This window comes from Notothenia rossii (assembly GCF_949606895.1).
Source record: "Notothenia rossii genome assembly, chromosome: 6".
Lineage (NCBI taxonomy): Eukaryota > Metazoa > Chordata > Actinopteri > Perciformes > Nototheniidae > Notothenia > Notothenia rossii.
The window spans coordinates 39,305,500-39,377,287 of record NC_136909.1 but is presented as its reverse complement, the minus strand read 5'-3'; the positions used below and the strand labels follow the sequence as shown (position 1 = coordinate 39,377,287).

Here is a 71,788-nt window from a genome sequence, read left to right as displayed (position 1 = left end):
TAGCCGCCAATGTAGCACAGATGGGACATCACCTCAACCTGGTTTCAACTCATCTTGCTCCGCCTGCTCCGGAGGATCCAGCTCCCTTAGCACAGGTTCCAGCCCAGCCTGCTCTCCCTTCACGTGAGCCAAACATTCCCACTCCAGAGCGGTACGCAGGTGCCTTAGGGACATGTAACTCTTTCTTAATGCAGTGTTCTCTTGTGTTTGAGCAGCAGCCGTCTACTTATGCTAATGACAGAGCTAAGATTTGTTATATGATAGGTTTACTTACAGGTAGCGCCCTAGCCTGGGCATCAGCTGTATGGGAGAGTCAGTCCAACCTCTGTTATTCTTATCCAGAGTTTACAGAAGAAATGAAGAAAGTTTTCCACCACCCCGTCAGCGGTAGGGACGCTACTAAACGCCTCCTCTCACTGCGACAGGGCTCCCGTAGTGTAGCCGAATACTCAGTGGAATTTAGGACCTTAGCGGCAGAGGCGGGGTGGAATGACACAGCGCTTCAAGGGGTTTTTCAAACCGGGCTAACTGATTCTGTTAAAGATGAGTTAGCAGTCAGGGACGAATCAGCTAACCTGGATGAGTTGGTCTCCCTAGCCATAAGACTGAATAACCGCCTTAGGGAGCGCCATAGGGAAAGAGCCAGTCGATCTCCTGGGTCACTCCCCTCTCGCCCTGTCTCGTCTCCTCTCGCAAGATTCAGGTCGGAGAATTTCCCAAGTCCTAGTGCTCCATCTGAAGTCTTTTCTCCTCTCCTGTCTTCAGAGGAACCAATGCAGCTAGGCAGAGCCCGACTCACTCCCCAAGAACGTCTCCGGAGAATGAGAGAGGGACTTTGTGTCTACTGTGCTCACTCCGGTCATCTCGTGGACACATGCCCCCAGCGCCCAAAAGAGGGTGCTCGCCAGTAAAGGTGGGGATATTGGTGAGCAAGGCTGTTTCTTCCTCAACCCCCCAGACCCGCAAGCCTCTTGAAGCCACACTGCTGTTAAATCAACAGTCTCTCTCTCTGCCTGCCCTAGTGGACTCTGGGGCTGATGAGAGTTTTTTGGATGCCCAACTAGTTGCCTCAGCCGGCATCTCAACTCAACCTCTGACAGCTCCTCTCAATGCTCGAGGTCTGAATGGGAAGCTCCTGGCACGCGTTACCCATGTCACTGAACCCCTACATCTCGTCCTGTCCGGTAATCACCATGAAATGATTCAGTTCCACGTCATGTCCTCCCCTCACACACCCCTAGTTCTGGGCCAGCCATGGTTAAGACTGCACAACCCCCACATGGACTGGTCGGAGAATCAAGTAAGGAGTTGGAGTTCCTTTTGTCACTCTTCATGCCTGCGGTCTGCAATTCCCCCAGCAGAGGTCGGTATTCCTCCAGTTCAGCAGGAGCCACTCAACTTGTCCGCTGTCCCTCCGGTTTATCATCGCCTGGGAGAGGTTTTCAGCAAGCAGCGAGCTCTTTTTCTGCCCCCTCATCGCCCTTACGACTGTACAATAGATCTTCTTCCTGGGGCATCTCTCCCATCCAGTCGCCTGTTTAACTTGTCCCGAACTGAGCGTGAGGCCATGGAGACATACATCAAAGACTCACTGGCTGCTGGCATCATAAGACCCTCTTCTTCTCCCGTTGGAGCAGGCTTCTTCTTTGTATCCAAAAAGGACCGCTCCCTACGCCCCTGCATTGACTACCGGGGCCTTAACAACATCACCATCAAGAACAAGTATCCACTGCCCCTCATCAATTCAGCCTTCGAACCCCTACAGAAGGCCACCATTTTCTCGAAACTCGACCTCAGGAATGCTTACCACCTGGTCTGCATACGTCAAGGAGACGAGTGGAAGACGGCGTTCAACACCCCACTAGGCCATTTCGAGTATCTAGTGATGCCCTTTGGACTCACCAATGCCCCAGCTGTCTTCCAGGCTCTTGTGAACGATGTCCTCCGTGACTTCCTGAACCGTTCAGTATTTGTGTATCTTGATGATATCTTGATATTCTCACAGACCATGGAGGAACACACCCAACATGTGCAGCAGGTTCTACAAAGGCTCCTCGAGAACAAGCTGTTTGTCAAAGTAGAGAAATGCAAATTTCACGTGGATTCAGTGGATTTCCTGGGCTACATCATTGAGCAAGGTCAGCTGAGAACAGACACAGAGAAGGTACAAGCAGTGGCACAATGGCCCAAGCCTTCCACCAGGAAGCAGCTCCAATGTTTCTTGGGCTTTGCAAATTTCTATCGCCGGTTCATCAGAGACTACAGTCGTGTTGCCGGTCCTCTCAACCAACTCACCTCCCCAGCAATCCCCTTCTCGTGGACTACTCAGGCTGAGGCTGCCTTCTCTGAGCTGAAGAGACGTTTCACCTCGGCTCCTATTCTTATGAACCCTGACTCATCTCTTCAGTTTATTGTTGAGGTTGATGCATCCAACACCGGTGTGGGGGCGGTTCTATCACAACGCTCAGTCTCCGACCAAAAGCTTCACCCTTGTGCTTTTTTTCCCCGACGACTGACAACCCCTGAGCGCAACTATGATGTTGGCAACAGGGAGTTGCTTGCTGTTAAGCTTGCGCTGGAAGAATGGAGGCACTGGCTGGAAGGCTCTGAACATCCATTCATTGTGTGGACAGACCACAGGAACCTGGTCTACATACAAACTGCCAAACGACTAAACTCCCGTCAGGCACGCTGGGCATTGTTTTTTGGGAGGTTCAACTTCACCCCTACCTACCGACCTGGTTCTAGAAACCTTAAACCTGACGCATTGTCCCGGCAGTTTGCAGTGGATCAGGATCCCATAGCTCCTGACACCATAATCCCCGCTACCAGAGTGGTGGGCGCTGTAACATGGGAGATTGAGAACTCAGTGAGGAAGGCACAGAGAGACCATCCAGATCCAGGAAAGGGTCCAGCTAACTGTTTGTTTGTACCTGACTCTGTCCGCTCACAGGTTCTCCTATGGACCCATGCTTCCCGCTTTGCCTGCCACCCGGGTGTGAGTCGGACCCTATCCCTCCTGAGACGACACTTCTGGTGGCCTTCTATGGAAGCGGACTCTCGAGCCTTTGTGCTGGCCTGCACGATTTGCGCCCGTAGCAAGTCTTCACACCAGGCTCCTATCGGTCTACTCCAGCCTCTCCCAGTCCCTAGTCGTCCCTGGAGTCACATCGGCCTAGATTTTGTTACCGGCCTCCCGGTTTCACAGGGTAACTCTACCATTCTCACTATTGTTGATCGCTTTTCCAAAGCAGTTCATTTTGTGCCTCTTCCTAAACTCCCCACAGCCTCTGGAACTGCTGACCTCCTGGTCAATCATGTTGTCCGGCTCCATGGCATTCCAACAGACATTGTTTCCGACAGAGGGCCACAGTTCATATCTCAGGTATGGAAAGCATTCTGTCGAGCACTTGGAGCATCTGTCAGTCTCTCCTCAGGCTATCATCCTCAGACTAACGGGCAGGCCGAAAGAGCCAATCAGGACCTTGGAGCTGTACTTCGCTGTGTCACCTCCCGGAATCCCACCTCCTGGAGCTTACATCTGCCCTGGATTGAATGCGCTCATAACTCACTGTCTAGTGCTGCTACCGGTATGTCCCCATTTGAATGTTCTCTTGGATATCAACCCCCTTTGTTCCCAGCCCAAGAGGATGAGATCGCAGTTCCCTCTGTCCAAGCCCATCTCCGTCGTTGTCGTAGGATTTGGAAGGATGCCCGCTCTGCCCTTCTCCGCTCCGATAAACGCAATCGGCATATTGCAAACCGCTACCGGACCGCAGCTCCCCAGTTCCAACCAGGTCAGAAAGTTTGGCTTTCTTCAAAGAATATTTCTTTACAAGCTGAGTCTAAGAAGTTGAAACCACGCTTCATTGGCCCCTATGTGATCGAGCGCATAATCAATCCATCTGCTGTCAGACTCAAGCTGCCTCCCTCCATGAGAATTCACCCAACCTTTCATGTGTCCCAGTTGAAACCAGTGTTGTCCAGCCCTTTGTGCCCTCCAGCCATCTCCCCTCCACCCACCCTTGTTATTGATGACCACCTGGCCTACACGGTCCGACGGCTGTTGGACATTCGCCGCCGGGGCCGTGGGTACCAGTATCTGGTTGATTGGGAGGGTTATGGTCCTGAGGAGAGGAGCTGGGAGTCCCGCAAGCTCATTCTATGTCCCTCTCTCATTCGGGACTTTCGCAGGGACCACCCAGATAAGCCTGGTGGTTCGCCTGGAGGCTCCCGTTGAGGGGGGGGGTACTGTCACAGTCCAAACTGTGTCCCTGTTTGTTCCCCTGTGTGTGTGTGTGGAGAGGGTGTGGTGTCCCTTGCAGGCAGCAGCCTGATTGCTCTCACCTGGCCGTCCGACTCAGCTGTCCCTCATCATCTAATCAGGACACAGCTTATCTACTCCAGTCTCCCAGCAACTCACCGCCAGATTGTTTTCTACACCAGTGGTATTACATCCTCCTGGCTGCCCATTCAGTTATCCTGTCTGCGTGTAAATCCGTACTCTTTGTAACTAGTTTCTCTTGTGTTTCCAGTGCAATCCCTCGGCCATCATCCACCAGAGCTTCCAGCCAACCTGCCTGCTTCTTCCTGCATCCTACCTGCCTGCCTGGTAATCAGTCCAGCCTCTCACTGCCTACCTCCACTCCGGACCTCCATAATCACCAAACCTGCCTGAGTCTCCGAAACAATAAACCATTTAAACATCTTCAGTCATTGCCTGCGCCTGGGTCCTGTTTAAAAACATAATCCTAACAGTTTCGTTTACAATCGTTTCCCAATGACCAGGAATAGTACTGCCAGAACGAACGATATCCAAAATGTCTTCTAGTTTACAAACTTCAGCCATTCTGTTTACACGGGGATCACTATTCACTCTGTTTTCAATCGTCCTCATCACCACACTTATTAAAAGGGTATTGACTACATTCTGATCAATATATACAGAGCGTTTTGCATAGTAGTTCCCCATTTTTATTTTACTTTAAACAAAAAGTCAATGTATCGAAAAAGAAAAAATCCCTGGCTTCAACCAACCGCAGGTTATTAGTCTTCTTCTTCTCCATCCAACTCGGCATGGATCTTTTCAAGTCTCTCCTTGAGGCGTCTACAATTTTTGAGATTGTGCAGAAAAGCCTCCGAAGCGCCTTGGATCCTCCAATCATCCGTGAAAATTTCTTTATCAATAAGAGTCTGGTCGATCTCAGTAATGAAGTCGGTGAGCCAGGGTCTTTTCATTAACGCGTTGTAATTGTTTCTGAAGAAAAAAATCGGGCATGTCATTCAGACAATCGTGTTGCCTCTGGCCGGGGTGACTGACTCGACATCCGTTGCATATTTCTTCTCTGTACCGATGTATCACCCCCTCCACAATATCAACCAACACTGATTTCACTGTGTCCATAAACAGAGACGTCTTGGCCCAAGGAGCAAAATAAGCAGCAGTAGTACTGCAAGATTCGGGTGTCCAGAATGGTGGTGATGATGGTAGTCCAGGAGTTTGTTCCTGGCTGCAACTCGCGGGGGGAGACTTGGTTTTTCTCAGATCCATAGCTAGTTTTCAAACTGTCGTCTTAGTGGGGTCCTTAGTTTTAGATGCTTTGCTGAGTGGAGGGAGGGACTTATTGCGTTGAGTGGGGGGAGTCATCTGTAGAATTGAGGTTTTTTCACCAGTATAATGTCCCTCACTGTTTGAGTCTTTTTTTTTTAAAGTTATTTTTCATCTATCATTTTCAACCAAGCAGCAAGAGGTCAAATTCAAGAATATGTAATAGTTTGTCACAATTTTACGGGGAATAGTCAGAGCGCAATGTCACATCTTAAAGACAGCTTGAACTGGATAAATGGTTAGTCTTCAAACATACCGTACGTTCTGCATGTTAGTATATCTGGCCAATTGGTTTAGACCAGGGGTCTCCAACCTTTTTCTAACCGGGAGCTACTTTTGAAAAAAGAAAGTGGCCAAGAGCTACTCATGTTATTTTATATAGATTTCAGTGCATTAACATGAATAAACTTGACTTTCTCATGAAGAGAAAAAAAGACAAATAATCACCATGCAATACTGAGTTCTGCTTTAACATCAATAACTACAGTAAACAGTTTTACAGATAAGAGTGCAAAGTTCCTAATTGTAATAACATTTCTAGCTCTATAATTTAAATTATTTCAAGCATTTCACAAATTTGTTTCACATGTAAAAGGGGAATATGGCTTGTGCTTTTCTCAACTTGCATCAAGCAAACATATGTCTTCAAACATTCAGTCTGTCACTGCATTGTTGTCTTTCTCCTGACTCAGCTAATGTGACACCTGGCACTGCATAGCATCCACCAGAGCACTGTACTGGGGTGTGTATCCTGACAAATTCACTCTGATTGAGTCATTGAGGTGTTCATCAGTAAGTCTTGTCCTGAATTTGGATTTGATAAAGTTCATATCAGAGAATGCTGATTCACAGCGATATGTTGACCCAAATAAGCAGGACAGTTTCAGTGCAGCAGTTTGAATGTTTTTGAATTTCTCTGGGTCCAATAGCTTCCAGAAATCTTTGTCCATCTGATGTGCTTTCAGCTGAATGTCATTCTGGAGATTGATTATCTCCAGCTCCAACTCTGAAGCACTGAGACTGAAAAGGCTGGCCAGTTGCTCAGACATGTCAGTAACATCCACGATGTTGAATGGGTTAGCAAGGAAACTTGCACAGGGCTCAAGCTGTTTAAAGTCAAGAAACCTGTCCTCAAATTCCTGCCCAAGCTTAGTTAAGCAGTCACAGTACTTTGATAAGTCAAGAAAGCCAGCAGCAGCTTTATTCTCCTGCAGTACTTTTTGAACAGAGGGGAAATGATGCAATTTATTTCCCTTTACTTGCTGGAGATATAGACACAGATTTGCTTTAAAGGCCTTTACAGCACTAATCATGTCACATACTGTTTTGCCATTGCCTTGTAGCTGGAGGTTAAGCTGGTTTAATTTTCCTGTCAGATCAGTCAAAAAGGCCAGGTCAAGTACCCAACCAGCATCAGATAAGATGGAGGTGTCCTCCCCCCTCTCTTCCATGAAGAGCTTTACCTCATTCAGCAAGGAGAGGAAGCGCTGTAGGATTTTCCCTCTACTCAACCACCTCACCTCAGCATGGAGAAGGAGATCTCCATATTCAGCTGACAGTTCCTCAAGAAAAACTTTGAAGCTCCTGTGTTGCTTTGCCTTCGCTCGGATAGAGTTTATTATTTGTATCACAGGTTTCATGACGTGATTGAAGTCCATAACTTTGGCACAAAGTGCTTCTTGGTGAATGATGCAATGGTAACTCAGGAAACGTGGGAAATATGGATCTGACTTACAATTTGCGATAAAACCGTTGTGGCGACCTCTCATAGCCGGGGCTCCATCAGTTGTTATGGATAAAAGCTTCTCCATTTGCACGCCTTTATTTATGAAATAATTCTTAATAGAATTATACACGTCCACACCTCTTGTTGTTGTTTTGAGTGGAAGCAGTGTCAGAAATTCCTCTTTCGCCGTAAAATCCTCAAACACCATCCGGATGAACACAGACAGCTGAGCTGTGTCGCTCGCATCCACCGACTCGTCGCACTGTATGGAGAACCACTTGCACCTGACCATGTCCCGCTCCAACTGTCCCATGGCATCCACTGACAGCGCCGACACTCTCCTCGCCACAGTGTTGTTTCCCAGTTGCACATCGTCAATGGCAGACATTATCTCCGACTTGCTCTTGTGGTCTCTGAACAAAGTCTCTGCCATAACAGACATCGCTCCCTTAAGAACACCGCCATCAGTGAAAGCTTTTTTGTTCTTTGCCAAATACTGAGCGACTCGGAACGATGCTTCTGTAGCTAGGCTAGCTTTCTTGGCAGGCTTCGTGAACAATGACTGCTGCCTTTGTAGCGTAGCTTTTAATTGTTGTACCTTCTCAACGCGAAGGCAACTGCCGGCGGGATACTCCTTTGAAAAGTTTTCGTGAAGTTTTGTGAAGTGCCGCTCGGCATTTCCCTTCTTCCCCACCGCAACACTCGAGCCACAAATTAAACACACACACTTGTCTTTGATGCTCGTAAATAAAAATTCATGTTCCCACTCGTCATGAAAGTAGTATATTTTAGATTTCTTCTTTGACGGACCTTCCTCAGTTGTCATGACTGCATCTTACATCTCTTTTTCTCTATCTTTCTTACTCTCAAAATATACTACATAAATAAATATGTCTCAACATGTCAACTGCACTTTAGCGCCCTCTGGTGAGCTACTCGGAAAACCTCCGCGAGCTACTGGTAGCTCGCGATCGACGTGTTGGCAACCCCTGGTTTAGACCCTACTGCCCTAGACGCATGCTCTCAATAGGGAAGTCACGCTTTGGGAAGAGGTGTTTCATTTCACAGATCCACCTTGATTCTTGTTGTGCTGGCTGAAGGAAGAGGGACGGGGGAGGAAAATTCAGAGGATGAAGAAGCAGAAAAATAACTTGTTTTGTAAAACGGGCAGCACGTCAGTTTCAAGGAAAAGATGACACCGTGTTTATGCATGACATGCAAAATATCTTGAAGCCCTACAACCACAAAAAAAAAGGTACAAGTATATTGTGTTAAAAATATGGCAAAAAGTCGTAATATTGTATAATGTATTGTTTCATCGAAACAGTGTTAAAATCACAAACTTGCCTTTTAGAGTCGCAGTCTTTTACAAAAATTCTGTTTTGTTAAGAGCTACCAAAACATACAAAACATCGCAATTATTCCCAAAACAAACTGGGAATGGGGACATCGATAACATATTTTAATGTTTAATTTTCTTCAGGGCCACCGTAGTGCACATTGATGAACACTTTAAAACAAAAATAATGCCTATAAGTGTAAATGAGCCGGATTTTAGCTTTGAGCTAACTTCCATCTATAGTCCCGTCACATACAGCATATAAGAACATGACATTTATATATATATATATATACAGCAAAAATAAAATACATGATATGCAGAAAGAGCATGAGCAGCATACAAGCATTTACCACATGGCAGTACAATGTAGCAGCTATGATATATAAAGTGCAAGATAAGATAAAAGCGCTACATAAAGTGCAAGAGGAGATACCCCTGTGTTAAAGTGCATTTATTTAGCGGTGATTACACGTCTGTTTGTTGCTCAACCATTCTTTAAGTTGACCTTTAAAACTATTGAGAGTGGGACAATCCCGTATCTCAGTTGGGGGGCTATTCCACAATGAGCTGCCTTTAATGGAGAGGACATTTTGTCCAAAGGTGGTCCGTCTGTGGTGGACTTCACAGTCTCCTCTGGTTTCTGACCTAGTGCTGCGTCCAGTGTGTTTTCTGTGGATGAATTCCCCCAAGGGGAGGGGGGGGGGGGCCAGCCCATGTAAATATATATTTTTTAAAAACACATACTTTTAAAAGACATAAAAATGTCAAAAACTCAAGAAATTGTGATTTTCAAGGATGGTACAGTGGTGGTATGACTGTGGCTTTCTGTCAAACACCTGGATAGCTCTCTTGAACAGCTGTTCTATGGGTTTCAGGTGTGTGGCAGAAGCAAACGACCAGTTTGTAAAACAGTATTCAATGTGGGATAGAATCATACAGTGGAGGTATGACTTTGCAGCATTGACAGTTAAGAAAAAGGTCTAATTTGTTTAAAATGTTGCAAGTTGAATTTAATGGTATTGGATACTTTCTGGATATGTTTCTTAAAAAGTCAAGTGCGAGTCCAATATGACACTCTCTGTTCAAGATACTTTCACTGGGAGACTAGTTCTATTTCTGCTCCATTTAAAAAATACATTGGATCCTTCGATCCTTAAAACTAGAACACTGATGGCTGGCTTACGCTACAAACTTCATCATCTTTTAACAAGAGAGTAAGTATATAAAACGTTATTTTGTATATTTTACACATCAGCGGTAACAGAGAGAGATGTCAGGACACTGTGTTTTAGAGAGAACCCCTCCCCCCTGCGTCAGCAAACGGCTTGCGAGGTAATACCATCGCCCAGATGGTCCGCTTTTAGTTTCCCAGACGGTGCTTGTCAGGACTCTTTTCACTTCTGGCGGCGGGGAGATATTTCCTTCTTCTTCCTCCACATTGAGGGGTAACGATGAAAACTCTTCTTTGATCTCGCTTTTTGTTTGTGTTTCTTTGCTTTTTGTTGCACATATCTTGTACACCGCTGGTTCCACAGTGTTTTCTTGATGCACTACTTCTTCCGATACAATGGTTGCGTGGAGATCTCGGGAAGACACCAGAGTTAACACAGCCCAATCTGTTGAGGTCAACGTTGCTTTAACACTGTGGGGTCCATACGTTTCTCCATTCTTCAGATTGTAGAAATGCAGTTCATTCGCCATATAGTTGAATACGTATCCCCAAACATGTTCATTTTCCAGAAGCCATTTCTCTTCAAGATCTTCGACCGGAGGTTTTTGAACCCGGCACAGATACTGCATCCGTTTCTTGATTGGTGCTCCGGACGGATGGCGGTAAGTTGTCACAGGCGTCTCGCTGATTAAACCCATATCGAGGCGTCTCTTGGCCATTTTTTCTTTTTGGAAAGATGACTTGATGATTGGAAATGACTAGGCTTTTTATCTGCACGGGGTTCTTTTTTTTTTATCTCACTCCACCCCTTCGGTCTTCTGACATCACATAATTGGGGCGGGCCCTTCTGTCACTTTTATGCATACTAATGTGATGGAAGCGGCATTTTGTTTTAATAGACTTGGGGGCGGGCCCACCTGTCACTTTTTATGCATACTAATGTGATTGAAACATTTTTTATTATACACCATAAGGCGCAACAGTGGGGGCTTTTCACACCTGTGAATACACATCACCCCCCTCCTATCGACGGATCTCACACCTACTTGGGATATCACACCTACTTGAGATCTCACACCTCGAACAAAGGGGAGGCGGGACTTAGCTCATTAGCATAAGTAGGGAGAGGTGTGACCTGTCACAGCACCTGTCACTTTCCATGCATACTAATGTGATGGAAGCGGGATGAATAATACTACTCACCTCGTTAGCTCAATTATAAACACCTGTGTCATGGAACACGATGATGTCATCACTCCAACTGACATGCTCAGAGCAGCAGACTTCAGATAGCAGTGTGCAAACAGTCCAGCCGTGAAGACATCTACAGGACAGTTTTGAGATTTCTTCAAATGCCGTTGCCATGGCAACACAATGCCCGCCTTGAAACACGTTTTTCTCATAACTTCAGTGAAAATACTCCAAACAGCCCAGAACTTCACAGGTTTGGTAATGATGCAGCCATCAACGCATCTAAGCATCGTATGGGGTGTCATCAAATGCCGTTGCCATGGCGACGGACCACTCGCCATGAAACACGATGTGGCTGTAAGTCCCATCGAACCGGTCCAATCATCCCCCAATCTTCACTTGTATATCACCGGTCCATGCCTCAACAGCTCTACGCCAAATCTGAGATCTCACCATATGCCGTTTCCATGGAAACACATCCCTCGCCATAAAACATGATGTCGCTATAACTCCTATGCAAATGTTCAAAAAGTGCTCAAACTTCAAAAGTGTGCTAACAGTCCAGCCGTGAAGACATCTACGGGAAACACGGTTTCCTCATAACTTCAGTGAAAATACTCCAAAGAGCCCAAAACTTCACAGGTTTGGTAACAATGCAGCCATCAACGCATCTAAGCGTATTATGAGGTGTCATCAAATGCCGTTGCCATGGCGACATATCATTCACCATCAAGTTAGTTCAGAAGTTTGCGGTTCAAATATTCTGCTGCTATTCCAAGCCTTTTCACTTTATTTTCTTCTCTCATCACACATTCAAGCCCCCAGTGTTGTATGTATCATTTCAATCTAAATTATTCACTTTTTTTCTTACACATTACATTTCAACAGTTTAGCGTCAGATTTTCAGCATAAAGCATTCCCACTAGCAATTTCTTCAGGAATTGCATTCTCTAGTTGATCAGACGCTCTTTTTGAGATCGATATTTTAAAGTCTGGGATGTATATACCAACTCCAACACACTCTTCCTTGTTCTTAGAACCATCTGTGTACATTTGTAGGTAATTGTAGTTTGTTGAGTTCAGGTACGTATACTCGTTTTAATTCCCACTTAATTTATTTGCCACTCTTTTTTCCTTTCTATGATACTCACATCTATGGGGGAACACTGCTAAATGGGCTCGCTTTGGCAAACGTTATGGTCTTTACTCCATATGTCCTCATTCTCTCCTTGCTCGTCCAGCCCAACCCTCGACCCTGGAACTTTGCATATTCCCAGCAATCCTGTAGTATTCTGTTTGTAATATTTTCTTCTCCACTTCCTTGTAGTCTGACCCAGTATGACAGAGCAAGTTTCTGTCTCCTGATCACCAGAGGTGTCTCTCCTGCTTCTATCAGAACTGCATTAATAGGGGATGACTTTATCGCTCCAATACACAGCCGCAATGCTGTATATTGTATTCTATCCATTTTTAAAAGCAATGTTTTTGCTGCTGCTCCATACACTATACAGTACAACCATAGTCTATTGTGGACCTCATAATTGATCTGTAAATATCTATTAATGCTTGTTTGTCTGTGCCCCAGTTACAGCTCGTAATAGATTTAATACTTTTTTGCATTTTGTTTCCACTTGATTAATATGCATTTCCCATGTATATTTGTTATCAAACCACAGTCCTAGGTATTTGAACTCATTCACCTTTGTCATTGGACGATCATATAGTGTTAGCTGTTGGCCATCAATCTTGTGTTTATTTGTAAATACCATGTAGCATGACTTGCTTTCTGACATTTTGAATCCCCAGTTATATGATCACCTCTTCACTTTTTTAATCGCTCTACCTATATTCTCCATTAATTAATTCTACCAGAAACGTATCTTGCACATATAAAACTGAAGAAAAATTATTTCTTTCTTTCAATTTCAAAAACAGGTCATATGGAGAACATGTTAAACTGTTAGGAACACATATTGTCCCATCTCAGCATGTTTTTATTATTAAATAAAATCCATTATTAAATGAGTTTCACCCTTAAGATGTCAGGCCCTGTCACAGACAAATGTGAGTACGGTAAAATGATTTCCTAATATATTTTTTTAATACAAATAGCATTTTCCCATTGATCACATGTCCCTGATTGTATCTAAAATGTTTTTCAAATCATTTTAAAGATTTCTTAGCAACCTTTCAGTTGACTGTAGTAGACGGTAAGGAAAGAATAATCACCAGGTAGTCATATTGTTGGAAAAGAAATACTTTTACACCAATTATTTTTCAAAACAGCTGATGTGGATATGACCCCCCACCTCCATGCTCACAATTGCAGAAGTTATTGCACTTACCATTATCATGATTCAATATTAGATTGATGTGGTAATAATCATTTAAGGACACACGATAAGATTTAATAGAAATGTATTGATAATTGCTCGAAGCATTGTTTTAATAAACACATTTATTACAAAATAACAATGGTAATTCAACAATTCATTTAATCTAATCCTTGATTAATTGTCAGCTTACATTTTTTTATATATAGATAAAAACCTCCATTACAATGTTAGCAGGTATTTAAAGGTCCCCTATTATACTGTTTTTCATCAATATATCACAGGTCTCAGCTATATACAGAGCCTGTCTCTGATTGGCTGAAACACCAAACAGATCATTGCAGCATCCCATAATCCCTTCTGTTTCAGCCCTGTTTCAAAAGTGCTGATTCTCTGGCTGTTACTTTAGATGAAAAATAAGGAGCCCCTCCCCACGCCCCTCTGAGAGAGATTTGGTTACAAAGAACTCAATGGTGCTTTAGTTGGAGATTCAGGTTATAAGGGGGGGGGGGCGTTACCTTGGTTGGTGATTGGCTAATGGTTACACAAGCCAAAACATCGTTATGACATCATAAAGTGGCCAAAATCTGATCAGCTCATTTTCAGACAGGTTTTTATATAAATTAATCAGGACAAAAAGAGAGAGAATCTTTTTTCCTGAAACTTTCAGAGTCTCTTTCCACAGAGGGGACACATGTTGATTTAGAAGAGACATGAAGAAGAGGGGGCACATGTTGATGTAGAAGAGACATGAAGAAGAGGGGACAAATGTTGATGTAGAAGAGACATGAAGAAGAGGGGACACATGTTGATGTAGAAGAGACATGAAGAAGAGGGGACACATGTTGATGTAGAAGAGACATGAAGAAGAGGGGACACATGTTGATGTCGAAGAGACATGAAGAAGAGGGGACACATGTTGATGTAGAAGAGACATGAGGAAGAGGGGACACATGTTGATGTAGAGGAGACATGGAGAAGAGGGGACACATGTGATGTAGAAGAGACATGAAGAAGAGGGGACACATGTGATGTAGAAGAGACATGAAGAAGAGGGGACACATGTTGATGTAGAAGAGACATGAAGAAGAGGGGACAGATGTTGATGTAGAAGAGACATGAAGAAGAGGGGACACATGGTGATGTAGAAGAGACATGAAGAAGAGGGGACACATGTTGATGTAGAAGAGACATGAAGAAGAGGGGACACATGGTGATGTAGAAGAGACATGAAGAAGAGGGGACACATGTTGATGTAGAAGAGACATGAAGAAGAGGGGACACATGTTGATGTAGAAGAGACATCAAGAAGAGGGGACACACGTTGATGTAGAAGAGACATGAAGAAGAGGGGACACATGTTGATGTAGAGGAGACATGGAGAAGTGGATTTTGCATAATAGGTGACCTTTAAGTAGCAATATCATATTCAGAGCTTAGGGGTGACTACAATAGAGTGCCACGGTGACGCGTCCTAAAACCCGGAAGTAAACTCCTTTCGGTTCCTTCGACAAAAAAGCAATGCAATTTCTCCATAGGATTTTGGAAAATAGCTGGAAATAAGGTCTGTGGTCGACACACATTTAAGAGACGGATCACGTTTTGTTCAGCCGGATAATATCTACATGTCTACTTTTACAATTGTGAAGTACTTGTACTTGAGTACAGAGGTCTAAGAAGTATTCAGATATTGTACTTAATAAAAGTAGGAATACTCTGTTACAAGTCCTGTATTCAAAATCTTACTCAAGTAAAACTAAAGTAGAAAAGTATTGGAATCAAAATACACTTCAAGTACCAAAAGTAAAAGTAGTCATCGTGCAGATTGGTCCATTTCAGAATAATATATATGATATGTTTTATAATGATTGATCATTAAAGTGTTATCAAAGCTGGTAAAGGTGCAGCTAGTTTGAATGACTTTGTATAAGGGTAGCTTGTGAAGTCTGATTTAAGACTTGATTATATTTCACACCATTAATCCACATCTGTAAAGTAACTAAAGTTATTACATACATGCGGTGGTGTAAGTACACCATTACCTCTGAATTGTAGCATCAAACGGAAATACTCAAGTGAAGTACAAGTACCTAAAAATTGTATTTAAGTATACAGTACTTAGGTAAATCACCTCTGCTTGAGTATTTTCTTGTGTGCTACTTAATTAATCAATTCCTACATTTTGCATGTCAATATTGTACTTTTTATTTCATTACATTTATCTGACAACTTTGGTTACTATACAAATTCTGTGTATTAGGTAAAACTAAATATAAATCAACTAATACATGAAGATTGACTTAAAACAATATGTTGAAATATCCAGCAACAGTAAATTAATTATTTGAATGAGGTCCACACTTACCAGCTGTGATGAACACATTTATTAATTAATAATCATTATCATATCATCCCATATACATGATTCTAAAATGGTCCCTGACACTTAAAACCCTGTAAAGCACACATAGAAAAACATTAATACAAATGTACAAAAAATGTTGTTGGCATTTCAGATGTTGTTGTAGGGAGCTTCTGGTGCAGAAATGAAAGAGTTTTTAGGGAAATGTTGTAATATTGAATTTTTTTGTATTTCTACTCTATATTCTGAATAAATGTATTGAACAACTCTGGGTTAATTTACAGGATTGATTGCTTACTTAGCCCCATATCAGTATATAGTATGGATAATAATCACACATCAGTCATATTTGTTATGAATAGTCATTTATTCAATAATAATGCAATGGTAGTCCCAAAAACAGTTCCTGTCGTCAGAAAAACACAGACGGACGTCACACTTGGTGCATCGTGTGTTTGTGTACCCTTTACTGCAGTGTCTGCAGCGTCCTCTCTTTGTCTTCACTTGAAAATGTGCCACTAGGTCCTTGCGTACATCCAGTGGAGGCTGTGATCTCTTGGATGGGGCCCCATTTGGTGGACTCCCATCACCTGAGGATGGTCTCTTCTGAACATTCAACAGGCTCCTTGATGTCACTGTCGCTGCTGGGCTCCCGTTGCCTGAAGATGGCCGTCCTCTCTTGGGTGTTTTCAGAGGAGTTGTGTTCACCTGATTAGAACAGAATCAATTTAGATACATGTCAAAAATACATTAGGATTAAAGTCAAAAATATTACAGTGAAATATTTATTTTTTTACAAACGGCAAATAGCAGAAATGCATTCTTACCAGGATGAGAGAGGATGCTAGATCTGCCTGAAACTGTCTCCTGGTCAGGATCTCCTGCTTTGCCATCTTTAGAGCTTTGCAGTCCCGCTTGTAGAGGAGCCAGGCGTTGATCACAGCAAGGATGATGGTGTGCAGAAGATGTACACGTACCAGCGTCGGGATTTCATGGGGAACTTGTATTTGGCAGTAAACGAGTCCAACACATCCACACCTCCCATGTACTTGTTGTAAGTACCCACAATGGAAGGCCTCTCAACTTCTACGTAGGTTTTGTTGGCTTTGTTCCAGTGTGGAATTTTCTGCACAGGGTCTGGTCCAGCAAAGGATGACACAAGTGTGACCGCTCTGCTGTCATACCATTTGACAGCACAGATGTTGTGGTTGGTCTCCACTCGGATGTCAAAGCTTCCTCTCCCTTTTTTCTTCAAGCTCTTCTCGTCTTCAAGGTTACAGTTGGGTAGGTGCACCTGCCTGGCTGTTCCCACATAATGAATCCCACGATGAAGGAGCTTCACTACCAATGGGACACAGGTGAAGTAGTTGTCTGCGTAGACCTTGTAGTTCTGACCTTCTGGAAGCGTGGATGCAAGCTTCATCACAACATCACCTGACAATCCAAGTTCAGACTTGGCTCGTATCCCATTGACACTGCCTTGGTACACATCAAAGTCACAGATCATGCCAGAGACTCCAGTTCTCACCCACACTTTGAACCCCCATGGGTTTGGCTTGCCTCGCATGTATTGCTTGATGCCACTAAATTTCCCCTTGAAAGGAATCATAATCTCATCCACAGAGTTGTGTTCTTCTGGTACCACCTGCAGGCATTTCTCTCTGAATGTATCAAGCCAGGGTCTGACTTTCCAGAGTTCGTCTTTCTTTCCCATCTCTGACACTGTCAAGTTGTTTACAAAATGTAACGATGTCAACAGATATTGGAATCTGTTGCGTGTCATCACATCAGAAACAAGGGAATACCGTGTGTCTGTCTCCCAATACATACAAACTCCAGACATTTGTACTAGGCACATCTTCAGGTACATGCCAATCAGTTTCTCAATTTCCTTTGTATTTGTGTTGATGGATGTTCCATTCTTTTGAAAGCTGTACTCATTTGTGTTGGTTACCAAAGCCTGAATCATGTCTTCTGACACAAACTTCTGGAAGTACTCCAGTGGTGTGTGGAGGGCAATGACATTCTCTGTGATACCTGGACCAGCAAAATCAGTCTTGGGACTGATAAAATATTTTTTCAGCCAGCGATACCTGTCATGGGGCTTGGTGTGTTTATGAGGTTGGGGCTCGATGTCCACATAATCACTGACTGGGCGGTCATTGGGTTGTTGGTTGACTTTGTCCACTTGTCCACAGACATCTTCATCTGCCTCTTCTTCACTCATAGCAGTGTCACTGTCCTCTGATTCCATCTCAAAATCACTTTCTCCGTCTTGGATGGCAGCAATCACATCCTGCACACTGAATCGAGGACCTCTCTTTGCTGGTGGCATTCTGAAATAGAAAAAGTAATTAATAAATATGTATCAATAATATATGCTTATTATATTGTAACAGATTACCTGAAGGAATAGATAGGGTGGTGGGACAAGTGTTCATTCTGTCTGGCTAAGCCTATTATCATACTAAAAGTAATGCATGCACCACCCCCTTCCAGGTGTCCAAATGCAACAAGCATATGAATCCTATTTACATTTAACACTTGAGTCACACAATACTACCTGGCTTAGCCTATTATCATAATAAAAGGAATACCTACACCCATACATGCAGGTAGGGGTGGGCGATATGACGATATATATCGTCTCCACGATATTAGGTCCCCACGATATGCCTTTTCAGAGATATCATATCTATTGTGATACAGAGAGTCACTCAGTCATAGAATGTGAGTGCTGCGAGTGCAGGGTAGGATTTTCACGGCGGCCATGACGGCCATGCCGTCACTGTCCCTCGGTCTGGCCGTGAAGCCCCGAAAATAATTGTACGTCCTACCAGTGTTCGAATTACCCATTTGCTTCCGGGGGAGCCCTATTTTTCAGTGCACATCCTGCTACTAAATATATCACACGCACGCTCTGTTGACTGGCGCAGCAGCGCGGATTCGATCAATTGCTATAAAATCACTCTGCTACTACTACAGACGGTGTCAGTACGCCGGCGACTCTGGCCGTTGTTGAAGCCTCTTCAGGCTCCGCATCGGCAGGCCTCTCCCTCGGTGTGGAGTTGAGTAAAGTTAGAACGATATTGGCAGATTCAGATTTCACGGATCAATAACTCATGAACAAAACGTTATTCAGACACAAATTACGCCTCCTAAGTACCGTGGTATGGTTGACAACGAACTACAATCCCATGCTGATCAAAAAAAGCCAATACGTGCTGTCAAACTGGCATGCCCAGCGCCGTGGGAGGGCCAGGGAGGGCCAGGCCCTCCCATTTGACATTCCTGCCCTCTCCTAATAAACACGTTTTTTATTATTTATAATAATTATTTTTTTGTATTTTAATTTTTTTTAAATGATAAATAAACGGTGAACTTTTATGCTACGATGTATGTGATGTCAGATAGTAGCTTTAAAAAAAAATTGCAGGCTACGTCAAATAAATGCATGTGTCTGTTGTGATTCGTCCAAATTTAGACCAATCACAACGTCACACTCTGCCGCCTATTCTGGATTTGTTTATTGTGCCTTCTGTAGACATTTCTGTTTGAATTACAAAATGGATATCAGAAATTGGTTTAAAAGTTCTAAGGATTTATTAAAACGAAATAGCGATGAAAGAACTGCAGCCGATGCAGCTGCTGGCGACCCTGCACCTGCCGTTGCAGCAGCACGCCTTAATGTCACAAGCTTGACCTCGGCAAACCCCGGGACTGAGTTAGCGAGCCCAAGCCTTGACTCATCAAGGTGGCCGCCACCAACGCTGTCCTCCGAGGCACAGCTCCTTGTGCCCCTACCATCACCACCTGCGTTGCCACACCCTGCACCACACCCGCCATCCTCCTCCTCCTCCTCCGTGCCGGTGCCTCCTTACAGATGCCACCTTGCAGCACATCAACAGGTACTATTGGGCCAGCAACCACTCAAAGAATAACAGCCCAGATGATCTTGGGGTTAATAAACCCAACCAGGTGAAACTGATTGTGTTCAGGAAAGAAGCGCACTTTTGCCACTGTATGGTACAACAACAGACCATGGCTTGAATATTCGTTAAAAGCAGACGCAGCCTTTTGTTTCCCCTGTAGACAGTTTAAAGTAAATACGTCTTCATCTGATGCGGCTTTTACTGTCAAAGGTTTTTGCGACTGGAGACACGCATTACAGACTGATAAAGGACTGATAAGGCATGCTGCATGTTAAGTGTAAGTATTAATATGTCTGCATGTAACTGCACTATAACTGTTCCACAGTAAGAGGGCGCTATAGGCGTAAGGAGGCGCAGCTATTGTAGCTGACGTCAGTTATCAGATATAAGGGATTGTTCCCTCCCCTTCTATCTCTCTCTCTCTAGCTCTCATGGAGAGCAGGTCAAGTGGTGCAATGCACATATGAAAATAAACCACGCCAGTTAAGGCTAAAGAAGACCTCGTCGTCATGACCAGTTTATTGCAATACATGTGACTCTGTCAACAGGTTATGGGCCCAGAACACGGAAGAGCGAAATAACGATAGCTAGTTAGCTGAAAAGTTTAGGCTAGTTTAGCGGCGGGAAAACCGTGGGATGCTAAAGCTAAGCTAACGGGCAGCTAAGCTAAGCTACAATCAAAAGATGGCGACCAGAGGCAGAAGCAAGTGGCCCACGTTTGACGGAAGGGCAGAAGAATACGAGCTCTGGGAAGAGCGGATGTTGTGCTGTATGCATGGAGTGGGGCTGAAAGAGACAATTTTGACGGGCCTCACGGGAGAAATAACGGAGGCCGCGCGAGCTCTGGATACTAAGCTGAACACCGACGCATACTGCGAGCTAGCACCACTCCTAGACAACACGAGCTTGGGGTTGATATTCCGGGACACAAAGGACAAAGGCCGAGAGAGTCTAAAAGTGTTAAGAGAACACTACATCGGCAGAGGTAGGCCCCGGATTGTATCCCTGTATATAACATTGACCGCGCTGAAGAAAGCTAACACAGAGACGGTGACTGAATACGCCATCAGGGCGGAGCAGATCATCACGGCGCTCAAAAGTGCAGGAGAAGCACCGAGCGATGGATTAATGATGGCGATGGTTATGAGGGGACTACCGGAGATGTATAAACCGTTCACACTGTTGGTGACGCACGGTTCAGCGGACATGTCGCTGGGGGAGTTCAAGGCCAAGTTGCGGAACTACGAAGCCTCAGAAGACTCAGACCCGGTCGCCGAGGAGGCGGGAGAAAGGGTAATGAAGGCCCGGGCAGCGCCAAAGAAAAAGACCGGACCCCCGACGGAGATGGCGTGTTGGCGATGTGGAGAAAAGGGTCACCCAAAAGATAATTGCACAAAAACTGTTTGGTGTAGTTTCTGTAAAACTTCGGGACACGCAGACAGAGTGTGTAGAAAGAAGCGCGAACAGAGCGCTCGGTACGCGGGTGTGCAAGATGGCGGCTGTGGACAAGATGGCGGCAGCGGTGGACGTGAGGCGAGTCGAGATGACGCCCGGAGAGCAGCGGGAAGAGAGGACTTCACCTTCGGGGCGCAGACAGCATACGCCATCTGGTCAGCGCAGCAGCAGCAGGCCAAAAGGAAGGGACTGATCGTGGACACAGGTGCGTCGTCCCACATTATCAACGACAGGAACCGATTCAAGAACTTTGACAGCACCTTCGAGCCGGAGAGACACAGCGTGGAGCTGGCAGACGGGAAGCACACTTTTGGGTTGGCGCACGGGAGAGGAGACGCACAGGTATGCCTCATAGACAGTGAGGGGCGCCGGTGTACAGTGAAGTTGAAGAACGCCCTCTACATACCCTCGTTCCCCCAATAACTATTTTCTGTAAAATCTGCTACTGCAAATGGTGCCAAGGTGTTCTTCAATGAAGAACGATGTTCTTGTGGAGCCTGACGGTACGAGATTTAACATTGAGGTGTACAAGAGAATGTATTATACAGAATGTAATGAAAATGATGTGTGTAATGTCAGTCATGATATTCAGACATGGCATGAGATCATGGGTCATTGTAATTACGAGGATATACTGAAGCTGCAGGCGGTAACAGTAGGCATGCACATTAACGGTGAAAAGCATAGACCTAACAAAGAATGTCATCTGTGTATAAAGGGAAAGTTCACTCAAACAAGGAACAGAGGTCCCACAGAAAAAGTAAAGACACCACTTGAGCTAGTTAACACAGATCTAGCCGGTCCAGTAACTAATGAGTCCATAGGTGGCTTTAAATATATGCAGTCTTTCACAGATGTGTGTACAGGGGCAGTGTTTGTTTACTTTCTCAAAGCAAAGAGTGACGCACTTCAGGCCACAGAGAAATTCCTTGCAGATGTAGCTCCGTATGGCAGCGTAAAATGCCTGAGGTCCGACAACGGAACAGAGTTTACAAATAGAGAGTTTCAGTCACTGCTGAGAAGGAACAAGATCAGACACGAAACGTCCTGTCCTTACTCCCCGCACCAGAACGGGATAGCTGAGAGGGAAGGGGGCACTCTTTTCGAAATGGCTAGGTGTAAGCTAATAGACGGTAACTTACCTAAGAGTCTATGGCATTATGCGGTCCAAGAAGCAGCTTACACCAGAAATTGGTGTTTTAACAAGCACACGGGCACCACCCCATATACAGCACTGACAGAAAAAAGGTGTGATTTAGCCAGGATGCACAAGTTTGGGTCAGTGTGTTATGCTTACCAACAGGACAGAGGAGAAACTCGAATCCAGGTGTGAGAAAGGACTTTTTGTAGGGCATGACAAGGGCAGCCCCGCTTTTCTAGTCTATTATCCCGGTAAGGGGAAAGTGCAAAAGCACAGGTTAGTAAAGTTCGTCACAAAGACAACATGTGAGAACGAGACACTGACACAGGAGCCAGAGCTGGACTCCAGAGTAGGGTGTGAGAAAAGAGAGACAACACAGCCTAGTGTACTGAGCACAGACATGCAGACAGACGGTCAACAGACACCGCAGGATGATGGCGAGAAGCACCCAAGGGTGACGTCACGTGCCTCATGCAGTGGGAGATATCCCCCCCGGGAACATAAGCCCCCAAAGTATCCGAAAGACTATGCCCAGAGAGAAAGTGACAAGGATGACAGTACACTTACCAGCTTAGATTACTGCTACAGAGTAGTAAGTGGTGTACCTCAGACCTTTAAAGAGGCCATGATATCCCCTGAATCAGGAAAATGGGAGAGAGCGATGGATGAGGAGATGAGGTCCCTGGAGGACAATCATACTTTTAATCTAACAAAATTACCCGAGGGTAGACAGACAGTGGGAGGCAAGTGGGTGTACTCAATCAAGGAGGGTATTGAAGGGCACGATAGGTACAAGGCCAGGTTTGTAGCTAAAGGCTACAGTCAGAGGGAAGGAATAGATTACGGTGAGATATTCTCCCCTACAGCTAATCTGACCAGTGTACGGGTAGTTATGCAGAAGGCAGCTGAAGACAACCAGGGAACCATTGCACTTGCCAGAAACCCTGTGTGCCGACAGAGGTGTAAACATGTGGATATAAAATATCACTTAATTAGATCTGTCATCAGAGAAGGAAAGATGACACTGGTTTACTGTCCTACAGATGACATGGTTGCAGACGCTATGACCAAGCCTGTCTCCAAACTGAAATTGAAAAAATGTGCAGGGGTCATGTTCGGTGTGTAAAATATTGCCTACTATGTAATATTGACTGCCATGTTCTTCTGATGTTTTGAACTGTTATTTTTCTTGGAAAAGTTGTACAGTATACACGTCATTCATAAGTGGGAGTGTTAAGTGTAAGTATTAATATGTCTGCATGTAACTGCACTATAACTGTTCCACAGTGAGAGGGCGCTATAGGCGTAAGGAGGCGCAGCTATTGTAGCTGACGTCAGTTATCAGATATAATGGATTGTTCCCTCCCCTTCTATCTCTATAGCTCTCATGGAGAGCAGGTCAAGTGGTGCAATGCACACTTATACCACCCCAAATAAACCACCCCAGTTAAGGCTAAAGAAGACCTCGTCGTCATGACCAGTTTATTGCTATACATGTGACTCTGTCAACACCGCATCAAAAGAACACATTTCATGTGAGAGTTGTGGAGAGAGAGAGACAGATACGCGAGGAAACAAATAAGGAAATTAGTACTTTGGTGCAAATCAGCTGGCACGGAACCGCTATTAGTTGTCGTTGATATTATAGCTTTTTTTAGCTGTCAACCAACTCCCTCTCAGAGATGACCACGATTCACTCCACAGCATGTCCGAGTGCAGTGCATAGTAAAATAAACCATGCCCAAGGCGGGCTAAACAGTTCATCGTCTCCGTCTCTATATTTATTTCCTGAGGAAGCTACCACCCTTTACCAGTGTGCCTTGCTCGTGATTTACCAGTGTTTGTGCTGCCACGCACACAATTTTTCAAAAGTGGTTTCTATGTTGCCCTTTATTTGTGTATGTATTTGTGATAAGTGTGCGTCTTTCTTTACGCAATGCTTTTGGCCTTGCTGTTTGATATATATTGTGCCGCTGGCCCGAAGCACATGACGGTTTTGTGTGCCCTCCCGTGAAAATCATATGCCCTCCCTTTAGATTTGTTCTGGCGCCGGGTCTGCAAACTGGATCCATTCAATTGGTCTCTTTCCGCAGCCGGAGAAGAAACGAGTGCTCAGGGACCGTCTGCAAAGTGCAACACCGAAAAAAGAGAATGCAATAATATTCAATCACTTCACTATTATACAGTATATTACTACCAAACTCCCTACACACATCAATAGTCTCCTGATGCTCATACTACAGCAGAGAGTTTGGAAGAATGTGCTTTTGAATAACTTTGGGGAATATTTCTAATGTAAAATCTTCAATAAACATGGTATAATAGTCAATAACGTTACTATTATATTTCTACCAAACTCACCACACACATCAATAGTCTCCTGTTGGTCATACTACAGCAGAGAGTTTGGAAGAATATGGTTTGGAATAATTTTGGTGAATATTTATACTGTATAATAGTAACGTTATTGAAGATGATGTCATGTTTATTGAAGATTTTACATTAGAAATATTCACCAAGATTATTCAAAAGCACATTCTTCCAAACTCTCTGCTGTAGTATGAGCAACAGGAGACTATTGATGTGTGTAGTGAGTTTGGTAGCACTCCACTGCATAATAGTGAGATATTGAAGATTATACCATATTTATTGAAGATTTTACACTATAAATATTCCCCAAAATTATTCAAAAGCACATTCTTCCAAACTCTCTGCTGTAGTATGACCAACAGGAGACTACTGATGTATGTAGTGAGTTTGGTAGAAATATACTGTATACATGTGAAGTGATTGAATATTATTGTATTCTCTTTTTTCTGAGTTGCACTTTGCAGACGGTCCCTGAGCACTCGTTTCTTCTCCGGTTGCAGATAGAGACCAATGTAATGTGTCCAGTTTGGAGGACAGCACGTATTGGCTTTTTTTAAATCAAAATGTGATTGTAGTTCGTTGTCAACCTTACCACGGTACTTAGGAGACGTACTTTGTGTCTGAACAACGTTTTGTTCATGAGTTATTGATCCATGAAATCTGAATCTGCCAATATCGTTCCAACTTTACTCAACTTGGTGAGGAGCTGTCAAACTCGACCCAAACGCCGCTGACAGCCGGCCAACTAAAAGTTGTTTTCCGTTCACGTTGTCATTTTTAGACTCCTTTGCTTCTTTGCTTGTGAATCCAAAAGCTGCGAGGCATGGCTGTTTTCGTTTGGCCATATTTTTTTATCACAAAGCCAGAGTTAAAACAAAATCAATATGAACATTTCAAATACCGCGCTGGCATCGCCACCGTAACCATAGCAACGTACAGATGGCAACACCCTGAAATATTCACAAATATACAACAAATATTCAGAAACTGCAATGAACAATAACTATTATTTATTTCAAGAACTTTTATTTACAGAAACTCAACATTTCTAATATGTGTGACACAAATATGCACGATTGTTTTGGGCTCCCCCTATTTATCTCAAAGTCGGCCTTCAGGGGAGCTCCCTCCCTCTTCGGGGGAGCCAAGCTCCCCTAGCTCCCCCCATTTCGAACAGTGCGTCCTACGGCCACCATGGCCTGTGTGCCCCTGATACTGTTAAAATCTCGAAGTTGCTTTAAAAGCGTCAGAACAGTGGTTTCTGAACTGCGTTATGCTGCGTTCACAACGGACGCAATGCGAATATTCTCACCCTAACTGCTGGAGTTTCACCGCGGCTGTCAGCTGTGTTTACTCCTGTCATTCAAACAGGATGCGCAGGAGAGGGGGCGGGGCTTATATACATGTAAATACTGTGGTGGAAACCAACTACGACAAAATTAACCTATTTTACCGTGATTTAATTGTAATACACGTTTCAAAATGATGGCGAAGTAAATAAATACTGATAACGGTTAGTAAAAAACCAAGCTGTCTAGTCAGGATTCAGACAGTATAGATGAGAGTAACACATACGTCACTTCCGGGCAAAAATTACGGCCCCGCCCACTTTTGGGGGAAAACAACACTGTCATTTGAATGGTGGTCAATACAAATTCTGAAGTTTTTGCCCATCCGATCAATTTTTTTTGAAAACCGTGGATTTTTGGATCTTCAAAGAGCTCGATTACGATGGCCAGTCAGGCAAACAATTACATTCGATCATTGGTAATCGACAATCGGTCTTGATATATGGTTAAATTAAAATTAGTAGGCGAGGCTGTAATTTCTCCAGCTGTTACTCTCATGAGTGAGGCGGAACATAATAGTTTTATGATGCCAAAAAGCTGCTGTGTCGTTTATTGCACCTCAAACATTAAAACAAATCCAGAGTTACATGTTTCTGTACTTCCTCTTAGGAGAAAGAACAGTAACAGAAGATCTCTGGCTTCAGGCTTTCTTCAAATGAAAGCCGTTGTTTCCCCCAAAAGTGGGCGGGGCCGTAAAGTGACGTAGATGTTACTCTCATCTATGAAAATCGATAGCCTACTGCTATATTTAACCATATATCGAGCCCGATCGTCTATTTCTAATGGCTTAATGCAATTGTTTGCCTGTCTGGCCATTGGAATCGGGCTCTTTGAAGATCCAAAAATCTCCGGTTTTCTTACATTTCTGATCGGATTGGCAAAAACTTCAGAATTTGTATTGACCCCCGTTCAACTGACAGCATTGTTTTCCCCCAAAAGTGGGCGGAGCCGTTATTTTTGCCCGGAAATGACGCATTTGTTACTCTCATCTTGATTGGCTTATATTTTATTTTATCAATAAGGTATTTATATTTTTTTTCCCTTTTGAAACAGATGTTCAGTTATGCTAAAGTCTTTGATTGCACTTCAAGTTTCAGGGATTCATTGCAGAATTAAGACCAGCTTGAAATGGTATTTTGGTCTGTTACTCCTTTTTATTTTAGTTTTTGTTACCTTGTAGGTGGTTGTACTGTTAAGTAAGTTGAAAAATAACCATAATAACCGACATGAAAAAATATTGTGATAAATATCGTCTATCGTGATACTGCTTGAAAAATATCGTGATATATATTTTTCAATATCGCCCACCCCTACATGCAGGTAAACCAGTTCAACAAGTCACACAATGGCATTGTGTGACTTGTAATGTAAATGTAATGTAATTATGATGATAGGCAGCATTGTCACAATGCTGCCTATCATCATAATTACATTACATTACATTGAGCTGACGCTTTTATCCAAAGCGTACAATAAGTACATTCGACCAGGAAGATACAACCTTGAAGAAAACAGAATCATATAAGTACATCAGGTTTCATAGAGCCAAACATTTCAAGTGCTACTCAACTGGCTTTAGATAAGCCAGTCCTTTATTAGTATATAAGTGCTGTTAGCAGTTCTTTGTTAGTAATTCTATCGTTCGAAGTGGAGTCGAAAGAGAGGAGTTTTCAGTCTGCGCTGGAAGATGTGCAAGAAATCTGCTGTCCTGATTTCAACGGGGAGCTCATTCCACCATTTTGGAGACAGGATAGCAAACCCACGTGTTTTTGCTGATGGGAACTTGGGTCCCCCTCGCAGCGAGGGGGCAGCGAGTCGTTTGGCTGATGCAGAGCGAAGTGCACGTGCTGGGGTGTACAGTTTAACCATGTCCTGGATGTAGGAAGGGCCAGATCCATTCGCAGCATGGTATGCAAGTACCATTGTTTTGAAGTAGATTCTAGCAATTACTGGAAGCCAGTGAAGGGAGCGGAGGACCGGGGTGGTGTGGGAACATTTTGCAAGGTTGAAGACCAGACGTGCCGCTGCATTCTGGATGAGCTGCAGAGGTCGGATTGCACATGCAGGTAGACCAGCCAGGAGGGAGTTGCAGTAGTCTAGGCGTGAGATGACGAGAGCCTGGACCAGAACCTGCGTTGCTTTCTGGGACAGCTGGGGACGTATCCTCCTGATGTTGTAAAGCGTGTATCTGCAGCAGCGGGTTGTAGCAGCGATGTTTGCAGTGAAGGACAGTTTGTTATCTAGGATCACACCCAGATTCCTTGCAGTCTGAGTCGGGGAAACACCAGAGGTGCCGATGTTGATTGTTAGGTCAAGAGTGGGACAATCTTTTCCCGGAAGGAAAAGCAGTTCAGTCTTGTCAAGGTTGAGCTTGAGGTGGTGAGCAGACATCTACTGAGGGATGTCAGCTAGACAAGCAGAGATGCTTGCGACGACCTGGGTCTCTGAGCGGGGAAAGGACAGAATTAGTTGGGTATCATCAGCGTAGCAGCGGTATGAAAAACCATGCGGGGTAATGACAGATCCAAGCGAGTTTGTGTACAAGGAGAAGAGGAGGGGACCAAGAACAGAGCCCTGAGGGACCCCTGTGGTTAATTGACAAGGGTCGGACTTTGACCCTCTCCAAGTTACCCTGTAGGTACGGTTTTGAGGTATGAGGTGAGGAGGGAAAGTGCAGTGCCTGAAACTCCAAGTTTTTGGAGAGTGCGAAGGAGGATCTGATGGTTCACTGTGTCGAATGCAGCAGACAGGTCCAAAAGGATGATGACAGAAGAGAGGGAGGCTGCTTTGGCAGTGTGCAGTTCCTCAGAGACAGCAAGGAGAGCAGTTTCTGTGGAGTGACCTGCCTTGAAACCAGACTGGTGCGGATCCAGAAGGTTGTTCTGATGGAGATAACAGGAGAGTTGTTTAAAGACAGCGCGTTGAAGTGTTTTAGACAGGAACGGGAGGAGAGAGACAGGCCTGTAGTTTATAACATCAGACGGGTTGAGAGTGGGTTTCTTTAGGAGAGGGTTTACTCTTGCTTCCTTGAGACTGTTTGGAAAGTGACCAGAAGTTAGAGAAGTGTTGATGAAATGGGTGAGAAACGGTAGAATATCAGGAGCGATAGTCTGAAGGAGGTTTGAAGGGATAGGGTCCAGAGGACAGGTGGTAGGACGGGCAGAGGTAATGAGGGTAAGAACCTCACTTGGAGAGAGAGGGGAGAAGGAGTTTAGTGTGTGATCAAATAAAAGCAATACCAACACCCATACATGCAGATGAACCAGTTCAACAAGTCACACAATGCTGCCTATTATCATAATAAAAGGAATACCTACACCGACCCATGCAGGTAAACCAGTTCAACAAGTCACACAATGCTGTCTGGCTAATGATAATAGGCTAATTATCATACATCCAAGTTTCCCAACACATTTCAGAAAGAACTGTTTCTGCCAGATCCAGAGAAGAGTTAAATGTATTTGTGTAACTAATTAACTGATAAGAATCAAGTAGTTTAAAAGATTGCTACAGATATAATTTCACATACTGCTATCAGAGATAATGTATTAATTTATTCAATTCTGGTCTTAATTCAACATCTTAACAGAGGACACATTTAGAACTTAGTTAAAATAAATGTTCAAAGACATTATATTTATATTAGTGTTTTATTTCCACATGTGAACATATAAGAAGGGCAGGGTCCAATGTGTAAGGTGCACAGGCTATTTTGAGTACCACACTGACCCAGGAATGTAACATTGCAACAAAGACATAAGCCGCTCAAAATCAAATTTGATGAATGTATTCCACAATAACTAAATATGTACATGTTCTATCTAGACATTGTAATAATCACAACAATATTTGAGGCATTTTACTTACTTGAATCTGACAAATCCAGTCCAATGAAACAGAGAGATGTTGCTTGTTTAAAGATTTGGAAGTTGTGTGAGTGTATGCTCCCAAGGGCGGGACCTATACACACATTTACTACCCAATAGCATTGTGAGGCTGAACAAAAGGACCGTTTGACTATGTAAATGTAGTCTTTAAAAAAAAAGAAGCATTTACTGACTTTTTTATGATAGCTTAAAGTAATGTTGTAAAATAATAACCGGGAAGAAAGAGAAAAGTCTTCCTATCAGTCGAGAGAATATATAGATGCATTTTTCCAAATCACCTGAGCATAATGTGAGTTTGCAGAAAGAACTCTATGTAGACTAATCAAAGGGGGATTGAGGAGGAATGTCAGCCCCATGTGTCATCTCAAAGAACCAGGAAGCATCTATCAGTTTCTCTTAACACAACTCACATTTAATAAACACCCCTTGTTCATTCCAACAGCTGTGAGTTTAAAGAACATTTCATTAAAGCTCAAATCAACACACATTAAAGACAATAACACAGAGTTTGATTCTCCTGCATTTCTCCAGGTATTGGTCAAAGGTGAAAGTCAAAAGCATGTTCTAATAAAATTCACTTTAAACCTCCGGCTCTCCGTCACACTGCTTCCTCTTTGGATGGAAAGTACACTGAAAAAACTGAACCGTTGACATTAATAAAATGTTTCATTTCCTCAAAATTCACATAACTATATTAGGTTAGTTGAAAGCAATAATATTAAGTTGAACCACATATTTGTATTTAAGCTTAATATCATGGCTTTCAAATAACCTAATACAGTTATGTGAAATCTGTTGACATGATACATTTAATTAAAGTCAACATTTCAGTTTTTCCAGTGTGGCGATTGATTAAAAAGTTACAAACATAAACAAAAAAATTAAACAAATATATTGTATAACAGAAACTGATTATTTAACAATTAGCATAGCATTTCTGCTACGAAGATATCAATTGTGTCCACAATGTCGACGTTTCCACATCTTTCAGAAATAAACATGGAAAGGTTAATTCAGAATATGGGAGCATTCTCCAGAGCTTTGACTTGGGTGGCGAAAACCAGAACTCTTTTCTCCACTTCGGTGTTGATGTCGGCCTGCGAGGCCTGCGGGTTCTGCTGGAGGAACTCTGAGATGCTGAGGATGCACTCTCTCTGAGAAAAACACAAACACACAATGAGCCTCATGATGAAGTACAAAGTGGAAAGAGCCCTTCAGATGTTTCACTTCTATTAAAAAATGTGTGTTTATGGGGAAGTATGCATATCCAGGCGCTACTGGAGTGACAGTCCGACAGTGAATTACCGACTTCCCGCCGGTGGACCATGAACTGCATCGGCTACCACTCTGCTAAGGCTGAACCACAGTGGCATTATACAGATAAGAGCAGCGCTATGTTAGCAACAAATATGTTGTATCGTGCCTAAAAGCTGCTGTGTCATGTAAAGCAGGTCAAACAACAAAAAACATCCAACGTTAGGATTTTCTTTACTTTTACAAACTGGTTAGAAAGTGAGTTGAAGTTGAACCTGCTACAAACCAAAGAAGCCCTGGCACAGATCTACAATGGATCTCATTTCAGTTGAAAAAGGGGTATGTGCGTGACTGTGTGTAAATGACGTAACAAAGTTGCCTTATTTAAAAAGAATAACATAATTAATTTCATAGTTAAATTCAATAAATAAAGACTTTATTTAATGTAATATTAAAATCGTTAAAATATGGCATAATTTAATAAGTTAAATTAAGTTTTGTTGTATATGTTGTTACACCAATATGCAGACAGATAATTACTAATGTGTTGTGACCATAAGTGTTTGTTGTTTCTTGTGCCTAATGTTTGTTCATGTACTGGTACTGCGTATTTTTATGACGCACTGGGCAACTCAACGTGGGTTGACGTCTTCATTGAAGCTCTGCTGCAGTCTGTGAAATAAAGTTATCAGCAGAAAAGGAACTTTAAAGATTCAAATAATCACCTTTCACGACAAGCGGCCAACGAGGTATTTGTTTCATGTTTTCATGTGGGCGTCATGTCCTATTTTCATTCATATATTTGTATGTGTAGCACTACAATGTGCTAATGTGTTTTGCTATGCATATACAGTATGTTGTTCGTTGTTGTAGTTCTCACAGCGTAACGGAACAAGGGAGGCTACAAGATTAAACGCCAAGTTTAAACGCCAAGAATAAACGCCAAGAATAAACGCCAAGAATAAACAATGTGTCTGACTTTGATCCAGAGACGGAGCCCCCTGAAGGCAACAGGCAGGTACCTTATAAGCGTCCACTTTGTCCTGGCCGGTGAACCGATTCAGCAGCTCTCTGCCGACCTGGACACCCGTCACTGCCGCCAAAAAAGTCCGGTCCTCGTCCGTCTGAGAGGAAAGCCAGCGCAGTAGAGCCATCTGCAGAAAGGAGGGAGACATTTTATCATTATGGGTGCTTCGTGTCGTGTGCTGTGTCTCTCCCCCCTCTACCCCTGATTGTCTTCCTCCAGGTGAATCCTAGTCCCTAACCAGGCCCTGCATGACAAAGTGTTGATTATATTTCACATCATTAATCCAGATCTGCAAAGCAACTAAAGATAACATAATTATAAATAAGTGTAGTGGAGTAAAAGTACACGATTTACTGAATTATACTGGGGTAGAGATAGAAAGTAGCACAAAATGAAAATACTCAAATAGTGTACAGGTACCTTCAAAATTGTATTTAAGTACAGTAATTCAGTAAATATACTTAGTTACTTTACACCAATCGTGTTAGGAGATGTGCTCCTTTGTTACTCTTTGTATTATTTACTTTATCACTTTCTTTTATTTTTGCCGTTAAGTTTGTTTTGCAAACTTGCTAGTGAGCTCTCTTTGATTTTTTAAAGAACATATTTTGGTTTTGCAAATCTGTTCCCTCTTTCTTTGGTTATTAAATCTGTTGGGTTGTTACTCTCCGGTTTTCCCTATATTATTAGGTCTGGGTCTGGATCTGGATTAATACTGAGCAGAACCCAGAGGTATCACGCTCAGTGGGGGATGGATGATCCCCGCTAAATGTCACTTAAAGTTTGCCGGAAGCACTTCAATCAGGAGAGACGGTTTTGATGTAATAATACAGATTTATTGCGCAGATGCAAAAATGAATGTAATGGTAATTTTGGCGATTAGGCCCCGTTGTGTAGGAAGTATCGTTCGGGAGGGTAGAGCCGATCCGATGAAACCCCCCTGGGGTCTAGACACTGGTGGTGGTGAATGGATAGTTGGGTCGGTCTGAAGAGGAGTGGTTTAGCTTGACCCTGGATTCAGCGGGACGGGAGGTGAAAAGGGGTGGAGGAGGGTTGCGTAGAGTCACCTGAAATGACAGCTGTCAGAGGGGAAAGCGCAGATTTAAAAGGTTTGACGGAGCGTTATTATAGGCTCTTGGGAATAGAGCGAAGTGATGGGTTAAGCTGAAGAGTGACGCCCCCAGTCACTATGAGAGGAGGGAGAGTAATAGCATGGGAATAGAAATACATGAAGAGTAAAGACGGTCTTCCTGGTTGAACTTGCGCTGAGCTTAATTTCACGGACTCTGCGATGACAGCTTCTTCTGGTAGCAAGTTCCACTCTCTGATTGTTCTCGGAAAGAAAGAGTATTTAAGAGTGTCACTAGTAGCGAAAATGTGCTTGAAGTTCAAAGAGTTGGCTTTGCGGGTTGCACTTCTAACTGGCTCTAGAGTACATTGATGCATCAATGGCTGAGATGTTATGGACAATGTTGAAGAAGAGAACCAAACGAGCCAATCGCCGCCTTTCACTCAATTCCACCCAGTTCAACCGCTTGAGCATTTCTGTGACACTGCTGTCCCATTCATTATCTCCAAAAATGAATGAATGGGACAGCAGTGTCACAGAAATGCTCAAGGTAACGTAACTTGGGAGTTTAACATATATTTTAGCTATTTAAAACGTCACTTCTTCTTGTTTCCACCCTCTGCTCGCTTCAAATAATGGTTCCTTTACCTCCAACAGCCACAGTTTGTACTCTTCATTTTGCTACATAAACATGCTTTTGTGTATTATTCAGCACATTTGTGTGAAAGTCCAGTAATGAGATCAAATCAATGATTAATGATAGTCATTGAATTCATTTCCTATGATGAATTAGGTATACCCTCTTAAGCCATAATTACATACATAATGTTTTACAGCACGTGAAGAGGTTACATTAGACTCTAGTATTGACGTTATGTCAGAGATATCTTTGTATTGTGTTGCATAGATACATTCTGAAATTAGCGAACTGAACAAATCATGTGTCCACCTACTGCATACAACAATTAAAGTAGCCTAAATATAACCCATAAAGAACATTCATTCGGTACGTTTACCTCTATAATATATCGATTTTTAATTCAAAATGTGTTGTAACACTGTTGTCTTGCTGGTAATACCGATATTATCAAATGCAACAGTAATCTAAATACGTATTTATTTTATGTAATCGCAATCGAATGAAGTACAAAAAAAAGTGTATCCTAATTATGTAATCACGTCACATGTAATCCGTTACTCACCAAGCCTGTCAGGGATGAGTAAACTTAATTTAGCAACATAAACTGATGTGTGTATTTTTTCTCACCTGCTGAAATAACTGAGCGTTTGACATTGCTCGCCCTGAATTCGCCATGACGAAAAAGCTGAATATAAAAGTAAAAAACACCAAACTGCTGACAGTTTTGATGAATAATAATCCTACAACTTCCTCTGTTACAGATAAAAGAAGTTAAATGAGCTATTTTCACAAAATATACCGATAAGAAATGATTCTGTCGTCTAAAATAGAGGGTGAGATGAGAAATGTCTCTCTTCCTGTTTACATTGCTTCCTCTTCTTCTTCGTTGGTGTCAGTCTGACTCAGACTCCATGCCACCTCTCAGTGGTCACAATCAGAATCGGTTTGATTACCAAGTACACAGACACAGAAAGAAGAATACTTTTTGGTTCCTTTTAAGAAAGCAAAACAAAAAAAGAATACCATTATAAAAGCTATTTTTAAAAACTATTTCAAAGTCTATTGTAACAAATTCAAAAATAAAGGCAATATTAACAGAACATATACATATGTAAGAAACTGAGTACAATAAAATAAAATATGACGAATACTATATTCTCTACTTCTGTAAGAGCAGAGGTGAAAGGAGTGTTTCACTTCAGAAAAAAAGGGAAAATGAGCTGTAGGATATATCCTGCTAAATTCAAGGTCTCACTGCAGTCATTTATTATTAACAGACACAATGTAATGCTAATATAACTGTTATACTCGTCACAGCTTCAGTCTTGTAGATATTGATATTTCCAATACGTTATCTTTCAAGTTATTTCTCTCGCTCTTAGTGTTGTTGTGACTCGTCAGGCCAACTTGATGTCCATGGCTGGTGTGTTTCATTCAATTAAGGTTGTTACAACCCATACCCAACAAAATAGTGGCCTTTACAATAGTCAAAATCACGTGAAAAATTAAATAAGGCAAACTCAAATGAAATGATAAGCAAAATTAAAATATCTAAAGGTTTACATAAATGTTACAGTTAAGAACTGTCTCTCCTTGGTGTGCTCAATCATTAAATAAATGTTGAGGTTAATTTGAAAATTACTAAATGTTCAAAGAAATAGAACAATTAATAGATAACATATTTATTAGACTGATTACTTATTTTTGCATTCATATTTTTTAAATGCTTAATTATTCCCAAATGTATTATTTTCTTTTTACATGTTTTCTGATGTTTATTTCCCTTTACTTATTGATTTTTTAATATATCCACTCATATGCTAATTTGAACTACTTATAAACTGTTGAATTGTTTAATCTATACAGCAATGCATCATATTTTATAAACAATATACATGCTTAAAAATAGCATAAAGTGTACTCTCCTGCATGACCTATATCTGTTATTGGAAGGAATTCCATGAACCATTGAACATCTTCATCTTGTTTATGACCTAATATCTAAATGAATAACATTCCAATCAGCCAATTATGTTTGCTGATATTTAGCTGAACTATGACTGTCAGCAGCACTATTTTCTAAATATCAGTATGTTAGCCTTGTTATTGTGAACATAGTATTTAGTGAACAGCAATAAGCTCTACTGTCCAAGTAAAGCCTCACAGAGCTGATGACCATGAACAAAAGTGGAGTCTGTCATTTGGGAACTTGTTAAAATGTTGATGGCTCCATGTACAGTGATACAAACTGCAGAAATAACTTTTTTCACTTCAAAGCTAACTTTATTATCATGAGAGCTCATTTGAAGTATATTTTTAATTGAATGCGTCTAAACAATCAGAGAACGTTCATTTGGATTTTAAACTCCAAAATCATGTTTCTTTCCCAACTGGATACAAAGCAACACGGGTGACAGTTTGGTCGTAAGTCTTTGAGAGGTATTTGTCAGTGTCGTTCATGGTCACATGATGCCGTACAGGTCAGAGGTCAGCTCTTTTCTGCAGGTTTGGCGAAGGAGCCCAACTGTTTGGTGTTGACGTCCCTCAGCTGCTCCAGCTGCCTCTGCCCTCGTCGGTACAGGTACTCGATGTGCATCACGTCCGTCTTCTTGATGCCAGCGTTCTGTCTGAAGTCGTCACGGATTCGGGGGATGAAGCCTGGTTTGTCTTGTCCGGCCCGCAGGAACTGCCGGTAAAGAGCCAGGATCTGCTTCTGCAGCTTACTTTGCCTCGCCATCGGACAAACTCACTCACCAAAGATCACAAACCAAGTCAAAGGCTGCGGTTCCACCAGATGCTTCTCACGTGATGTTGAACCTGAATGTGCCAAGAGTGTAAAGCTAAAGCTACAAGACAAAAACACTCAGGGCTCCCGACGCTCCACTTAGTTTACTTTCCGGTGAGTTCTCTTCAGTTGATCCTAGAGGTGTCTCTGAGGAGGGTGGGTCCACGCAGGATCTGATTGGCTGAGAAGTTGTCTGGGATCTGATGTGACTTTAGGAATAAAACACACTGAATTAGGATGATGAGAATACAAAAACAGGACAAGCAGAATTGGAAGAAGTACTGAGATCCTTTACTTAAATACTTTACTATGGTTTTAAACTACTCCATTACAAGTACAATTCATGACTGCAAAATGTTACTTCAATAGGAGAACATAATTAATATCAGCTAATCAGAATTAAAAGAACTCAATATGCAGAATGGCTCTTTTCACAATATTGTATTTGTATACTATCCGTTTTCCTCAGGAACATGTACATGGCAGGGCACTTAATGTTTTAGTTTGTTAATGTGGAGACAATTGTAGATGCTGTCTGAAATACTGGGTTGCATTTTTGTATATTGGTACAGTACTGTGTCATATCATAGAAGCACATCCCATGTTTTTATATGTAAAAAGTAACTAGACACTTACAAATTGCAAAACTGACAGGCGGAAGACATCATCACAAGGACAACTTTAAATTAAAGCAAACATGCATGCACAATGCTTCACTGTCTGCCCTAAAGTGATTATAATTGAACAAAGGAATCAGCGTGTCTACATTTACAAGCTTCTTCAGATTGTCCCACTTCTGTAGCCTAGTATTTAAGAGCCAATTTCCCAATCTCAGTATTAACTCTAATGATTTTCAAGGACCAAATAGTTTTATGACCTGGTGCATTGTGAAATTGATCTATACAGATCATTCAAAATGTAATTAAATAAGGACTGCAATATCACTCTCTCCTTCAGCCCTAAATACATTTAAATGTAAGTTCCAGGAAGTGTTACAGCTAAATGTTAATGTTAGTTAAACTAGGAGATACCACAGTCACATAGCTTAGCAGGTTAGCTTACCTGTTTCAAACGGCCAACTGTTTACTTGTTTACGTTGGTTGAAGAAGTTCCGTAATAAATCATCACGCTAGTTAATCAAACAAAATATAAAAGTATAACTTGCACGTCATTTCAATCTCTGTAAACTGTTGTAAAGCGCCTCTGTGTGACCTTAGACGTTACAAAACCACTGTGAAGCCAGAAGACTACAGAACTTTTAACTTCCTGTAAACGATTTCACAATAAAATACTGATTATTAATAAAGAACCTGAAAAAACGTTACATTTTGCATTGTTGGAAATATGGATTGCCATATAGCGTATATGAACATAGTTTTAACCTGTGCCAGCAACCAGTGGTGAAAACCAGGGTCTAAATTAAGTAACTTAATAGCCTTTATTCTAACACATTTTTAGGACAGCTTTTATCTCGAAAAACTGAGATCCGGAAAAGTATGTGGATTTCCTATTTGGATTGAGGTGTCGAATATCAAAACAGAGCAGCAGCAGGCAGCACTGAATCTCTGCATGTCAACTTTACGCGGTCGTCAAATTTAAAAGGTTCGTGCTTTTAATTCTGTACATTCTTCTCAGTCTAGTGATACATATTATTTCCGGTTGGGAAGTCTTTGTAAACAACTGATTTCCTAACGACATTAAGCTAATTTAGCTTCTGTCAGGGTCCGCTAAATAGTTTAGCTTATAAAACAATAATAAATCATGCGTATGGGATTAGTTTTGTTTCATAAAGATCAAGGAACACTTTCTCAGAATCAAGCAAAACTAAGAGTTTAAGAGAAAAAAAAACTGAGTTAAGCAAAAATTTATTTTATTACAAAAATAAAACTATAAGTTTCAAACAAATCATTTGTGTAATCATGTAAACTATAAGCCTTTTTTCTTTGTTTTAACTTATCTTTTTGTTTGCAGTTCTCTTTGCTTCTTTCTCAATGATCAGACTTTTGCTCTTGCTGCAGCTCTCTCATTTGCTCCCTCATTTTTATGGCGTTATATTTGTGCCTCTATCCAGAGCACGCAATGAAACATTTTGAGCATAGAAAATGCGATTGAGCGCGCACGTGAACATTTTTGAGCACGGAGAAATATATTTTCTCTCATAAAACTCCTGCTCCGTGCGCAAGCAGACCGCTGCACGCACTCTCTCTCCCTCGCTCGCTCGACCTCTCCAGCCTGTGCGCGCTCAGCCTGTGCGCGCTCAGCTTTGCCTGCGCTCGCTCAAGTTGTCACAGCGTTTCAAATGTGCCACAAAACCAACCAATCGGAGAACTCGAGAAGGTCCATTCTGATTGGCTGATCCAGCGGCCAGTTGCAACAGCGAAAGTCCAAAATGCTTGATCGTCACGTGGTTCGGGGAGACTCAATAGTTCCCCCGGAAGTTCGTGGCGGGCCATTTGAATCACGATTTGAATGCATTAATAACAGGATAGAAATAAAACATTTGGTAGTTAGTGGTCAATAAAGGTTTTGATTTGCAATATGTATACAACATATCGATATGTGTATGTAGTTACATCAATGTGTTTTTTTTTTTTTAAAGTAAAATGTGCTAATATTTGAGGATTAAGAGGAGCACTGAGGAGAGGGCCACTCGCAAGTCCTGTTCAACAGAGAGCCGTGACCTCCTGTTGCTCGTTACTTTACTCGCCGAGCACGTACGAACTGCGCATGCGTGAGTGGCAATAACTCTCCTTACCAACAGGCGGCGGTAGTGTGTATTTGTCATTCAAAACAGGCAACAACCGGAAGACAGAGAAGAAGAACAAGTGATATAAACAAAAAACAAATAGCGTGTGCGTTAGCTTCACCTTAGCATATGTTCTTTGCAGGTGTTTGTTGAGGTTTGACGTGGTGTTTACAGCAGTGGATAACAGCTTCTGGCCTGGACACAGTTTGCAACTCACCGTCACATTCCTGTCTATTCTTCGGACAAACTCAAAATAATGGGCATACCTCCACCCCTCGAAAGTTATCGCTGACTCAGCCATGTTTATGCAGCACTGCACGTGGAGATGAGGACGCGCAAGTCGCGCAGATTACGTACATATAAACCGACAAAGTACTGATATAGTAAATACAATTTTTTTTATTTTTGTGTAGTTGTATATTGCAATAATAACGTATGGTTGTCACAAAATCCCACTGCACACCCGGACTTGCCTCACGGCACACCGTTTGGGAACCACTGGTGTATAGAACACCCCCAGAAGAACCAGCATTTAAATTATTATAATACTACGAGTGAAAATATATGTAAGTATTGATCATTTGTGTTGTTTGTGCTGTACTGTACGGTCTGTTTCTTTATTGTGTTAAGTGAGAAGTAAAGAAAAGCTGTGCTATGAAAGTTAGCTTTTGCTACCTTTATTAGTCCCACAGAGGGGATCCATACCAAGCCCCCAGGAAGTGCGCCGGACTCAGATGAAAATATTCGTGGTGGCCAAACGGCGGTACTACACTTCCGTTTGGTTGCCAGGCCCGGAAACACCTTTTCCCATTGACTTACATTTGGAAAGAGTGGTCTGTAAACTAACTAAACTACCCAGTATGAACACTTGTATAGCCCTTATTAAAAACATTCGTTCCTCAAGTTGTAAAAATTTGCTAATAACGTTATTCTGAGATTTATTTCCCTCTGCATTATGAACGCGCATCTAACCCACGGGACCGCGCCGCCCGGCACGTTCATGTTACGTGTTCAGCATGGTCCCGACCAATCAGAGCACACTGTGCTCACAGGGAGGGTGGGGCTGGAGCTACAACGAGCCGTTAAATGCAGAGACTAGGCTTGTTTGAGACGCGTTGCGGCTCGCCTCGAAGGTAGACGAGAATAGCCGATCGCAGCCGGGGGAGGTCTCAAAAAGCTCGCCTGAAGTCGGGCAGCTCCGAGTCGGCTTCTTCTTCTGCTGCTTGGCCTTCTTCTTCTTCCTCTCTCGGTTTTTTGGCGGATTGCAAACAACTTTAAGGTGCATACCGCCACCTCCGGAATCGGCTTGACTAAGTTTGCATTTATAAAGAATGCACACATGTGTTTAATCGTTAATGTCAGATATGTACTAAGTAAATACATTTGTTCCTGCTCAAGATTAGATTCAACTCTATTGTTATTGCACAGATTACAGGTACTGAGACAACGAAATGCAGTTTAGCTTCCAACCAGGAGTGCAAGAAGCCGTAAAGTGAAAAGTAATGTACACAATCTACAGAATAAAATATAGAATGAATTGAATGATGAATAAACAGTGAGGGGTATGAATATACACAGCAGCCTGTGAGCAGTATGAACAGTGTGTATGAATATGCTAAGATATATAAAGTATGAAAACGGTAAGCAGTGCAAGTATAGTATAACATATATAGATATTCATTTCATGATGATAAACATTGTGGAACAATTATGAAAAATGTTAATGGAGGGAGCGACGTAAAACTGACAGAAAACAACAACAAACATTTGCCGAGCCAATTGGAGAGTTTCATCACGAGCACGTGGTAAAAACCACCAATGAGCGCTCAGCTCGAGATACCAGCGAGTCGTTTCCCATAAAGCATTTCGCTTCCGCAGCCCGTGGAGAGGAACTGCGCCACCTCGCTGCGCCTCGCTCTCAAGGCTGCGGGCGTCTTTGTCCCGCGAGATTTCAACGTCTCATGTAGACGAGCCTCCAGAGCAAGTCGGACAAAATGCCTAACCATCATGCAACGCAATAGCAAGACGTTGATCGAAATTGTGCAGGTCTGCGCAGGTCTCGCTTGTCTCAAACAAGCCTAGTGAAATTCAGTGAACACAATACACGTAGTTCACGGGCGTCGCAGCCATTATATGAGGGTGGGACAAGTCCCCCCCACTTTGTAAAATTATTCGTTTATACCCCCCCACTTCTACCATGTGGAAAGTCCGTGAATCGGTCTATCCACTCGCCGCACTTTGTAGAGCGCTGTGTCAGTGCTTCACTATCAAATCCATTCCACTCGCTTATTGAGAGAATGCCCAAATCAATGAAACTCCTGACCATGTTTTCACTGCTTTGTACCAAGGCAGATTCTCACATAGCGGGCGCATGTTCAAGGAGTGTTGCCATAGTTATGGTGGACAGCTCAGATCTGTTGTATGAAGCGATGCCAGTAGCAGAGGTAAGGCACACACACCAAGTTTTCAGGACATTGTTAATACAGTGAAAAACAAAGCTGACGACAACATGGACATAAGAATTTTTTTTTCAAAGAAGAGGAAAGTAAGTCTTCAGCTGGTAGCAGTTAATCAGTTAACAGTGATGGCGGCGGCAAAAGCGTCTCACTTCTTGAGAGGAGTTTCGTCTTTATGTCATGATAGAGAGATACAAATACTGAATAGCTTAGATGAGAAAAGGCATCGAAATGCCAGGTTACTAGTATTTATCATGTAAACAGGGAACATGAATAACCAGAGGCCTGTACTACGAAGCTGGATTTTCCTAACCTGGATATGTTTGAGTTAGCCGGTTGGCCTAATCCAAAACATACGCGCTTTCGCTAAGCTGTACTACGACGCTGGTTATCAAGTGGATCGCTCAAGCCAGCCGTGCCCTATCTAGTTAGGTGCACGTTCACATGAAAGGGGTGGTATTTGGAGCATTCAACCAATCACAAACATGGAGAAGCGTACTGACAGCGCAGCGTCATACTTCCTGAATGAAAAGTCAACTATAATAATAGACATATGAACTGAAGAAGTTAAACTTTAAACATTCATGACTTAAACACTTTATCCAGGATAAAAGCCACATAGCTGCACCTGCAAGGTGAATACAGCTGGTAAAAGAAAAAGTGTTTGAATGCGTACATTAACAGGTTTATGATATCACTGCCCCGTCTAAGACACGAGTGGATCTGACTTTAATTACATTTGTCTTGAGTGTTTCGTCAACTGAATGTGTTGCTTAAAATAATACTTCTGCATACAGTATGTGACATTGTGAGTGTTGCAAGGCCATATACGGCTCAGCTGACTCAGATAAGGAAATGTATGATACATTATGATGTGATATGCCGCGAACTGTACGTAATGTTACTTTAATCCGGTTACTTATGTTGTGGCAGATATTTAAGTAAGCTTTCTTAACGCTAATGTTATAATAGTCAGATTGCTCTGAAGATGGGAGGTGATATTCTATTAATGTTCACGTTCACACAGTCTGTGATTTTTGCCGGCCGTCTTTCCTGCAACGGCAGCTTTTCTGTATTTCCTTTCTCCTGTAATATGACTTGATCGCTTTAAACTCCGCACACTGAGCTCTGATTGGTCAGCAGACAGTGCTTTCACTGAGTTGAGCTCTTAGCCTGCAACCTAACCTGCTCCGGGGCAGGTTAGCCGCACAGCATAAGTTACCATGGAAATCTAGCCTGCTAAAAAGAGAACCAGCGTCGTAGGACCGGAAAGCCCGAGCTTTCCCTGAAGTTAGCCGGCTAAGCGAAAATCCAGCTTCGTAGTACAGGCCTCAGATCTCTCTGTGCTCATGTAAAGACCATGATGTACTGTAGAGACGCAGTCAGTGGGTTTTACTGGAGCCTCAGTTCAATAAGAGATTATTTTCTGAGTTCTTTAACTTAGGTACTCTCTCAAAATGGTAATGTGCAATATGTTTTAATTATACTTCTTATCATTCAGAAGTTTTTTGTGTGTGTTTATGTTTATGAGTGCTTATAGGCAATTTCCATCCCAGTATTCAGTTAACTATTTATTTTCTGTGCACATTACATAGACTAGCTAATATTCTACCTACTGCTTGGGACTTTGAGTCTTCAAAATGTCCAATGTCACAGACTGGGACTTACTTTAGAGTCAGTTGTATTTACATTCAGTATGACTTGTTATGATTCAATGTGAAAGAGTATACTGCTCAATAAATAATTATCACTTCACCACCTCTCTTGACATCTAGGCGCTTGAGAGTGAGTCAGAGGCAGAACACAGGGACAGTGGAGAGAGGTCCATTGCTGAGGTGAGTGATGAAAGGGAAATGACAGTTTAGAGTCAATTGTGATGTGGACTCTCATCCCATAATTTTAAGGAAATCAGTGGGGATATTGAACAAGAAACATTTCAGTCAAGGGGCATCATGTGACCAATATCGACGGAAGATCAACATTTATTTGAACATTTAAGTCAATGATACCATTCCTAGGTGAACTTAACATCCGTATGGAGTCAAATCAGTCTCAATATTAATAAATGCTCACAGAAGGATTCACAAATGTATTTTGCGATTTATATATAAATGACTCTCCACAACAATATCTCTCAATGCACTCACAAATATTTATTGTTGTATAAATGTACAAAAAATGGGCATTTAAACTGCTTTTTATTAATTCAAAGACGGCTCTGAATTAATAATCAAATATGTTTACTTTCTTTACTACTGGATGAAATTACAAAATGTACCCATCATTTTCCTCATGCTAGTATAGCCACATAAAAGTATCAAACCACCTGTTAAAATGCACCAGAATAAAGGAAATCTATTTTTTTTTTCGTTTGGGGGGGATCCCCAAACCCCCCGTTAAAAATGTCCCCCCCACATTCAGGATGCTTCCTACGCCCATGCGTAGTTTACAGAGATGCTGTATGAGAAACCAATGTGAGTTGTGTTTATCTTTACCCATGGATGCAAAATAAGAACGGACCCATATCGTCTTACTGCCATCCCACGGAGCTGTAATAATGGATATATTGCACATGTTTGCTGTAATTCATTATTATACTACATGGGCTGTATGATTAAATCTTGTACCGTAAATGTTGTATTAAATAAAGTTAATATTACCAACGTTAGATTAACGTCCCTGTAGCTTCTTATTGCACTAAGAAGCTTATTGCACTGTATATATATATATATATATATATACAGTGCAATAACTCTTTCATGCTAAATGAAGCTCTGTTGCTTGGATATCACTAGATCCTGTTACAGCGTAATATAAGTCACGATTGATGTGTACATTAGCATAATTACTAGCTAGCCGCTAGCTGCTATCTGCCGCCTCGTTAATATCAAATCCATCATAATAACAAATCATTACCATGCTGTCATTAACGCGCGGTGCTGTTACGTGTATGCAAATTGATGTGCTTGATGTGAACGCGCATCTTGGTTAAAGTTGCGCATGCGCTATGAGCGCACATACGGTTACTTCTCAGGCATGCCGGGTAATCTGTGACGTTTCGCTCTCTCAAAAGTTGGGCCATTTTATCATCATGCGCCAATGAGCAGCTCTCATAGGAATGAATGAGGCCCCGCCTCCCACGCTGTATCCAGTTCTTATTATACATCCATGATCCATACCAATGCTAGCTGAGCAGCCTGACAGCAGGGACAGTTAGCTACTTAGCTAGCAGTTCGTGAGCATGTTGGTAGAGTCAGACACACTCAAACGGACTTGTGTGCCTGACTATACCAACATGCTTTCATGATTCTGTTTAGATATGCAAATATAAGCCATGATAGCTTATTTTATTAACACGCTAATTTGATATGAAAATCAATGGAGGCTGAGTTTACTACTTCTCTTTGTAGGAAAACTGAAGTTACCTACTGTAACTCCAGCTTCTATTTCGGATAGGCTTCGCCCTCTAAGGCTATCGCTATCGCTATTGGGTAATCCCCTGCGCACCCGCGCAGCACTGAAAACACTTGTAGTCCACGCCCACCTGCGAGGTGGGCCCCATCTTCAGACTCACTTCCGGTATAAATAAGAAGGAGGCTCGACAATCTGCTCCCACACAAACAGCTTTTCTTCAGCCATTCGTGGAGCCAGTGGGGCCCAGAACTTAGAGGGCTACGCCAATACTCATAGAAGCTGGAGTTACATTAGGTAACTTCAGTTCTATTTCGTATAGGCTTCGCCCTCTAAGGCTATCGTTATTGGGTTAAAGAGCATCTTGCAGTTTTATTTTTTTCTACATTTATGCTTAAACTTGCTTGAAAATTACAATTAAAAAAGTGAATGTAGGATTTGATATGTTTTACGAGACATAAGGGCAGGAATTCAGAGGGAAAGAAGCAATTTTGAGCTCTGCTCTTAAAAACGGCTTTTTTAATACGCGTCATATTACATAACAAAGGGGAAACATCTCCGCTCTCTGACCGCGGGTATAGTTATTAGTTGCTTTGAGTTGAGCGGTTGTGTTTTAGTGAGCTGGTATTTTTCGGTAGTTTTACATTGTATTTCACCATTTGTAATCATGGTGCAGTATTGTGTTTGTGCAGGTTGCACAAATACCAGCCTGTCAGGCAGGGGCGGATCTAGACAAATATTCATGGGGTGGCAAGAGGGTGGCAGGAGAATTTCAGGGGTGGCATCCCCTGGCAGAAGTATATGCTGATTTAATCGCAGTCATATCAATCAATGTTAACTTGGAAAGCCACAATATTGATATTTTAACTCAATAACATTAGGTGACATTATTGTGGCACATCAGTAAAGCCTTAAATATAAATATATAAGGTGGCACACGTAATTTAATGAATTTTAACTGAATGAGTTGGTTTAACTCTTAGACCAGCAGGGGTACCAAATATGCAGACTGCTGCAATAAGTACATTAACTGTCTCATCGATGTGTGTCCTATGAATATGATAATATTAACAATCATATTATTCCTATCAGCTGTCAATCACTGTTATGATTCACATATTCAGTGTTATTATTAAATAAACCATATTTTTTGGAGGAGTTAGTGATTAATGTTCCTCAAAATGCTTGCTCACCCTCCTTCAAATTTGAAAGACCAGTAATTACTATCATAATTCAAAAGAATCAAAGGAACAGTTCAGCGCCCCACAACTTCATTGCAAACAGTTACAACCTTGACGTTACATCAGAAAGAACAAACATTAAAGAAATGACTAACTGCATCAGTTGGGGTTAAAAAAACGTGTATTCAGCTAAAACATACATCGCTGCAGTTATTATCCAGTGGAATGCCCGTACCTACTGGCCTAGTTAATCAAAGTGGTTACTCTTTTTTGGCTGGGCAGTGAAGTTTTACACACCGTCTTATTTGACTTTCTCAGGACTTGAAACTTTTTTTTGGGGGCAGACCCCCACAAAGAAGAAACATATATTTACACATGTAAGGTCATCTTCTTAAACAGTTTATTATTCTCATCGACTCATCCGTGAGCAGAGCATCAAGTTGGCATGTCTATAACAGCTGAATGTGGCGATTACCATCTTGATCAGCAAAACGCCACACAAAGTTATTAAGATTTAAAGCTATGGTGCGTTTTGATTCAATGCTGAGTACAGCCAAACTTGACAGGCTCTTCTCTGTCATAGTAGACCGCAAACAGTTGCGGCGCCAGAGTATTTGTGTTGGGTAATCTATGGTAGGGCTAACCCATACAGTGGTGGGGCTCAAGTCAGTATTTGCAATGTAATTACATACACGCTCCCCTTGACAGTGAAACGCCACGCGTGAGGTTTAGATTATTTGCCTGTCTCAATACAAATTGAACTGTATGAAATAAAAAGGCACATTTGTCTTGTAGTAAATAAAAAGGGCGACCTGGAGCCAATCCTGCAATTTTCCCCCAGGTGAAAGAATTGAAAACCCAACCCCTGCAGGGATTCTCCCCCAGGAGATTTTTTGAAATACTAACATCAAATACACATTCTGGTGCTCTCTTGAGAAGAAAAATAAATAAATATATATTACTACACAACGTATTTAGAAAAATGAATGCCATTTTAGTTTTTTGTTACTTTGCTCTGAAAGCTGAACCTGCTGCTCCTCACAGATAGGAGAGGGAAAAGGCTGTGTGAATTACTTTACATTGTGGATAAAGGTGGATAGCCCCTATTGTTCTGTGTGTCAAAATGAAAGACAGCCCACACACCTATCAATCATCAAACCGTGGGATCTTATTTCATTACGTGTTGATTTCTATCGACACGTAATGTTGTATCGATGTATATAAATGTACTACAGCAAAAGTATTCTCCGTCGGGACTTCCTGCAACAACACCACGCCGTTATCGTGATTCTGATTGGCCAGAAGACATTATCAAAGATGGTCTATTGAGAAGACGATCACTACGTGACAAAAGTTTTCAAAACCGTTTCTAATCTTCGGCATTTCCAGACAAGTGGCTACTGAAATCAATCTTACTAACTGCTGTCTGTGCAATTTACTCCGTGCGAGTTGGCAGACTTTATTTTGCTTACTTTAACATCATTTTTCATGGTGGGGCTAAGCCATTTATTGGTATGGCTGTAGCCTACCCCAGCCATACCCTGACCGCAAATACCTCATTCCTTCTATCTGCTTGTATCCGAAATGCTTCTCTTTTTGCGCTGTCCTCCCGTTCAAATGAAATCTCCGCCAATCATATTTCCAAGCTCGCGCCAGGGGGGTGGGGGAGGGGTTACAAGGCTCGCGTCTTGTGCTGCATTCACTTGCACTCGGACATTAGAGATTTTCTCTCATAAATGTCCGATGAGCCACAACTTTTCTTTCAAAAACAAAGCTGCCAAATGGGGTGGCAGCTGGGGTGGCAAGGCATTTTTCTGAGGTGGCAGCTGCCACCCCGTGCCACCCTGTAGAACCGCCACTGCTGTCAGGACATCGAGTCCACAGTAAAAAGGACCGGAGCTAGCGTTCGTTCTTGGGTGCGTTGTGCATCCACCTCCCTGCAGCACATACTCTCCACAGCTTTATCAGGAAACCGTATTACTTCTCTCTCCCCCCCTTCGCTGCTCTCTCTCTCTCCCCTCCGGTACACGGCACCGTAAGACATAGTGTGGAGTTGCATTAGGTAACGCTGTGGTGGCTGTACTGCTCCAGCCGTCTCCTTTGTGTTTGTTTGTTTGTTTCCCCCTGTCTGTGTTTTTTGTGTGTGCGTGGTGGCTGTCACTCCTGGCTCCCGGCTCAACCTCCACTCACCTGCTGCAATCAGCTGTGCACCCTCCCCGACTACACACCTGCTTTGCATCAAGCCATTTACAATGGCATATCAACGGAGGCTCCACAACCTTTCTCCGCCAGATCGTCAAGTATCAGCCGTATCTCGCGTCTCTCCTCCGGTACACAGCACCGTAGTGTGGAGTTGCATTAGGTAACGCGAGATACGGCTGATACTTGCGCATTAGTTGCTTTTATGGATCAGTATCAACAGTCCTGCCAGTAACGTTACTATATTATCAATGCTACGTTAGTTATAGCCTGATATATGATAGCTAACTTCACAATGTTGTGATGTGACGTTAGCTAACATTCTGTAGCTAACACCGGTCACTCACCAAGATAGCTGCCCAGTTCTCCACTGGTTCTCCTCACACCAAAGCTCAATTTCTCTCCGATGGCCGTTATTTCTTCTAATCCTTGGCTGCTCCTGGTCTCTTGGACGCCTAGCAGGCTCATAATTATAAGGTTGTGGTCCGTCATATGCATTCGAATATTCATGTTCAACTTCTTCTGTGTCGAAACTAGCATTGGGATCCATGTTTATTAATACGTTACACCGGCCGCTCTCCCCCTTGTTTCCCCCATGTTACGTCACACGCGGCAGGTCACGTGCCGAGGCTTTTTTATGCGGAAGTGAACATTTCTTACAAAAATGACGCCAGATGTCACTGTACTGTATATTTCTGTATATTTAAAAAGAAATCTAGTGCAGGGGTCGGCAACCCCTGGCACGTGTGCCAGCATTGGCACGCGGCACCGTAACCAGTGGCACACTAGGAATAAGTGGAATAAGTGTGCAAAATATTTAAATTGTATTTTCGGATCCTGAACGAGACCGCCGCCAGAGCGCGTCTCCCGTTACCTGCAGAAGGAAGCCATGCACGCAACGCAGCCCCGCTCTCCTTGACTCCAGGTGACTTTCTGCCGCTTTCCTCCGTGGTGCAGTGCTGATCGTTTCACCACGGAGGAAAGCACTTCACTAATTGCAGTACCCATAAGGAGCTGTACAAATGCCGCAGTTTTTGCGTGGCTGTGTATTTAGTTGAAAGCCCAGTGGCGATCTGCTCATCCCACATCGAAATAATATGCTACAAAGGGGCGGACTGGCCATGTGTGTTGAACTTTCCTGTCGGCTCCCAGACCGTAGTCGAGGAGGGCAGAAGCAACAAGCTTCAGGTTCAATAACCCACTTTAGCTTAAATGACTGGAGAGAGGCGAGCTCTTCTTGGGAGGCCGTTGCATTTATTTAACTGTTCTTCTGTTTCACAAAATACATCACAGACCTCTGCTTTCCTGCTTTCCCGTTTCACTTCCAGAAACATACACACGCTCGCTCAATGTCGCTCTACCATCCACAAACACACATGCACAAGCCACACCCCTCGCTCTCTCTCTCTCTCTCTCGCTCTCTCTCTCTCTTAAAGGGACAGCGATCTCATCTCACTCTGCATGACCCTAATTAAATAACATGTGAGAATCACAGAACTGACGATCGTCCTTATTATCGTCCTTATTATCGTCCTTATTATTATGATCGTCCTTATTATTATGCCGTTTAAACCAATTATATAAATTTGTTTGTTAAATTCGGCATTGTGTAAGTTGCGACACTGCGTCCCCGCAGCGAGGCTCCCCCGCCCTCCTGCTGCTGATAGTTGACGAGCGTCAAGCTCCTCAACCCCGATAGCTGGCACGCTGATAAACATTTTTTTTTTAAATGGCACTTCATATCAAAAAGGTTGCCGACCCCTGATCTAGTGTATTCATCTTTTTCCTACACATTTATTCACAGTTGTCTTTAACTTGGAAGTTGCTCTTTAAGGGCGAAGCATGATGTAGTCTGCGCCCCACTGGGTCCGCCCGGTACTAGAAGCACAGACACACCTGCCCAGATAATAACCCATGCCTATTGCGCCATGCGTAATGGCGCATCGCCGTCCCTGGAATATAGCATAACATTAATATTTTCCATGAGGGGACGAAGGCTGGGAACAATACAATCCTGCCGCTGTGAAAAAGTAGAGACGAAGGTCACACTTTGTCCAGTGATAAAAAAGAGGGAACAAGGGCAGCTCTCTGCGTGCAGACAGGCAGGAGAGAGCACACAGCTTGATCCCTGACATCACTCACTCTGACAAGACACTCCATACAGGGTGTGTCAGAGAGGAATGGGAGACATCCCTCAAATAACATTGAATAAACAAACAGGGGGAAGACCAAGATGCAGCAGTGCAAATGTCTTCCACTGTCTTCTCCTTGGATCCGGAGACATGACGGAGCCACAGAGAGGGCAGACAAATCACTCACCCTTTTTGCTGATGTCAGCGCTAAAAGTAATGCTACTTTGGCTGACAAAACCTTAAGGGGAACCTGATCCAAAGGTTCAAATGGGGCTTTACTAGGTCTGAGTCTCCGTACTCCTCGCAGAAAACGTCTGGATGGCTGCTGATCGCTCCCTCCTCCTGGGAGAGAGCGTCCCCGTGCCACGGAATTTCCCACGGTCTGCCTGACAGTGTACACTGTAGGCATGGAAACCAGGACGCTCCCGTGCGCTCCAGGGCTATCAGGACAGCTGATAGCCGCTTCTCCCGCACTCGGTCCGGGAACCGAGGGGTCAGCAGAACTGGTGGGAAAAACGTATAACAGCACCCTGGGCCACGGCCGATGTGCGAATGCGTCTACCCCCAGAGGGGGGTGATCCTGCGCTCTGCAAGCCCCTCTGTTCAATTCGCCGGGAATATACATTGCTCTGATGGAGAGCAGCGTGTGTGCGCGCCCAGAACAGCAGCCGCCTGGCTGCGTTCAGAAGCTGCACAGATCGTACTCCTCCCTGGCGATTGAGGTAGGCTGCCGTGGCATGTTGTCTGTGCGAATCAACACATGCGAAGTTCTGGAATACTTTCCAAAACGGAGAGCAGCTCCAGCACATTTACCTCTGACCCACGAGGTAGATGTGCAGGCGAATGACCCCCCCTCTGGAGTCTCCCCCAGGGGGATCACCACGTGACCAGCTGACGTCATGCTGAGCAGCTGCATCACGGAGAGGGCTGTCACCACGCTGTGGGGTGTGACACGCCGGGGGAGAGCTGTCAGTTTCTCCACTCTCTGCCGCGAGAGCCGCACTCTCATGCTGGCTGAGCTTAATTCCACTCCCAGATAAATGATTGTCTGAGAGGGAAGAGGACAGCTCTTCTTCCACTTTATTATGAAATTCAGGCTTTGACAGATGCGACACGAGATGTACTGTCTGTAAAGCGACTTCCTCCCTGGAGCGACCCAGCAATAGCAGGTCGTCCAGATAAAACCCCACTCTCATCCCTCCTCTGTGTAGCGGCTTCAGAGCCTTCCCTACACACTTTGAAAAAATGCGAGGAGCCAGGGAATATCCGAACGGTAAACGATTGTCTGGTCTGATATTCCCTGAAATGAGAAATGTAGGAATTTCCTGTGTTTCGGGATGATGGGTACGTGGAATATGCATCCTTCAGGTCTATGGAAATGAACCAGTCGTCCTGCTGAACACATTCCAGCACCTGTTTGATCTTCAGCGTGTGGAATACTGACAGATCGAGGATGGGTCTCATTCCACCGGTCTTTTTCGGGATTAGAAAATAACGGGAGTAAAAACCCCTGATTTTACCCCCTTTGAGGAACCCTGGAAATAGCCTCTTTCAACAGGAGTTCCTGCAGTTCTGAATGGAGCGCAAGACTGTTCCTGGGATGACAGGAGTGTTTCCTGTATACCATTGAACAGCGGGGGGGGGGGGGGGGGGGAGAGGCAAACTGCAGGGTGTACCATCTGCTGATCAGCCTGCTCATCCATCTGTCCATCAGACACATGCACTGCCACTCTGAGAAATACTCTGAGAGCGGGCGTACATGCTCGTGATGTGCTGTGTTCGCCATGGTGACGAGCCAAGCCAGGACCCTCGCCGCCGCTGCCCGTGAGGCAAGTCAACCCAAGGTGGGCATGGACCGAAATGGCTGCAAGGGATCCTCCACACGCTGCGTTTCACTCCGGCTCTCATCATGCGGCGCGTACACGCTCAGGGGATGAGTGGAGGTGTGTGCAGTGCTGTCCACACGAGGCGTTATAATGGCGCTTTTTCCCTCTTAAACTCTTAGTTTTGCTTGATTCTGAGAAAGTGTTGCTTTATCTTTATGAAACAAAACTAATCCCATACATTTACAAATCACATATTTACACACAACTTATTTTTATATTCACACAAATATTTATGAGACAAATCTATGTGTGTGTCAATGTGCTTACCAAATTTCAGAGCTGACACGATAATTCGATCAACTGTTTCAGTCATTTCTCAAGTCGAAATATCAAAACAATTTCAGAATTCTCGGACTGAGATGATCTTCTAATGTTTTTCCATGTCATATTAATATATGTGGTATTTAAGCATTAGAAGACATCACGTCTCTGTTAATTTGTGAGGTAATATGTTGGCAGTATCATATTTTATAGACTAAATCATTATTTATTTGGTTAAATAATTATCATTTGTATCAATTACCAACATCCACGCTTCAGATGGTTTTCCCACGATACGCCTGGATTTCTGGAATATCCTGTCTGATTATTTGATCTGACAATCCCCACCCTAGAAAATGCACTGCATCACCATTTGTATCAATATAATATTAAAACAAACTATATATATATATATATATATATATAGCCTATTAAGGATTTTATATGCCCCCCCCCCCTCTCTAACCGACTACACTAACTCACTCTAACTAACGGCAAGCTAAAAAAACAACAATCTGTAAATGATAAACTCTAGCAAATACCAACAAATAAATAAAAAGCAGGCTGTTAGAAATGATTGTGTAATACAACTGTAGTTATCAAAACGTTAGTATTATAAAGTAGTACCAACAACAATGGCATGATTTCTTCTTCTCTGCTGCAAATGTCTTTACTATACTCTGTTAATTCACTGTAGTAAACCCCTTTGAGATCACAATGTCTGCTAAAACTAATGATGTCTGTATTGTGATGTATTTCCTGTGTGTGCAGACCTGAAGGTGATGGAGAAGGAGTGGAGTGAGGTGGAGGAGCAGGTGGAGAGGCTGATGAGCGGTCAGGGGTCAGAGGTCACCGGGTGTGACCTGTGCCCGGAGCAGTGCAAACCGGCCTCTCTGAAGAAAACCGTCACCTACATCGTCTGCGCCGTCATTTTCAACGAGAAGGTAACCTCATCATCAGATTATTTTATAATAATAATAACAATAAAGCTTCATTTATACAGCACATTATACACACCAGGTGCAGCTCCAAGTGCTTTGACAAATTGGCACACAATACAAATTAAAACACAGAACAAGAAATTCACCTCACATCAGACAGTAAGACCTTTTTGAAAACATGCAGCGTAGCAACATGATATAACAGTTTGAGAGACACAAGGAGGTAAAAGGTATGATAATACAAATAAAATACAATACAATAAAACAAGACCCCCTTTGGAAAAATAAAGGAAGACATTAGAAAATAGATACAATAAAATATACACGTGTACCAGTGGCGGCCGGCCCATAGGGGCGCTAGGGGCGCCGCCCCACCTCTTCCCACATACAAAAAAAAATATTAAAAAAAATATAAAATTAAAAAAAATATATTTAAATAAATATATATTTAAAAAATCTATATATTTTATATTTTTAATTTTTAATGAACAAGGTAAATATCATACAATTGGTATCATTAAAATGTATAATCTACAATAAAATATTGTTTAAAATTGTGTTACGATGTCTAAAGTTACTGATAAGTCACATGTTTCCTGCCTGGCCTTGCCCTTGGCATTAGTTTATCATTACGGGGCGCTGCCCCCGAGCCAAACAGCAGCAACCAGCACGTTGCAAAAGTCTCAATAGTAAACTGTGCCGCCGAAACATAATTTCAGCCAATCAGCGGCGTCAAATATTTTGGTCACGAGGGCGCTCACGTTGGCGCCCACGTTGGCGCCCACGTTGCTTACGTGCGTTGACGTGAGTTGTTTTTTAGACTCGTGAGGAACTGGGGTAGTATCTATAGTAACGCAGTGTAGGCGGAGTCGTGACGTCATCTTCAATGAGCTCCCCAGAAAAACAACACAGCCGTTAGCTCTTAGCACTCAGAGCTCACAGCTCTTCATATCTGTTCAGAAACTAGACAAAAGTTAAACAAGTACAAACCACATACTGTCTGTGTCATGGTGAATTCAGTCGCTGGTTTATTTATGTCTGTATAGGCCAGTGGTCGCCAACCAGTCGATCGCGATCGACCGGTCGTGTGGTGTGGGTAGATCGCGGACCGTTAAAAAAAAAAGTAACAAAAGAAAGAAAAATTAAATTAAAATAATAATGTTTGAAAAATACATTTTTAGATGTAAACCTATCATCCACCACCCTGTTAGCAGGTGCCACTTGATTGACGTATATTTGAGACACTTCAATTATATAATACATTAACCGTGCTTTACGTGAACCTCATGACACAAGAGACAACGGCAGGACTGTAATTTCCCGTGTTCACTGAACGCAACAGAGGCAAGACACCACACCAATCAGAGAGTTGCATGGAAATACACGTGTTCTTGTGTCATTCAAGCTCGGCTGTGTGTGTGTGGCAATAGCGCATTTAGTGTGATAGAGGGAGGGAGAGAGGGAGAGAGAGGGACCGGTGCTAGCGGGGACCGAGATGTTAGCATCTGGTTAGCTAGCTGCACTAACTAACTAACGGACATAAGGAGTTGTTTCCACAACAAGCTGGAGGAGAGTCCTCTCCTGTCAGACTGAGGGGCTCAGGTGAGCTAAAGGACTCTCTGAGTGTTTAGAACGGTTTTGTCACAAATTATTCAAAAGATTATTTCCGCGGCACACCTTCATATGATCATTATAGTTATACAAAGAATAAGAGAATAAATGAAAAACAGGTATGAAATAGCCTACTATACAGTATGTCAGTAAAACAAGAATACAGTTTAAAAGGGGAGTGATTTGTAAAATATCCATAAAGAAAAAGAAATCTGTTTACAGTTCTGTTTCATATGGGTGCTCAGAGAGGTATCCATAGATCTCTTCATGTTGCTCTCAAAGTGCACCAGATTGATGCTTTCAACTTCAATATTAAAAAAAATATCTTCCCGGGGGAGCATACCCCCGGACCCCCCTAGAGGAGGTGAGGACCCCCCTAGAGGAGGTGAGGTCCGCCCCCCAATAGCACTTTACCCCTGCCTATATGCCGTGAGCTGATTATGGAGCCTTCATTGTAACAGAAATTCAGATACAATTAGCCTATATAAAAGGCCTCAAATTGGAAGCATTGTCTGGGCCGTCTTTTTCACTCAATTCTGCAATAGGTAGACCTCGCCTTTCACCTAGGCCAGGGGTCTGCAACCTTTTTGACCAAAAGAGCGATTTTGCTCCTTTTTCCCAAACATTTTTTTTTGTCTGGAGCCACAAAACATATTTCTTAGCTTGATAGCTAATAAAGTTGTATTTATTGTTATATCAGACAAAAACTACAGTTTTTTTGCATTTATTAGGCTATTTATTACATTATATAAAACTGTTAACCTCTAATAAGAAACAAAGATCTCCTATAAGGAGAATTAAAAATAATACACAGGCCTACTTTAAAATAAATTAAACACAGCACTTGGGGAGTCCTTTGCACATTTGAAGGAAAAAAAATATTATTAAAATGGGCCCACTTTGAAAAAAATAAAACATATAGCTGCACCCTAAAAATAGTTAAAGGTAGGGTAGGTAAGAATGGAGAGCTCGAGTGCGCTAGAATTTGAAAATACACAACCGGAAAAAATATGCCTCTTCCTTCAGACTTCCTCACAGAGCCCCTCCTCCAACACACACGAACGCGCACATGACCAATGAGGGCACGAGATAAATGTGTGCACAGATGGAAGGATGACAGGCTGACAGGCAGGTAGGCCATCCAGTTATTTTAGCCGGGTCGGCTCAGATGATTGGTCGTGCATTTTACAGCGCTACTGCTTCCAGAGATTAATTTTTGTATGTATTTATTGTCAAAGCATTTAATATATTCATTGCTATCGGGATGTTAAGAGCATTCCATGGAATATAACAAAAATTGTTTTCTGAAATAAATTACATACCCCATTGAATTATGACTGAAGATCGTCAGCTGTCGTCCTCTCCGTGTTGTTCCCGTTGTTTCTCGATACGTAAAGGCCGCAGTGCAGCAACTTTGACAACTTCTCTCTACATATCAAACATACCGGTAAACCAGCATCGTTTGCTGTGAAAGCATATAACTCTGTCCACACAGAATTAAATCCTGTGTTCCTCCGGTACTTTTCTTGGATTTATCCATAGTTAGCTCAACGAGCCGGGGGTCAGGTTATTCACCCGCAGGAAAAGGCGCTCGTGCGGGACCGTAGCAGGATGTGACGCATGTTTTAGTTGACCTAATTAAAACCGTTTTGTTTTTTATTTATGTGTCACAGTATCACCTCAAAATACAAGATACGAAACATTTTCAACCATGCAACAAAATATAAATAGTCCTACAAATACTTTTATTTTATTTCCTTCTTATTTTTTGTCTAAGCTCAAGGGAGCCAGAGCAGAGGGCTTACGCGGGTTGCCGACCCCTGACCTAGGCCGAGGTCGGTGATCTTGGGCTTAAAAAGGTTGATGACCACTGGTATAGGCCGTTGTTGTGAGTGTGGACGGTCGGAGCATTTACAACCTTAGCTTAGCCAAATCTCCATTAGAAAACACGCATTTTAAAAGGTTTTCGCCTGCCGTCTGTCTGCAGACCTGTCAAAGCCATAATTGATGGTTTTTACTATCCGGTATCAGTATGTTGTTACTTCGGCATTATTTTGAAACGTGTATTACAATTAAATCACGGTCAAATATGTTCATCTTGTTGTAGTTGTAGCCCCCTTGACAGCGATTCTCTCTTTAGTTTAGCATACTCAGCCCGACTCAGCCTGGTTGTTCCTGGCCCTAGAACCACGATTTTATGGGGCCATTACATCACCAGAAGTCCCAATTTAAGGGGTCATTTCTCCCAAAAACAATTTTTTTACTCACTATATCAACAGCCCCACCAAAAATATTTTCCACCAGCCGCCACTGACGTGTACATATATTTGAAAAAATATATATTTTATTGTATCTATGTATATATACAGAATAGATATAGATATAAAATAAAACAATAATACACATAGAAACGTAATAATAATTTGAATAAAGGTTAGGATTAAAAGAACAACTTAAAAGGAAATGTTGCTAATAAAACTGTTAAGTAAATAATATAAGTAAAAACCTACAAAATCTATAAAATAAATAAAACAATATAAAAATAAAGGTGTGTGTGTGTGTGTGTGTGTGTGTGTGTGTGTGTGTGTGTGTGTGTGTGTGTGTGTGTGTGTGTGTGTGTGTGTGTGTGTGTGTGTGTGTGTGTGTGTGTGTGTGTGTGTGTGTGTGTGTGTGTGTGTGTGTGTGTGTGTGTGTGTGTGTGTGTGAGACTGTGTGACTGTGTGTACGTGTGTGTCAACCACCAGGAGGAGGTGCTGATGGTGCAGGAGGCGAGGCAGGACTGCTATAAGCAGTGGTACCTGCCTGCAGGGAGGGTGGAGGTGGGGGAGAGCCTGGAGGAGGCCATGAGAAGGGAGGTAAGCATTGTCAAAGCGTGTAATAGAGTGGTGCAGTGATGACGTATTTGTGAAGGCCGATCCGGAAAGTTAGCATTAACTGGATTGTGGAATATTGCAGGAAATAATATCAGTAGCAAACAAACTACACTGAAAAAACTGAAACGTTGACTTTAATTAAATGTTTTATGTCAACACATAACTGTATTGTGTTGGTTGAAAGCAATAATAATAAGTTGAGCCTAATATTTTTATACTAAATATTTGTGCTTGTAACTAACAGTTCTGTGATATCTGTTGACATTATACGTTTAATTAAAGTCCACGTTTCAGTTCTTTTGTGTGTGATAGTTGAAGCAAAAATGCAATCGTCAAAAGTCAAAGGTTCATATAAACAAAATGCTTCAGTCACATGGATGGTATCACCGCTAAGCTAAAGGTGGCTATTATTTGGTGTGTTTGGAGTCTCTTTTAATCACTTGTTAGCAACCGCCGTTTTTATGACACATAGAAGCTTCAGAAATTCCCAGTTGGGTATTTTACTGACTTATGTTATGTCATACAACAAAAGTTAAAAACCATTAGCTGTTTACCACAGACATTATTTCAGCCATCTAACCAAATAAAAATGAAAAACTGACTTGGAGAAAAGGGAACTGGAAGTGCTCAATTGCTAACTGATTTACAGTAACCTCTCTACTCATGTTACTAGTTACTTAAAATAAAAGTAATGTTTTCCTTTATGACATAACTGTCTGTGTAGATTTACTGATTACACTACGTTACTTCCACAAAAAGAACCAAAGAACTATGGCATATGCATTCTAAAGTAAATAATGTTTAATAGCATGTAAATAAAGCACATAAGTGTATTGCATATCATTACAAATTCAGTGGTGTGTGATATTAGAAAGCCTAATAAGGCTGTCCTAAACACATTTCTCCCATATTCATGCATTCACACTCAGTGCTTAGCACTTTGTATTAAAAAGCTCTCTTATATTAATAATAGTCGGATGATAGAAAAACTATTAATTATGTTCTTATACTTTTCTTTAATAAAAGGAAATAATTGAGGAGGATAAGCTATTGAAAGACGAAGAGGAACCCCTTTTTCTAATAGCACTGTAGGAGCCAATTAACACTGTGGGTATAAAGGTAGGAACCTATGTTTGTGGTTAGAGGTTCCGCCGGAAGGCCATACAGTTTTTGACCACACACACACACACACACACACACACACACACACACACACACACACACACACACACACACACACACACACACACACACACACACACACACACACACACACACACACACACACACACACACACACACACACACACACACACACGGAGCACACACACAAACACGGGATTACAAACATTTGCAAAAGGTATTGTGTGAACCGTAATATCGTGTATGATGAATGAGAGAAAGAATAAAGTCAAATGGAAACCAGTGAAAAGGAAATAAATGGACTTTATCAAGTGGACACTTTGTTTCTGACTTTTATTCAGCAGCAAACTTTGTGTGCGTAAATTACGCCAACATAGCGGATCCTCAGAGGCTTAAAGCGTTGGCTTAGCCTCTATAAGCACTGTCCACTGGTGGAAGAGATACAATTTGATGAATGAAAAGATAAAAAGTACTGTACTAATGTGGCGTTTTCTGAAATGCTGTAGTGTTTTCTGAAATGCTGTAGTGTTTTGTGAAATGCTGGAGTGTTTTCTGAAATGTTGTGGCGTTTTCTGAAATGTTGTTGTGTTTTGTGAAATGCTGTGGTGTTTTCTGAAATGCTGTAGTGTTTCCTGAAATGCTGTAGTGTTTTGTGAAATGCTGTTGTATTTTCTGAAATGCTGTTGTGTTCTCTGAAATGCTGTAGTATTTTCTGAAATGCTGTTGTGTTCTCTGAAATGCTGTAGTATTTTCTGAAATGCTGTAGTGTTTTGTGAAATGCTGTGGTGTTTTGTGAAATGCTGTTGTGTTCTCTGAAATGCTGTAGTATTTTCTGAAATGCTGTTGTGTTCTCTGAAATGCTGTGGTGTTTTCTGAAATGCTGTGGTGTTTTCTGAAATGCTTTGGCGTTTTGTGAAATGCTGTGGTGTCTTGCACTTCAGGGCCACCGTACTATACTTCCCTAACACGCTCCCTGTTGCCTGGGATACCGCTCTGTTTGTCTGCAGGTAAAGGAAGAGGCGGGGTTTGACTGCGAACCAATCACCTTGCTGCTGATTCAGGAGCAGGGACCACAGTGGATCCGCTTTAACTTCCTCGCCAAAATCACAGGTATGATGTCACACTCACATGTTAGTCGTTCTGTGCCTTTTAGAATCCTCCTCGACAATATAGAGTGGTGCAGTGACGCGTTCTAAAACCCAGAAGTAAGCTGCGCTTGGGTTCCCTCGACAAAAAGGCGATGGGATTTCTCCATAGGATTTTGGAAAATAGCTCGAAATAAGGTCTGTGGAAAACGAACCTGTTTGATAAATGCACGTTTTGTTCAGCCGGATAATATCCACATGTCTACCCTACTTTTATAATTTTCTAATCATAAATCTAATCGATAGATTTATGATTCGAAAATTATAAAAGCGTTGTGTCTCTGAACCTTAAGAGGCCGTATATGCTTTTTGAGATTTTCCCTTTCCTGTAGTGTCTTATCTAGGTTTTAGTGCATGTAAATGGTCTGCAAAGGCTAAAATCCCTTTGTTCCCTCCAGAGGGAGACTCTCTCCCATACACTCCCCCCCCCTGCCTGGAAACACCTCTATCGGACTCATTTGTTTACTTCCTGAAACTATTGATATCGCTATGTAACGCTGGCGCTTCTATTGGCTAGCACTCCAACAAATTGTAGGGGGAAGGACATCGCTAAGTTGTTCACCAATCATAACAGAGCTGGCCAGCAAACCAATCAGAGCAGACTGGATTCTGGTTTCCGACAGAGGGTGAAAAGAGGTGCTGCAGCACAGGCAGTATGAGGAAAATAAAGAGCTTTTTGAACATTAAAGCATGGAGACATGTCACACAATAGGACTTATTTAAGATTTATTATAGGAATATATTACAGTGTAGATAGCTTAAGGCATTTTTCTTTAGACATGTAACAACTTGTTTGTGTTTCTGTGTGTCAGGTGGGAGTCTAAAGACTATTTTAGAATCAGATCAGGAGTCTCTTCAGGCCGGCTGGTGGGACAGAAAGGCTGTCCTCCCTCTGAGAGGACGAGACATCATCCGCATCATCGACTGCGGGCTCAAGTACAACATTAAACTCTTAGTCTCTTTGCTAAGATAAGCTAAAGATGTCCTAAACACATTACGATTAAACTCAGATATATCTTTAGAGAAGACTCAGCCTCTCACCGTCCTTTTCTACAAAACTTACACATTTTTACAATATGTCCTACAAAACATATAAGGAATTTTTTTAATTAAAATTACAGCATGCATACTATTTTTGATATCTTTTGTGGTTTTTGATTTAGTATCAGTTTTGTTTTGATAAAGCTTTTTAAGTAAATGAATGGGGGGAAATCCACCCTGCATCAAAACAGTTTCCAGTAACAAAAATAGACAAAAATGTATCAAATTACAGGAAGTTGGTTAAAATAAGACAACTTAATAAACTGTTGGTGGAAAAAATATATGTAAATAAAAAATATATATTCAAAAAGAAATCATCATAATTTGAAATCAAGTTATTATTCTTGACGATAGATGGAAAAAATGGGTGAGGTATACAAGACAAGACATTACCATGATTCTCCAGTTAGATATGACAAATTGCCTGCTGTGCTGCTTTCAGGTACTGTCAGGAACACTGGCATCCTGTCACACTACCGTTAGACCTGAGCTGCCGTCACGTTGTGCAGAAACTCATCCTGGTTTTCACCAACGCTGCGGACAAGATCTGGCTCCTGCTGATCAAAGGTACCTGGCTGCTGATCAGAAACTAACTCACTTCAGATGTTTTATTGATTTGCTCCTGAAAAGTCAAAAAGTATTTCACTTAAATATTTTTCGGCTTAGAAAAACTAAATAAAATTGTTGTAATCTCAATGAATATGTTAGTTTTCCCATCAAGAAGTTTCCTACTACAAGGATTTGTCCTTTGTTTGTTACTCTACCTTCCTGTAGTTCTTCATTAAAGCTTTATCTGCCATTCATATTTATATAATAACAAATCTGTCACTTCCCATTTCACTTGCTTCAGATAAATAACAGATACAATACAAAACCACACATAGGGGCATTATAATTGAGTATTTGCATTAACACTTTACAAACTGTTTCCCAAATCAAAGTTATTTCAGAAGTTTGCAGTTATCTTCATTAAATGATCCAATAGTGATGACACGGGGAGAAAAGATTCAGAGAATACAGATTGTCTCATTTAGTTAATCAGGTTCCCTACAGAGTGGTGCAGTGATGACGTATTTTTATAGGCCGACCCATAAATTAAGTGAGAATTGTTCAGTAAGTGATCCCTTGACCAAAAGCCAATGGAAAACCAGATCTTTGACAAACCCATGTTTATGATAATAACATGTTTTTTATGGCAGTATAATCTCCACATATAAACAACACTTTATTATTTCTGAAGCGTAAATGCAATCACCAGACGTAAAAAGCTAACATTAGACTATGAAGGAATTACATCACGGTCACATGACTTCATGTCACCAGCGCTAAGCTAAAGGCAGCTCATATTCAGCATGATTATGTTTAGTAGTCCGGTTAAGCATTTTTAGCCATTTTTATGACACATAGAAGATTCAAACATTCTTCAGTGGGGTATTTACTAACAGGCATCTAACCAAAATCACATACATCAAATTGTGACAGAAAGACGAGCAAACAGGAAGTTCCAAAATGCAAACTAATTTCCGAGTTATAGGACTAATTCCTGCACCACTACTAAATGTCAGTGGCGTTTTCTCCTGGAGGCCAAGGGAAGCCAGGCTTCCCCTGTTTTTCCGGATTGTAGTTATAATTTTAATAAATAAATAAAAACATTTCGTTTAGTTTCGGAAATTCTTTGTTGTGTGTTGCTGCCGGCCCGTCTCTCCCCCATTCTCATTGAGTATTTTACAAAGAGTGAAACAGCGCCCCTCTAGATGTTATGGTGAAACAGTAGATTGCACTCTCTGTTGCGAGAGGAGGCCAGCCGAAATGTGCTTTCCTTGGTGAAAAAAAGTGGAGGGATTGACCAATCAGATGAGGCTCACGTCATGCCCCTGCCAACCTGTGATTGGTCAGGGCCATGACAAGGGAAGCCAGAGGCGGCTGGCTTCCCTTGCCTCACAATCCATTCAAATCGCATCAATTTAGTGGTGCAGTGACGCGTCCCAAAAAGCGGAAGTAAGCTGCGCTCGGTTTCCCTCGACAAAATAGCAATGGGATTTCTCCATAGGATTTTGGAAAATAGCTCGAAAAAAGGTCAGTGGAAAACGAAGTTTGTGAATGAATGCTTATTAGAGTTTCGGCTGGAGAGTGCGTGCGGACCTGTCGGTCAGAGAACAGACGTGTGTAAGCAGAGGCACGGGAAGGTATTTTGAGTGGGGGTGCTGAGGTGCTGGACTCCAGTGAACACTATTACGGGCACTATAGAGCACGCACAAAAAAACTCCCCACACGCAAACACACAGTAAACCCGCGACTGTTACAATGAATGCTCGATAATCAGCTCACGGCATATAGGCAGGGGGAAAGTGCTATTTTTTACGAGTGGGGAGCAGACCTCACCTCCTCTAGGGGGGTCCGGGGGATGCTCCCCCGGGAAGATTTTTTTTAAATATTGAAGTTAAAAGCATCAATCTGGTGCACTTTGAGAGCAACATTAAGAGATCTATGGATACATCTCTCAACACCCAGATGAAACACAACTGTAAGCAGATGTTCTTTTTCTTTATGGATATTTTACAAATCACTCCCCTTTCAAACTGTATTCTTGTTTTACTGCCTTATAGTATTTCATAACTGTTTTTCCTTTATTCTCTTATTTTTTTTATAACTATAATGATCATATGAAGGTGTGCCGCGGAAATAATCTTTTGAATAATAATTGTTTAAGGAAAAAGCTGCATATTTTAAAATGTAAAATAGTCCATGCACAAATGGAAACTTCGTCACACTGTTAATGTTACATTCACATTTTAAAAATTTGGATTTTGATATTGTTCACTGAACATCAGAGTATGACTTTCAATGTTAAAACCTTTTTTATATGGTCGTGAATATGAAAAATCGAATTCGATTGCATGTATTATTTTCAATTTAATTCAGATTACATCAACATATGTGAGAAATTAATTGATATTGTTGAAATAGATGTTGATACTAAATGAGACACAAACCTCCTCCATGTGTCTCTGTTTGTATTATCTGAATCTCCATGAACTAACTAGGAATGGGAATGATTAATCGAATATTCAATTTTTTTATGGGAGGGGTGCCTAAATTGATTACACGTTATCAAATGGATTAATTAAATGTATATGAAAGTGCCATTTTAAATATCTTCAGAAAAATATCAAAGAAAAAAAAAATGTGTAACGTTCCACTCTAACGGAGAGTCCAACACAACAAACGAAAATGTATTTATTATTAAAACCTTTTTTTTTTTTTTTACATAAAAAAATAAAAAGTATAGGATTCGTAAATTCGGTTAACCGTTTTTTTGGGGGTCGAATATTCGAATATTAATTTGCTTTCAAATTCCAATCCCTATAACTAACCCACCCCCCCTTCTCTCTCAGCTCCCGGGCTCCACCTCCCCTCGGCTGCTGCAGTGAAGACCCACGCTGTGACGTGGGCGGCCAACATGGTGGTGCAGGAGGCGCTGCCGACGGCGTACTACGACCATGACGTCAACACTCTGGGCGTCTTTAGCCTGCAGCACAGTGGCCGGCAGCAGGGCAGGACGGACGGCGTGTGCTTCAACACGCTGGTGGCGCTGGTGCCCGACCGCGTCCAACGCAACCAGGACGGAGAGAAGGTGGAGTCAACGGGGATGCTGCAGCCTCCACCCGTAGAAAACCCTCGATACCTCTGGCATGAAGTCCACAAACAGACACTGAGAGAGAAACTGCTGGAAAAGATCAAAAACACCTCCATCTTACCTCTCCACAGCATGTACTGAGCACGTTATATCCAGAGGTGTAAAGTAACTAAGTAAATGTATTCAAGTACTTAAGAACAATTTTGAGATACTTGTGCTTTACTTCAGTATTTCAATGTTAGGCTACTTTGTACTTCTACTCCACTACAATTCAGAGGTAAAAGGTGCACTTTTATTCCACTACATTTAGTTAATACCTCTAGTTACTTTTCAGATGTGGATGAATGATGTGAAATATAATCAAGTGTTAAATCAGACTTTAGTTCCATCTGGAGTAAATTAACAAGCTACCCTGCAGTATACAAAGTCATTCAAATTAGCTGCTCCTTTACCAGCTTTGAGAACACTTTAATGATCAATAATTATAACACATATCATATGTATTATTCTGAAATGGACCAATCTGCACAATGACTACTTTTACTGTTGGTACTTTAACTATATTTTGATGCGAGTAGTTATGTACTTTTACATGAGTATGTAACAATGCAGGACTTTTACTTACGTAGCAGAGTATTCCTACACTCTACTTCTACTTTCACTCAAGTACAAGATCTGAGTACTTCTCTCACCTCTGGTTATATCTTATCACTGTATCATTCACTCAGACCCCTTTTCCACTGAGATTAATTCTGTTCTAGTTCCTTGCTGGTTCCACTGTTGGTTCATCTTGCGAACCACTTAAGGATCAGTTTTCTTTTCCACGACTAAAGGAGGAGCCACGTCATGATGTCCCTCACTCTGACTATGTTAGTGAGGTAATTAAATGTATGATGTCAACACATTTCACATAACTGTAGTAGGTTAGAGCAATAATATTAAGTTATCCTAATATTTTATTTTATATAATATTTTATTTATTTAAACTTAATATTATTGCTTTCCTAACCTAATACTGCTAAGTGAAATTTGTTGACATAATACATTTACTTTGAGTCAAAGTTTCAGTGTTTTAGTGTTCAAAGCCAGGTTTACCATTCTAGACCAGGGCAAGGCATATCACCAGGGCTTTATTGCCGGTTCAAGGCACCCGACTGCTTTCACGATCCCGTGGGATCTATATGAATGGGTCAGAATGCCCTTTGGCTTGTCAAACGCACCAGCAGCCTTTCAAAGAAGCATGGAGGAAATGCTCGAGGAGCTCAGGGATGAGTGTTGCATCCCTTATCTAGACGATGTCCTCTGCTTCTCTAAGTCTTTTGAAGAACATGTTGAGGTGCTGCGACGTGTATTGAAAGCTCTGCAGCGTCATGGGGTAAAGTTGAGACCAGAAAAGTGCGAGTTATTTCGCAAGGAAGTAAGATATGTTGGACGGCTTGTGTCTGCAGATGGGGTAAGAGTGGATCCGAAAGACGTCGAGGCTGTGCAAGCACTGAAAGAGAAAACTCCACAGACTGTAGGTGATGTCAGGAGGCTGCTGGGTTTTCTGAGCTATTACCGAACATATGTGCAGGATTTCTCACGAATAGCCAGACCACTATACACGCTGCTCCAGATCAAGTTTGACTCACCTCAAACCAAGCCGACCAAGGGTAAAACAAAGTAGAGTGGAACAGAGAGCACCAGCAGATCCTTGAACATCTCATTCACATCCTAACCAACCCACCAGTGTTGGCGTATCCAGACTTCGAAAGTCCTTTCACAGTCCACACAGATGCCTTTCAACTAGGTCTTGGAGCTGTTCTTTACCAGAACCAGAATGGAAAGATGAGAGTGATTGGCTATGGGTCCCGCACACTAACACCAGCCGAACAGAGTTACCATCTCCACAGTGGGAAGCTCGAGTTCCTGGCCTTGAAATGGGCTGTATATGATAAGTTTAGAGACTACCTGTTTTATGCCCCACATTTCATTGTCTATACTGACTACAATCCTTTGACTTACATGATGAGCACTGCTAAGCTCAATGCAGTGGGTCATCGCTGGGTAGGGCAGCTTGCAGACTTCCACTTTGAAATAAGGTACAAGCCAGGCAGACTCAACATTGACGCAGACACTCTCTCGTTGCCCCCTTGACATAAACACCTACATGAGGCAGTGTTCAGAGAAACTGTCAGAAGAAGCAGTTTGTGCCACCTGGGAAGGTAGCAGGACAGCCCAACAAGGAGAAGTTGCATGGGTGGCAGCACGGAACATCTCATCTCAACAACAAACACACACAGAACCTTTTCCAGTAATCGACCACAATGAACTGGTAAGCGAGCAACGGAAAGATCCTGCCATTGGGAAAATATTGCAGTTAAAAGAGAACAACACAGAAATGACTGAAGAAATACGCGGGACTTTGGAAAAATCGACCAGGGAAATCTCAAGAGAGTGGAGCAGGCTGTACTTGGAAAATGGCCTCCTGTATAGGAAGACGCTTGGTCGCAAACAGCTAGTCTTGCCGACTACCTATAGGCAGACAGCCCTCACTCACCTGCACGACAATATGGGACATGTTGGTATAGAGAGAGTCTTGAGCCTTGCAAGAGAAATATTTTATTGGCCTTTTATGAAAAGAGATATTGAAGAGTACATAACCAATAAATGTCATTGTATAAAGCAGAACAAGCCAGCTTTACATGACAGAGCGCCCATGGGGGTTCTAACATCAAGCTCACCATTGAACTTGTCTGTATTGACTTTCTCCACCTTGAGACCAGCCGTGGAGGGTACAAGTACATTCTGGTGGTTGTTGACCACTTCACCAGGTTTGCCGAAGCATACCCCACAAGAAACAAGGCAGGCAAGACGGCTGCTGACAAAATATTCAATGACTTTGTCCCTCGGTTTGGATATCCAGCTAAACTCCACCATGATCAGGGAAGGGAGTTTGAAAATGAGCTTCTCAGAGCCCTCAGACAGTTCTCCGGTGTGAGCCATTCCAGGACCTCCCCATACCACCCGCAAGGAAACCCTGCTGAGAGGTTTAATCGAACCCTGTCGCAAATGCTCCGAACACTGGGCGAGAACGAGAGAGAGAGCTGGAAAGATCACCTGCATCATGTCGTTCATGCATACAACTGTACCAAGCACGAATCGACGGGTTACTCCCCACACTATCTGTTGTATGGTTGTCACCCACAACTTCCTGTTGACCTACTTTTCGGGTTGGTAGCAGAAGAAAAACCAAGCACAGCCAGAAGTTACGCAGAACAATGGGCAGAGAAAATGATCGAAGCATATAAGATAGCTAGCACCAACAGTCAGAAGTCGAGTGCTAAAGGCAAAAATGATGACAGAAAAAACAGAGGTGTGACTCTTCCGCCAGGAGATAGGGTCCTTGTCCGTAATCTCGCTGAACGAGGAGGTCCCTGCAAGTTAAAGCCTTATTGGGAAAAGACAATCTACGTCATCAGAGAACAGCTTGGTGATAACCACGTCTATAAGGTGAGCCCAGAAACAGGGGGAGGTCGCATCCGCACTCTCCACAGAAACGTGTTGCTCCAAGTAAACGACTTACCTGTAGAGCCAGTTGTCACAAACGCACCAGCCAAACCACAAAAGAGAAACGTCAAGACAACAAGACCATCAAACACGATTGAACAAAGACATGATGGTGACACAAGTGAATCAGATGAAGATGAAGCTCCACGGTATTGGCTACGTATGCCAAAGAAATGAACAAGCCAGGTATTACGTTCCCTTCTGAGCTAGGGGAATCAGAGGGAAGCAACAAACCAGATTGGAATTGGTATAATTATAAGCGGTTTATTTTTAAACAGCTGGTAAACAAAATGGCAGGCAAGCAGCCTGAAACAAACAAATTGCCACAAACACCGGTTTACATAACAAACAAAAGAGGCCACAAGGGCGCAAGTTTAAATAGGCAACCAAACTAAGAGAGGACTCTAAAAAGGGAGCCTGTGTACATACAAAGAAAATAGGTAATAATAATAATAACGAAAACCCTCACTATCAAAGTGGTACAATCTAACTAAGGGAAGCTGTAAGGGAACACATCTGAGGTAACTATTACACAAAACTAACCCCACACGAGTTAACCCCTGTTAACAGAATCTATCACAATCACTAAGACCACACAAGTTAAGCACAGAATGACGCACAAATAGCGAGAGGCGTCTGTTCCTCAACAGAGCCTCCAGAGTGATGACAGTCCGCGGCCTTTGTACTCCTCCCCAGCAGGTGTGCGCCGGCTGTGCGCCGGCTGTGCGCCGGCTGTGCGCTGCGATTGGCTGTCGTCGATCCAATCACCCTCTTCAGAGGCGGACCAGGAGATGACAGCCAATGACGTCAGGGCAACCACACAGCTCATTTACATATCACACACACACACGCACACAGCTGCAAACACTCACAGGCAGATTAATGAACAGACAGAAACAGCAGCCGTAACACCAGGCCTCATCTAAGGGTTAACTGTGGGACACAAACCCCGCCTGAGCGGATAGAAGTTTGTGTTGAGGAAACAGCTCCTGTTGAGCCTGAATCTGAAAGTGTTACTGAGGAAGAACAAGAGAGACAAGATGAACAAGTGCTAAGCGCTGGTGAGCCTCAACCTTACAATGAGCAAGGTCTGTGTCAGTCCGATGACCAAGAAAGAGATGTCCAAGAGACTCAGCCTGCACTAAGAAGATCTACCAGAGACTGACGCCCTGGCCAGATGTTCTCAAACACATCCCTAGGTCAACCGACCTACCAGCCACGTGTCATGATAAATACCATAGGGACACAGCCCACAGTCTACACTCACCAGTATCCACAGTCACCAATTTCAACACGCACCCATCATTCCTCCCACATACCTACCATACACATATTCTATTTACCAAAGGTGGGAGCAAGTCATTGTTTTGCAAGTCTGAGTCAAGTCTCAAGTCTTTGCGCTCAAGTCCAAGTCAAGTCTCAAGTCTTTGCGCACAAGTCCAAGTCAAGTCTCAAGTCATGATGTGCTTTTCAACAAATGTAATGACACTGATCAACAGGATAATACTTAATAATCAAACTGCTCTTTATTAGTCACATTAATAATTTAATAATCAATTTTCTCTCTGCTGGTAAAGTAACGTGTTTTTTTCTAATTTAAGAGGGATCAGTAAGGTAAGGCTACCGTGACGGTTTGATTCAGAAGGAGTTTAATTTATAAGATCCCTGATGTTAAGGTGACCAGAATGTTTATTTCCACAGTGTACAACATGTTATAAGGGACCCACAATCTATATTTATGCAAGGGATAATGTGCAGCGAGGCGGTCTTTATGGGGAAAAGAACACCTGAATCTAGATCCCTCTGCAGGTGGTACTTTAAGTATATTTTGATGCTAATACTTTTGTACTTTTACTTGTAACATTTTGAATGCAGGACTTTTTACTGTAACCGAGTATTCCGGTACTTTTACTTTTTTAAGTACAAGATCTGAACTTCTCCCACCTCTGACAATAAATCCTGAGTGGTTACCAAAACAAAACCCTGCTCTGAAGGTTATTTTCATTTTACAAATCCTGCACTCAGCTTTGCTTTCTCCAATATCATTGAAATGCAGCCAGATGCTGCTTCTTTTTTAGGTTTTTGCTAATTTCTTGACTTTTTCCGACGCGCTTGCATTTAAATCCGGCTCCCCGTCTCCCCTTCGCTAACATCTATGCTATGCTAACATCACCCATTTTATACCAGACACTTTAATAACAGCGTTGTGATGCCATACAGCGTCAATTCAGACTGACACACATACTTAAGGGGAATTGGGGATATGTATCAGCTGCTTGTGTGACAGTCAGACAGTGAATACTTTAGAGAGGCCGCTCTAAAGTATTAGCTAACCCGGAGCTAACGGGAGAATAAACTCCCTTGGAAGAGCAGCCAGCACTGCAGCGGTCGGTAAATGCCGCTGAAACACATTAATAAGCAATGAACCACGGCACTCTGGAGAAAAGTATAAGCTTGGAGAAGTCGTTATTTTATTTAATCTGACTTTGTGTGATTAAAAGCAACAAGATCATCGACCCGACGCAGTCCCCCGTTGTTGTTGTTGTAAGCGCCGTTGGGGAGCAAATCAGCGATGTAAACGGTGACGTCATGACGCAGCAGCGGTTGCACCAATGGGGCTCTGGGTGGTGTGAACAGAGCAGGAGCAGAAAAGGGAAACCAGAGCTGAACCAGAAAAGCTCTAGCTCGGAGCTAGAAAGGGAAAAGTGCTGGTGTGAAAGCCGCATTGGTCTCGACAAGCCCCCGACCCTGGACCGGGCGCACCGCGCTCCCCGCAGCAGAGCGACACAAGACGGGCTCCCACCGCGGGCTTTTATTGTGAAATTCCACTATCTCTCCGAAAAATAATCGCTGCTAAAGAAAGCAATCGAGATGAAATCAGTGACGACCCCCGACGGTGACCAGATCTGGCTTCTGCCGGACTTTACTCAGGCG

The 71,788-nt window shown here is 42.5% G+C and overlaps 4 protein-coding genes across 12 annotated transcripts; 1 reads left to right on the top strand and 3 right to left on the bottom strand.

The window, feature by feature from the left end:
• Nucleotides 1-16,000: 16,000 nt before the first annotated feature.
• On the bottom strand, nucleotides 16,001-19,026 carry LOC307044523 (piggyBac transposable element-derived protein 3-like). The gene is made up of 2 exons (XM_079689832.1): nucleotides 16,561-19,026; nucleotides 16,001-16,441 (listed from the first exon to the last, which is right to left on the bottom strand). Exon 1 carries the CDS (start codon nucleotides 18,066-18,068, stop codon nucleotides 16,671-16,673), a length of 1,398 nt encoding a protein of 465 aa, XP_079545958.1. The 5' UTR covers nucleotides 18,069-19,026; the 3' UTR covers nucleotides 16,001-16,441; nucleotides 16,561-16,670.
• Nucleotides 19,027-30,253: 11,227 nt separating this feature from the next.
• LOC307043274 (uncharacterized protein) lies at nucleotides 30,254-34,760 on the bottom strand. Of its 2 annotated transcripts, none has more exons than XM_079687629.1 (3): nucleotides 34,485-34,760; nucleotides 32,144-33,227; nucleotides 30,254-31,021 (listed from the first exon to the last, which is right to left on the bottom strand). In XM_079687629.1, exons 2-3 carry the CDS (start codon nucleotides 32,294-32,296, stop codon nucleotides 30,881-30,883), a joined length of 294 nt encoding a protein of 97 aa, XP_079543755.1. In that variant the 5' UTR covers nucleotides 32,297-33,227; nucleotides 34,485-34,760; the 3' UTR covers nucleotides 30,254-30,880. The 2 variants fall into 2 exon arrangements, with proteins under 2 accessions (XP_079543755.1, XP_079543754.1); XM_079687628.1 differs by having other exon boundaries at nucleotides 32,144-32,275; nucleotides 34,485-34,759.
• Nucleotides 34,761-35,108: 348 nt separating this feature from the next.
• On the bottom strand, nucleotides 35,109-37,907 carry sdhaf1 (succinate dehydrogenase complex assembly factor 1). Its single transcript, XM_079686349.1, has 2 exons — nucleotides 37,705-37,907; nucleotides 35,109-36,851 (listed from the first exon to the last, which is right to left on the bottom strand). The coding sequence occupies exon 2, from the start codon at nucleotides 36,592-36,594 to the stop codon at nucleotides 36,346-36,348; it is 249 nt and encodes an 82-aa protein (XP_079542475.1). The 5' UTR covers nucleotides 36,595-36,851; nucleotides 37,705-37,907; the 3' UTR covers nucleotides 35,109-36,345.
• A 241-nt stretch (nucleotides 37,908-38,148) lies between these two features.
• Nucleotides 38,149-70,835, top strand: nudt18 (nudix (nucleoside diphosphate linked moiety X)-type motif 18). Of its 8 annotated transcripts, XM_079688557.1 has the most exons (9): nucleotides 38,213-38,244; nucleotides 41,741-41,832; nucleotides 43,620-43,679; nucleotides 53,686-53,858; nucleotides 58,211-58,321; nucleotides 60,490-60,592; nucleotides 61,440-61,563; nucleotides 62,111-62,235; nucleotides 65,064-70,835. In XM_079688557.1, exons 4-9 carry the CDS (start codon nucleotides 53,697-53,699, stop codon nucleotides 65,444-65,446), a joined length of 1,008 nt encoding a protein of 335 aa, XP_079544683.1. In that variant the 5' UTR covers nucleotides 38,213-38,244; nucleotides 41,741-41,832; nucleotides 43,620-43,679; nucleotides 53,686-53,696; the 3' UTR covers nucleotides 65,447-70,835. The 8 variants fall into 8 exon arrangements, with proteins under 8 accessions (XP_079544680.1, XP_079544681.1, XP_079544683.1 ...); XM_079688555.1 differs by lacking the exon at nucleotides 41,741-41,832 and having other exon boundaries at nucleotides 38,175-38,244; XM_079688558.1 differs by lacking the exon at nucleotides 38,213-38,244 and having other exon boundaries at nucleotides 40,684-41,832.
• The last annotated feature ends 953 nt before the right edge of the window (nucleotides 70,836-71,788 follow it).

Bases quoted from the DNA above. Each gene is read 5' to 3' on its own strand.
- nudt18 (XM_079688553.1), top strand. From the start codon at position 52,677: ATGCGGCGCGTACACGCTCAGGGGATGAGTGGAG. The intron at 58,322-60,489 runs GTAAGCATTGTC...GTTTGTCTGCAG, and splicing joins AGGAGGCCATGAGAAGGGAG to GTAAAGGAAGAGGCGGGGTT. The intron at 62,236-65,063 runs GTACCTGGCTGC...CTTCTCTCTCAG, and splicing joins CTGGCTCCTGCTGATCAAAG to CTCCCGGGCTCCACCTCCCC.
- LOC307044523 (XM_079689832.1), bottom strand. From the start codon at position 18,068: ATGCCACCAGCAAAGAGAGGTCCTCGATTCAGTGTGCAGGATGTGATT.
- sdhaf1 (XM_079686349.1), bottom strand. From the start codon at position 36,594: ATGGCGAGGCAAAGTAAGCTGCAGAAGCAGATCCTGGCTCTTTACCGG.
- LOC307043274 (XM_079687628.1), bottom strand. From the start codon at position 34,532: ATGGCGAATTCAGGGCGAGCAATGTCAAACGCTCAGTTATTTCAGCAG. The intron at 32,276-34,484 runs GTGAGAAAAAAT...TCCTTTCTGCAG, and splicing joins ACGCTCAGTTATTTCAGCAG to ATGGCTCTACTGCGCTGGCT. The intron at 31,022-32,143 runs GTACCTGCCTGT...TGTTTTTCTCAG, and splicing joins ACAAAGTGGACGCTTATAAG to AGAGAGTGCATCCTCAGCAT.